Here is a 71,340-nt window from a genome sequence, read left to right on the forward strand (position 1 = left end):
AGCTTCATGTTTTTTTTTTCTGTCTTGGGGATAAGCATCTCCTCTTGTTCTTCTCAGGTTGTTGCACTCGTGTGCCAACCTTGTGTGTACATACTCTTTCTACCTATCAATGAACAATACACAAGCTTTGCGTATTTGTGAAAAAAAAAGAAACGATGTATTCGTTAGTGGTGGACAAATTTAATCAACATGTTTTGTGATTCTGTATTTATGAAAATTTCTACCACTGTATCATAAAAATATACCGGGTGGCAACACGCATCGTGACGAATTAGTAAGCTTTAAAGGATCCTTTTCGTTTTGGAATGAGCGATGGCCTACACGGGTTAACTAGAGCGACATACAAAGATATGGATATAAGGTAACATGCGCGGGATGCGGTAGGTCATTGCATGCATGTGAATTTGAAGTGCGTGTCGACGCGCGGGATCTGGTAGGCGATGGGTAAAATCATCCAAACTTTGAAAAAATCATCCAAAAATTCCTCGTTTAACCCCCTTTGGCATGTGTTCCTAACAAATTACGCGACATGAAATGAAATTTTCAGAAGGGGGGAGTCAGAGGATAAACTTTTTTTATCGATCTTAGTAACAGGTTTCTGTACATCCTGAGATGGCTCTATTCTATTCCATTTTGACAGCTAAAAGAAAGAAACTATCTCAATTGAGTTGCATATCGGTTGATATTTTAGCTTTTCAAGGACTGTTTTGTGAAACGGAAAATAGTAAGAGTAGATGGGGCACCCTAAGAAAAGAAAAAGAGTAGGTGGGGCGGCAGACAGATAGTCTGAAATTTCCCCTCAGTCCTACTCGTCCTCTCCCGACTCCAAACCCTAGCACCCAATTCGGCGGCCGCAGGCACAACACAAGCGACGATGGCGGCGGTGCTTGTGCGGGAGCTTGGCGAGATGGAGGAGCTCGTGGAGGAGATCCTCATCCGCCTCCCTAAGGACGAGCCTGGTAATCTTCTCCGCTCCTCCCTCGTCTGCAAGCCATGGCGCGGCCTCCTCGCCGGCGACGGCTTCCGTCGCCGCTACGGCGACTTCCACCAAACACCTCCCATGCTTGGCTTCTTCCAAAACTGGCCGGAACCCTGCGCCGAATTATGGCCTACCACGGATTTCCTCGCGCGTGACCTCGACCCCCAGCACCACTATTCCGTGGAAGATTGTCGCCACGGCCGGGTCCTCCTTCGGTACTTGGATGAGGATGCGAATATGGCAAGGCTGGTCGTCTGGGACCCCATCACGGGCAGACAAACGGTGTTTGGCAGCCTCGAAAACGAAATGTCGGCAACGGGAAGCTGGTCTGCCTCGGTGCTCTGTGCTGCGGACAACTGCCGCCACGGTGACTGCCAATCGGGTCCAGTCCGCGTTGTTTTCGTCATCCTTCACCAGGAAGAGCAGGTTGCTACGGCGTCCGTCTACTCATCGGAGACGGCTAGTTGGAGCTCTCCGGCCGTCACCGACATTGGTATGTTTGAGGATGAAGATGAAATCTGTTTCTGCACGCCTAGTGTACTCGCAGGAGACGCGCTCTATTTCCTCCTGTTCCGGGACCAGGATGTTGAAGATTGCAGTATTCTCGAATACAACTTTGGAACCTCTTGTCTGTCAGAGATTCATCATCCGGAAGAGATGGAGGATGCCAGCAACAGTCCTATCCTCATGGTGGGGGAAGACGGCAGGCTGGGGATTGCACACCTCTTCTTTTTCTGCCTCTCCATCTGGTGGAGGGAGGTGGATCCCGATGGAGGTGTGTCCTGGACACAACCGAGAGACATCGACCTCCAGACTATTCTTCCCGCTAGTGATTTCACAGTATCACCAGAGTTGGTTGGCTCCGTCGAGGGTACTGACATCATTTTTGTAACCACAAGTCTCGGCACCTACGAAATTGATCTCAAGTCACTAAGCTTGAAGATGCTCTCAAGCAAGCTGGATCAACATCCACATGTCAGATGGACCCTCTTTCCCTACGTCAGCTTCTACCATCCTCCAGGTATGTACCTTAATTAACATCTTTTTTTATATATAGTTGTGATTTGGGAATAGATGTTAATTACTTGTAATATATTTCAGTCGCAGGTGGCACAAATAAAAATAGTGAATGTGTAATCAGCAGACACTATGATGCTTTCTCAGCATACTGACTGCTTGTTCTTCCATGATTGTTTCTTTCTTCAGCGGCGGCTGGTGGTGTTCTGGCTGAAGCATCAAGTGATGAAGAACCTGGGCATGGCAATGAGGAAGCAGAAGTCTCAAGCATTGAAGAAGTTTAGATTGAAGAGTTGGCGTCTGGAATTGTGGCTGAAGCATCAAGTGAAGCTTGACATAGCAACGAGGAAGCAAAAGTCTCAAGCATTGAAATTCAGTTTGCTGTTTTGGTGCTTGTCTTTCGTTGGTTTTCAAAGTTAATTAGATGGGATACTGGTGTGAGTTTGATGGGTGATGCTAGACTTGTGTTATCATGTCTTGTTAATTCTCTATTTTTGTTAGCCATGCTATGGATGTTTTTGTTGTTCAATGTTCAAACCCTGATTCCATTTAAGCTGGGGAAAGTTGTCTTTTATGTAAAACAAATTGGCTGAAAGTTTTATGCATAATTATACATTTCTCTCCACACAAAGTAGCATATTTAAAATTTTAAATAGTGCTAGCAGCTGCATACTCTTGTGAATGGATCACACAGTAATGTTCTCCCTTTGTATCAAAATAATTGTAGTTGGAGAAAACTAGACTAGTTCTCTCCAAATACAATTATTTAGGAACGGAGGAAGTACTAATGAGCCTCCGAGCTATGATACCATTACAACTGATAGCCAACTTGTCTACTGATGTCGATGTCTTTCCAGCGCAATTTAATCAATAACGGAGTAGGCTGCTTCGTGAACACGATGAATATATACTAGTATGTTCAATGGTTTAAGTTTAAGCTGTTGTTGATTGATCACTTTTTTTGCCCTCTTATTTGTTTTGCATAAAGGATATATGTGTCGAAGAGAAATTCGGTCTTTTAGAGCGAGAAAGTTTGCTACCCTGAAATGCTGTAGACAATATATATGAACAAAATATATGTAATCATCATGGAAGCATAAAGAATGCCTCTACTGAATACCCATTCGTTCTTGCAGGAGTATCTTGCATGGGCTTCTGCGGAACCTATATTACCTTCTTACATCTTATGTGAAAAGCAGACGTAGAAGGGACCATGTTCAAAAACCTCAATCTGGCAAGAACAGATGCCGCCATTTCTTACTTTGTTTTATAAATTACCCCCTCTATAAATCTGATAAGACCAGATCCTATTCGGTTAACTCCCATATCCTATGTTCTCTTAGTTTAAGGGCTACTGAAGCTTGTTTGCATGTTGTGACTTACGGTACGCCTGTTCCTCTCCTAGCTTCTTGGCTCAGTCTAGTGGTTCTCCACTATTGCTGGTGTGCCCTATTTATACTATTGGTCAATGTTTAGATGGATGATACATCTGTTGTTGACTCAAATTTTGCACAAATGAGTAGGACTACCAGGCGGAAGGAATGGCGCCATGCCGCACCCATGTATGAGTCTATTGTTGGCTAAATTGCAACTTAATTTGTTGGTTCCTCGTGTGTATTTGTTGTTATTCAGTTTTACCAAGTAGTGTGAGAAGATTACAAACTGTCGAAAAAAGTACAAATTGCTAGGTCGATTACATTATTTACTCGGATGTTAACTCGGAGGTAAATTGCTAGCACGGCATATATAAGCTAATAAAAAATACATGTTTATTTAGTTAGAGCTACAAACAGACAATAGAAGCAAAACTATTAGCCGCATTTATTTGTGTGTTCAGTTTGTAGGAGGTGTAATATGTAGATTGAAATCTTCAACTTTCTCAAATAGTAGCCTAAGTGTGCACATAGATGAATATCCTCATCTCATACTTGTACTTAATATTAAAAATTGATAAACATCGAACAGAAGCAAAACCATTAGCCTGATATATCTGAGTCTTCACTTTGTAGAAGGTGTGAGCTCATATGTAGACTGAAATCCTCAACTTACTCAAATAGTATCCTAAATGTGCACATAAATGAATAACCACGCCTCATACTCGTACTTGATCTTAGAAAGAGATAAACATGAGATGGCCATAAAAATAGGTGTTCACAAAATATAATTTTTTTAGTTCTTTATATCTTGAGCAAAATCTGCTATTACCAATCAAACACACAAATGCAGATCTTTTGAATAGATCGAAGCATTAATCAAATATAATTACCACACAATCTTCTAATACCGCAAGCACTATTAAGAAAGTTTGCTCATGGACATTCATTGGTGCAATATTTGATAACCATTTTCGATGATAAAACTATTATGTTAGCCAAGCAACCTTTGTATGCTAACTATAAACTATCAGTACTCAGTCCACAAGTGATAAGCATCAAATTCGACATGTGTGCATGCCTTCTTCCTTGCAAAAGCATTGTATTTAAATGTATGTCCTACAAAATTTGAAAAATTGCAGTCTCTGAAACTGACCAAACAATACTTTCACAAAACACATAGGAAGTAGAGTCACATGTCACAGCGAGAAAGAAAATTGCATTTGGTCGAATAGGCGGGAAGAGGTTACCGGAGTTGAAATCGGGGTCGTGATCGCCACGATGTAGCGGAGGCGGTCCGCAAGGTGGAAGTGGTCGAGGCAAGGCGCTGCGGTTGGGGGTCTAGGAGACGACCGAGGTAATTAGGTTGGCGAATGTAGTGGAGGCGGTCGGCAAGGTGGAAACGGTCGAGGCAAGGCGTTGCAACCGGGGAGTCTCGGAGATGACCGAGGTAATTAAGGTTGACGAGGTAGGCAAAATCGGCGACGGTCGACGGAGTTGTGCCGGGTAGTGAAGAACGACGTGGTTGCTGAGTTTGTGCTGTTGAATCCCGTGGATAGGGGGAGATGCATTGACACAGAGAGCGTGATGGTGAGAACGGATGTGAGGATGCCATGATGCTATGTAGCCCATCCCTGGAAATCCACGTTGGCGGCCGTAGGCTCCCCGCGGTGGAGTGGGCAAAGTCGGGGCATGCGGTGTTTTGCAGCCATGGAAAGAGGCGGGGCGTCGTTCGGCAACCAATGGGGATTCGATGTGTTTGATACATAGGGAAGGGTGGTCCTCACCGAGAGAAGGAAGAAGAGAAGAAGACACTATTACACCAGATCGGTGCGTGAGGATGAAGCGATAGGGTGGGACCTGTGCAGTTTCTGGAGTCCATGAGAAACATCTTGTCTAGTATAAACCAATTTGAAAAAAATTAGTGCGTTATTGCAAAATAATGCCATCTCTAAAATACGTGATTGCAAAACATTACACATTGATTTATTTAGTGAGGCACTGCTCAGAAAGCTATAAGAACGTATTTTCAGTGGTCTGAACACACTACAAAATCAGGAATAAACTGGGTGAAAAATACCAAACCAAAGGAAAAGGTAGACACACATGTCACTAATGTACACTGATTTATTTAGCGAGGCAATACTCTACATATTATAGCATGCTATTTTGTAAAGATCTAAATGCACTACAAAACTGCAAAGTGGACTACGTTAAAAAATCCAAAATTAAATTAGAGAAAAAAGTGGACAGATGTGTCGCTCATAGAATAGCTCATTGCTAGCAATCGAAATGCACCAAGCGACTTCTAGACTTTTTAATGGTTTCAACGTTAATTTTTAGGGGTCTAATTATTTTTCACGAAAGTTGAGGAAAAATGATCAACATGTGCCAGTTGGAGGAGTAAGGACCCAAAGCACTTGAAACGCACCTGGTGGCTCCTAGCTTAGTAGCTTTTGATTGGGTGGGACTGCACAGTTTTCGAAGTCCATAAGAAACATCTAGTCTAGTATAAACCAATTTGCAAAACATTACACATTAATTTATTCACTGTGGCACTGCTTAGAAAGCTATATGATGCTTTTTTCAGTGGTCTAAACACACTACAAAATTAGGGATAAACTGTGAAAAAAATCAGAACCAGAGAAAAAGCTGGGCACATGTGTTGCAAATGTACACTGATTTATTTAGCAAGGCAATACCTTACACATTATAGTGTGCTATTTTTTAATGATATAAAAGCACTACAAAACTGAAAGTGAACTACGTTAAAAAATATCCTAAATTAAATTAATTAGATAAAAAAGTAGACACATGTGTCGCTCATAGAATAGCTCACGGCTAGCAATCGAAACGCACCAAGCGACTTCTAGACTTTTTAATGATGTCAATGTTAATTTTTAGGGGAGTAATTATAAAAGTAGAAAAATGGTCAACACGTATTAGTAGGAGGAGTAAGGACCGAAAGTACTTGAAACGCACATGGTGTGTGTGCGTGTTGCCTGTTGCGTGTGTGCGTGTGTGTGTGGGGGGAGGGGGGGGTTGGCAGCATGGGATTTAATCTACATATTTTTGCTAGAATTACACATGACATTCTCTCATTCATGTTTATCGTTCTAAACAACTCGATTGATGACCTCTTAAGGTGAGGTACACATACGCACCCCTTCGGCTGGTATGGGGTTGATGACTTGGTCTTGTCCTTGTTAGGTTTATTTCACTATGTGAAATGCTTGCCTATTGGCAAACTCATGCCTTTGGTTGGTACTACGTAAGCTTATCCTCTTGAGGATTTTCTTGAATAGGACATTTCTTAACATATATATGTGGCTCAGATCATTAGCATATTGGAAAAAGTTTGCTGGAATTAATTTAATCTAAAGGCTTAATCAATACTTAATTTAACGATGGGCTTTGACTTACTGAGGTTTAACCTAAGGGGAGGAGGGAGGGAGAGAGACAGAGAGTAGTTACTTTCTTGATGCATGTGAGCTAACACCCTCGCAAAGAAACATATTCTTACTAGGGGGCTGTGTCAGCCGCAGCTCCGGCGATGCTCCGCCACACCGGCGCAACGGTGCTCAGCAGTGACCCGTTGCATCTACGATGATGCTCCATTGCAGTGTCATGCCAGCGTGGCGGTGTTCCAATGCAGCACCAATGATGCGCCATTGAAGCACGAACTCATGCATGACGGGGGCTCCAACGCAGCACCGGCGAGCTCCAACGATGCTTCAATGGAGCGCGAACATGGCGGTGCTGCAACGCAGCACCGACGGCCTGTCACAGCTCAGGTAATGCTTCACTGGAGCTGCAGCGCGCAACAACGACGATGCAGTGAATGGCGACTGCTGCGGCGAGGTGGGTTGGAGCACCATGGTTGTTGCGAACCCCGATGGCGTGCTCTTCTCAGCAAAAAGCTTGCCGTCACCGCGTTCGTCGCTGCAGCGCTGCGGTGCCACTTTGCAACAGTAACACACCTTCGTGGGATCCGGAGGGAGAGGGCAGGAAGAGAGAAGAAGGCGCAACCATGGCATGAGGCAGAGCGTCGAAGAAATAAATTGGGAAGGGGAAATGCGAGGAAGAAAGAACGAGCTGAGGAGGGCGTCTGTCACGCGAAAGAGATAAGGTTGGTCGCATGGAGGGGAAAGATGTGGTCTACCCACAGGTACGTGTCGCACGGAGAAAGCGGCTTGCGAGGGAGAGAAATCATCCGGTTGATTTTAATACTTTTCCTTCTTACTAATATGTTCTACCAGATAAACATTTTTCGGTTTTCGCAGTAGTAGGATAGCAATCCGTTTTTTTTAGATAGAAAAAAACACATGCAGGTATGACAATGTTTCACAAAACAAAAGCAACAGATTGATTCTTATTCCTCTTATGCATTTTATTTCATTTTAGTGTACATATTTTTGTTTTCAAATGTTTTCTGGGCAAATCCTATTCGATATCTTATGTGTTGTTAGTTTACAACCATTATTTGATCTATGTTCTAGCTATTAGCTCCTTCAGAACCTTGCATAGTGATAGTGTTATCAGGTTTTTGCCCCATACAAATGAGCTGATTATGGGCATGTTGCAGCAAATGTGATATTGGGATCCTAGTAACTAGAAGGAAAGCCGCGAATTGCTGCGCAGTTGTACCTTACCATTGTTGAAACAACTATTTCTACATAGCTCCATCGTACGTGCACACACGTATGGTTCCAAGGTGGCAAAAACCATAGGCATATAAACAAAGAACTTACAGTGTGTATATTATATGAAGCATACGAGACCATTTCATGTCAATAACCCTTGTAACTATCAAAGAGCGATAAATATGTAATGCATGGGTATTAGCTAGCAAGGAACCCCAGAATACTAACACATAAATAGTCCGTAATATTGATCTTACGATCTCACGATATCAAATGCTCGCATATGCAAGAAAGCAGATATCTCAGTAGTGCCAACCAATAAAAATAAAATGGTTCATTAAACTATATTTACTTTTTAATAAAACAAAGTAAAAGATAGATCAAGTACAAAATTATCCTATATAGTCAGGACTGGAGGGTAAGCAAGAAGCTAAGTACTTGTGATGTAATTTACATCAGACCTGCAGAATTGAAAAATATATCCTAAGACGTGCATATAACCATATGGCTTAGATACACGCTGTACTTAAGCCTGGTGGGCAATCTGAAGATGGCAATCAGAATTCTTGATGATTGAAGCTACCATTCAAAATAAAAATGGACAATCTGAAATTTCCTGTTTGTACTACTACATGTTTGTCAGCAAAGTGAGTGAACACCAGTAGCAGAGCCTGAGAAACATTTAGCAAAAAATCTTTTGTTCGCAAATTTGCCAGAATCCCATCAGTTCTTGTGACATGAAAGCGAAACATAGATGATATGATATCTATGAATAATAATAGATTAACTAATTAATTCGATAAATAATTCTATCCAACAAGCAAGTAAAAATAGGTTACCACTACATCCATTATTTGAGAAATGTCATGCAAATATACCACTTTTAGTATTCTCTCTGGGTTTCACTAAACATTAACAATTGGAATTTTAATAGCCATGAAATCTGGAGATTTTCAAACAAGGACAATGAGGTGACATTATCAGTATTAACTATTAAGTGAGATCTTTGTGGTTGCTAAAAAGCCTAAAATATTTTAGGAATCCTCAAATACAATCCCTTTGACAAGTTAACTAACAATTAATTTGCAGGTGCGTTTCGCGATGGGTTATAGGGTAAAAACAGGAATCTGTAAGCCTTTGAATTATGTGAGTAGACTAAATATTCCCGTTTACCTGCTATTACCCATGAACTCATAACAGACGGAGGTACTGATTAAAGGATGTTCGTTTAAGTTACTGATGGTGTATTCGACTATTCTTATAGATATACGTTAAGATTCTATTTGCAACAAGCTAGGTTCAAAATATCATCTCGATACTGATGAAATATATGTATAGGGATATTAACGCGTGCGTTTGTTTTCTGTTGAGATGTAATATGCGGATCAGTTAGGCTTGATCTTATCCTTTTGTATAGCTGTATTTTGTAACGTAGCATCGATACCGGTTTCCAAACCATGATCTTGGAGCAAAACTTTTCCTTCACGGAGTGCGGCAATTTCTTTAGCCGACACTTGAAGAATTGGATCCTCCTCATTCTCGAGTTCACACATCAACATCATGTCACCTTCATATCCTTGCTGGGCCATGAACGCCTTCTTCTTTGGGGATTCTTGCACTTCCACTTGAAGTGCCCCATGATGCCACAATTTTGACACTTGATCTTGCGCTTGTCAAGCTTCTTCTTCTTCTTCGGAACGCCATCACCGGCGTCCTTCTGACTTTGTTCGTTTGGCACACGATCTTGGCAAGCGTAACTGCTAGAGCCCTCACCTTCTCTCGTTGAGTCCAGCGCCTGCCACTGAGCCCGTGTGAGCATGACAAGCTCATCGTTGCTCCCGTCCCCGAGACTGTACCGCATACGCTCGCCGTGAGCCTTGTAGCGTCCGACGAGATCATCAATGGACAGGGTCGCGAGATCGACGCACTGCTCGATCGTCGTGACAGTTTCCAGGTACCAAGGAGGAGCCTCGCGCAAGAACCGATGGACTACCGAGGCCTCCGTGAGGTTTTCTCTAAGTGCGCGGAATCCGATTGACGAGAGTAGCAACCCGTGAAGCGAACGCGTCCACGGACTCATTGTCATCCATGACCAAAGTCTCATAGTTCTTTAAGAGAGTTTGAAGATTGGCTTGTTTGACATGGTTCTGTCCCTCAAACATGAGCTTCAAGGTATCCCACACCTCCTTCGCTGTTCTTTGGCAATCACGTGTTGAAAGACATCCATCGGAATCACCGAATAAATCGCCGACTTCACCTGTCGATCCTTCCGATGCTCAGCTCCCTCCTTCTTGAAAGCGGCGCCTCCTGGATCAACTGCATCCCACAACACGTTGGCGCGCAGACCACACTCCATCAGGGCCTTTCAGACCCCGAAGTTCTCACGTTCAAATCATGGGTACGACGAACTCGTCGGAGCCGCAAATACTTTAGCCACACCGGTGTACTCCGCCAGCTTCTTGTCCTTCTCCTCGTCTGACATGATCTCCCGTTACTAGAAGATCAACCTTGCTCTAGATACCATTGATGGCCCATACCTAACGCCGAGTACTTTCCGACGAGAGGCAATGACCGACGACGAACGACGATGACGAACGAAGCTCGCTGATGAACTCGATGAGATACATTACGCCGAGATTCGTTGTATATATACGTCGCGATTCGTCAACCTGTACTTTTGGCCTAGCGTATTGGTTTTGCAGTCACACGTACCAAGCAAGCTAGCTCCCTGGAGGATGGATTCCTTAAGCTAGCTAGCCGACGCACGTATGAGAGCAATTCCTGCTGGACGTGCACGTATACTATATGAGCTCTTGCTGATCGAAACTATCCGGTCAAAGCAACGCGAGAAACAGGGGCGTCGAGATGATTGCCACGGGAATCGTGTCCGCTTCCGTTAATCACTTTGTATTGATCTGAACTCATCATAGGCAGGTTACACACATATAAATAGGACAAGCTAGCAATTAAAGCACTACTCGGATACCAGCTCTTGTCCTACTCGAATACGTGTATATCCATCAGTCGACAAACTCATACATGGATTCCTATTCCTACTTATCACATGCACATTCCGTGCACAGCTTGTGTTTAAGTCTAACAGTCGTGCCTCTAATGCGGGACTCACATGCTTGCCTCTAAACTTTGCTCAAAACACCACAATGTATAAAGATGCTGCAGCCTCTAAGCATTTACCCCAGATGTAATATAATATATTTCTTTCTCTCATAAACTCACCTAGATGAGCTCCGGGGCCACGGAAATGACAAGTAGAACCACTATATTATTTAAATCAAAGAAGAAGCTTGGAGGCAGCCTCTTAGCATGGAGGCGACTCCAACATTTTTTAGCTTAGAGGCTGGATGTGCAGTGTATGGTGCCTGCTTTAAAGTCTTAGAGGCGGTCTTTAGAGGCAGCAAAACACTACATTGTGGATGCCCTGAACTAGCTTCATGTTTTTTTTTTCTGTCTTGGGGATAAGCATCTCCTCTTGTTCTTCTCAGGTTGTTGCACTCGTGTGCCAACCTTGTGTGTACATACTCTTTCTACCTATCAATGAACAATACACAAGCTTTGCGTATTTGTGAAAAAAAAAGAAACGATGTATTCGTTAGTGGTGGACAAATTTAATCAACATGTTTTTGTGATTCTGTATTTATGAAAATTTCTACCACTGTATCATAAAAATATACCGGGTGGCAACACGCATCGTGACGAATTAGTAAGCTTTAAAGGATCCTTTTCGTTTTGGAATGAGCGATGGCCTACACGGGTTAACTAGAGCGACATACAAAGATATGGATATAAGGTAACATGCGCGGGATGCGGTAGGTCATTGCATGCATGTGAATTTGAAGTGCGTGTCGACGCGCGGGATCTGGTAGGCGATGGGTAAAATCATCCAAAAATTCCTCGTTTAACCCCCTTTGGCATGTGTTCCTAACAAATTACGCGACATGAAATGAAATTTTCAGAAGGGGGGAGTCAGAGGATAAACTTTTTTTATCGATCTTAGTAACAGGTTTCTGTACATCCTGAGATGGCTCTATTCTATTCCATTTTGACAGCTAAAAGAAAGAAACTATCTCAATTGAGTTGCATATCGGTTGATATTTTAGCTTTTCAAGGACTGTTTTGTGAAACGGAAAATAGTAAGAGTAGATGGGGCACCCTAAGAAAAGAAAAAGAGTAGGTGGGGCGGCAGACAGATAGTCTGAAATTTCCCCTCAGTCCTACTCGTCCTCTCCCGACTCCAAACCCTAGCACCCAATTCGGCGGCCGCAGGCACAACACAAGCGACGATGGCGGCGGTGCTTGTGCGGGAGCTTGGCGAGATGGAGGAGCTCGTGGAGGAGATCCTCATCCGCCTCCCTAAGGACGAGCCTGGTAATCTTCTCCGCTCCTCCCTCGTCTGCAAGCCATGGCGCGGCCTCCTCGCCGGCGACGGCTTCCGTCGCCGCTACGGCGACTTCCACCAAACACCTCCCATGCTTGGCTTCTTCCAAAACTGGCCGGAACCCTGCGCCGAATTATGGCCTACCACGGATTTCCTCGCGCGTGACCTCGACCCCCAGCACCACTATTCCGTGGAAGATTGTCGCCACGGCCGGGTCCTCCTTCGGTACTTGGATGAGGATGCGAATATGGCAAGGCTGGTCGTCTGGGACCCCATCACGGGCAGACAAACGGTGTTTGGCAGCCTCGAAAACGAAATGTCGGCAACGGGAAGCTGGTCTGCCTCGGTGCTCTGTGCTGCGGACAACTGCCGCCACGGTGACTGCCAATCGGGTCCAGTCCGCGTTGTTTTCGTCATCCTTCACCAGGAAGAGCAGGTTTGCTACGGCGTCCGTCTACTCATCGGAGACGGCTAGTTGGAGCTCTCCGGCCGTCACCGACATTGGTATGTTTGAGGATGAAGATGAAATCTGTTTCTGCACGCCTAGTGTACTCGCAGGAGACGCGCTCTATTTCCTCCTGTTCCGGGACCAGGATGTTGAAGATTGCAGTATTCTCGAATACAACTTTGGAACCTCTTGTCTGTCAGAGATTCATCATCCGGAAGAGATGGAGGATGCCAGCAACAGTCCTATCCTCATGGTGGGGGGAAGACGGCAGGCTGGGGATTGCACACCTCTTCTTTTTCTGCCTCTCCATCTGGTGGAGGGAGGTGGATCCCGATGGAGGTGTGTCCTGGACACAACCGAGAGACATCGACCTCCAGACTATTCTTCCCGCAGGGTGGGACCGTGCAGTTTCGAGTCCATGAGAAACATCTTGTCTAGTATAAACCAATTTGAAAAAAATTAGTGCGTTATTGCAAAATAATGCCATCTCTAAAATACGTGATTGCAAAACATTACACATTGATTTATTTAGTGAGGCACTGCTCAGAAAGCTATAAGAACGTATTTTCAGTGGTCAACACACTACAAAATCAGGAATAAACTGGGTGAAAAATACCAAACCAAAGGAAAAGGTAGACACACATGTCACTAATGTACACTGATTTATTTAGCGAGGCAATACTCTACATATTATAGCATGCTATTTTGTAAAGATCTAAATGCACTACAAAACTGCAAAGTGGACTACGTTAAAAATCCAAAATTAAATTAGAGAAAAAGTGGACAGATGTGTCGCTCATAGAATAGCTCATTGCTAGCAATCGAAATGCACCAAGCGACTTCTAGACTTTTAATGGTTTCAACGTTAATTTTAGGGGTCTAATTATTTTTCACGAAAGTTGAGGAAAAATGATCAACATGTGCCAGTTGGAGGAGTAAGGACCCAAAGCACTTGAAACGCACCTGGTGGCTCCTAGCTTAGTAGCTTTTGATTGGGTGGGACTGCACAGTTTTCGAAGTCCATAAGAAACATCTAGTCTAGTATAAACCAATTTGCAAAACATTACACATTAATTTATTCACTGTGGCACTGCTTAGAAAGCTATATGATGCTTTTTCAGTGGTCTAAACACACTACAAAATTAGGGATAAACTGTGAAAAAATCAGAACCAGAGAAAAAGCTGGGCACATGTGTTGCAAATGTACACTGATTTATTTAGCAAGGCAATACCTTACACATTATAGTGTGCTATTTTTAATGATATAAAAGCACTACAAAACTGAAAGTGAACTACGTTAAAAAATATCCTAAATTAAATTAATTAGATAAAAAGTAGACACATGTGTCGCTCATAGAATAGCTCACGGCTAGCAATCGAAACGCACAAGCGACTTCTAGACTTTTTAATGATGTCAATGTTAATTTTTAGGGAGTAATTATAAAAGTAGAAAAATGGTCAACACGTATTAGTAGGAGGAGTAAGGACCGAAAGTACTTGAAACGCACATGGTGTGTGTGCGTGTTGCCTGTTGCGTGTGTGCGTGTGTGTGTGGGGGAGGGGGTTGGCAGCATGGGATTTAATCTACATATTTTTGCTAGAATTACACATGACATTCTCTCATTCATGTTTATCGTCTAAACAACTCGATTGATGACCTCTTAAGGTGAGGTACACATACGCACCCCTTCGGCTGGTATGGGGTTGATGACTTGGTCTTGTCCTTGTTAGGTTTATTTCACTATGTGAAATGCTTGCCTATTGGCAAACTCATGCCTTTGGTTGGTACTACGTAAGCTTATCCTCTTGAGGATTTTCTTGAATAGGACATTTCTTAACATATATATGTGGCTCAGATCATTAGCATATTGGAAAAAGTTTGCTGGAATTAATTTAATCTAAAGGCTTAATCAATACTTAATTTAACGATGGGCTTTGACTTACGAGGTTTAACCTAAGGGGAGGAGGGAGGGAGAGAGACAGAGAGTAGTTACTTTCTTGATGCATGTGAGCTAACACCTCGCAAAGAAACATATTCTTACTAGGGGCTGTGTCGCCGCAGCTCCGCGATGCTCCGCCACACCGGCGCAACGGTGCTCAGCAGTGACCCGTTGCATCTACGATGATGCTCCATTGCGTGTCATGCCAGCGTGGCGGTGTTCCAATGCAGCACCAATGATGCGCCATTGAAGCACGAACTCATGCATGACGGGGCTCCAACGCAGCACCGGCGAGCTCCAACGATGCTTCAATGGAGCGCGAACATGGCGGTCTGCAACGCAGCACCGACGGCCTGTCACAGCTCGGTAATGCTTCACCTGGAGCTGCAGCGCAACAACGCACGATGCGTGAATGGCCGCTGCGGCGAGGTGGGTTGGAGCACCATGGTTGTTGCGAACCCCGATGGCGTGCTCTTCTCAGCAAAAGCTTGCCGTCACCGCGTTCGTCGCTGCAGCGCTGCGGTGCCACTTTGCAACAGTAACACACCTTCGTGGATCCGGAGGGAGAGGGCAGGAAGAGAGAAGAAGGCGCAACCATGGCATGAGGCAGAGCGTCGAAGAAATAAATTGGGAAGGGGAAATGCGAGGAAGAAAGAACGAGCTGAGGAGGGCGTCTGTCACGCGAAAGAGATAAGGTTGGTCGCATGGAGGGGAAAGATGTGGTCTACCCACAGGTACGTGTCGCACGGAGAAAGCGGCTTGCGAGGGAGAGAAATCATCCGGTTGATTTTAATACTTTTCCTTCTTACTAATATGTTCTACCAGATAAACATTTTTCGGTTTTTGCAGTAGTAGGATAGCAATCCGTTTTTTTTTAGATAGAAAAAAACACATGCAGGTATGACAATGTTTCACAAAACAAAAGCAACAGATTGATTCTTATTCCTCTTATGCATTTTATTTCATTTTAGTGTACATATTTTTGTTTTCAAATGTTTTCTGGGCAAATCCTATTCGATATCTTATGTGTTGTTAGTTTACAACCATTATTTGATCTATGTTCTAGCTATTAGCTCCTTCAGAACCTTGCATAGTGATAGTGTTATCAGGTTTTTGCCCCATACAAATGAGCTGATTATGGGCATGTTGCAGCAAATGTGATATTGGGATCCTAGTAACTAGAAGGAAAGCCGCGAATTGCTGCGCAGTTGTACCTTACCATTGTTGAAACAACTATTTCTACATAGCTCCATCGTACGTGCACACACGTATGGTTCCAAGGTGGCAAAAACCATAGGCATATAAACAAAGAACTTACAGTGTGTATATTATATGAAGCATACGAGACCATTTCATGTCAATAACCCTTGTAACTATCAAAGAGCGATAAATATGTAATGCATGGGTATTAGCTAGCAAGGAACCCCAGAATACTAACACATAAATAGTCCATAATATTGATCTTACGATCTCACGATATCAAATGCTCGCATATGCAAGAAAGCAGATATCTCAGTAGTGCCAACCAAATAAAAAATAAAATGGTTCATTAAACTATATTTACTTTTTAATAAAACAAAGTAAAAGATAGATCAAGTACAAAATTATCCTATATAGTCAGGACTGGAGGGTAAGCAAGAAGCTAAGTACTTGTGATGTAATTTACATCAGACCTGCAGAATTGAAAAATATATCCTAAGACGTGCATATAACCATATGGCTTAGATACACGCTGTACTTAAGCCTGGTGGGCAATCTGAAGATGGCAATCAGAATTCTTGATGATTGAAGCTACCATTCAAAATAAAAATGGACAATCTGAAATTTCCTGTTTGTACTACTACATGTTTGTCAGCAAAGTGAGTGAACACCAGTAGCAGAGCCTGAGAAACATTTAGCAAAAATCTTTGTTCGCAAATTTGCCAGAATCCCATCAGTTCTTGTGACATGAAAGCGAAACATAGATGATATGATATCTATGAATAATAATAGATTAACTAATTAATTCGATAAATAATTCTATCCAACAAGCAAGTAAAAATAGGTTACCACTACATCCATTATTTGAGAAATGTCATGCAAATATACCACTTTTAGTATTCTCTCTGGGTTTCACTAAACATTAACAATTGGAATTTTAATAGCCATGAAATCTGGAGATTTTCAAACAAGGACAATGAGGTGACATTATCAGTATTAACTATTAAGTGAGATCTTTGTGGTTGCTAAAAAGCCTAAAATATTTTAGGAATCCTCAAATACAATCCCTTTGACAAGTTAACTAACAATTAATTTTGCAGGTGCGTTTCCAGATGGGTTATAGGGTAAAAACAGGAATCTGTAAGCCTTTGAATTATGTGAGTAGACTAAATATTCCGTTTACTGCTATTACCCATGAACTCATAACAGACGGAGGTACTGATTAAAGGATGTTCGTTTAAGTTACTGATGGTGTATTCGACTATTCTTATAGATATACGTTAAGATTCTATTTGCAACAAGCTAGGTTCAAAATATCATCTCGATACTGATGAAATATATGTATAGGGATATTAACGCGTGCGTTTGTTTTCTGTTGAGATGTAATATGCGGATCAGTTAGGCTTGATCTTATCCTTTGTATAGCTGTATTTTGTAACGTAGCATCGATACGGTTTCCAAACCATGATCTTGAGAGCAAACTTTTCCTTCACGGAGTGCAGCAATTTCTTTAGCCGACACTTGAAGAATTGGATCCTCCTCATTCTCGAGTTCACACATCAACATCATGTCACCTTCATATCCTTGCTGGGCCATGAACGCCTTCTTCTTTGGGGATTCTTGCACTTCCACTTGAAGTGCCCCATGATGCCACAATTTTGACACTTGATCTTGCGCTTGTCAAGCTTCTTCTTCTTCTTCGGAACGCCATCACCGGCGTCCTTCTGACTTTGTTCGTTTGGCACACGATCTTGGCAAGCGTAACTGCTAGAGCCCTCACCTTCTCTCGTTGAGTCCAGCGCCTGCCACTGAGCCCGTGTGAGCATGACAAGCTCATCGTTGCTCCCGTCCCCGAGACTGTACCGCATACGCTCGCCGTGAGCCTTGTAGCGTCCGCGAGATCATCAATGGACAGGGTCGCGAGATCGACGCACTGCTCGATCGTCGTGACAGTTTCGTACCAAGGAGGAGCCTGCGCAAGAACCGATGGACTACCGAGGCCTCCGTGAGGTTTTCTCTAAGTGCGCGGATCCGATTGCGAGAGTAGCAACCCGTGAAGCGAACGCGTCCACGGACTCATTGTCATCCATGACCAAAGTCTCATAGTTCTTTAAGAGAGTTTGAAGATTGGCTTGTTTGACATGGTTCTGTCCCTCAAACATGAGCTTCAAGGTATCCCACACCTCCTTCGCTGTTTCTTTGGCAATCACGTGTTGAAAGACATCCATCGGAATCACCGAATAAATCTCCGACTTCACTGTCGATCCTTCCGATGCTCAGCTCCCTCCTTCTTGAAAGCGGCGCCTCCTGGATCAACTGCATCCCACAACACGTTGGCGCGCAGACCACACTCCATCAGGGCCTTTCAGACCCCGAAGTTCTCACGTTCAAATCATGGGTACGCGAACTCGTCGGAGCCGCAAATACTTAGCCACACGGTGTACTCCGCCAGCTTCTTGTCCTTCTCCTCGTCGACATGATCTCCCGTTACTAGAAGATCAACCTTGCTCTAGATACCATTGATGGCCCATACCTACCGCCGAGTACTTTCCGACGAGAGGCAATGACCGACGACGACGCGATGCGAACGAAGCTCGCTGATGAACTCGATGAGATACATTACGCCGAGATTCGTTGTATATATACGTCGCGATTCGTCAACCTGTACTTTTGGCCTAGCGTATTGGTTTTGCAGTCACACGTACCAAGCAAGCTAGCTCCCTGGAGGATGGATTCCTTAAGCTAACTAGCCGACGCACGTATGAGAGCAATTCCTGCTGGACGTGCACGTATACTATATGAGCTCTTGCTGATCGAAACTATCCGGTCAAAGCAACGCGAGAAACAGGGCGTCGAGATGATTGCCACGGGAATCGTGTCGCTTCCGTTAATCACTTTGTATTGATCTGAACTCATCATAGGCAGGTTACACACATATAAATAGGACAAGCTAGCAATTAAAGCACTACTCGGATACCAGCTCTTGTCCTACTCGAATACGTGTATATCCATCAGTCGACAAACTCATACATGGATTCCTATTCCTACTTATCACATGCACATTCCGTGCACAGCTTGTGTTTAAGTCTAACAGTCGTGCCTCTAATGCAGGACTCACATGCTTGCCTCTAAACTTTGCTCAAAACACCACAATGTATAAAGATGCTGCAGCCTCTAAGCATTTACCCCAGATGTAATATAATATATTTCTTTCTCTCATAAACTCACCTAGATGAGCTCCGGGGCCACGGGAATGACAAGTAGAACCACTATATTATTTAAATCAAAGAAGAAGCTTGGAGGCAGCCTCTTAGCATGGAGGCGACTCAACATTTTTAGCTTAGAGGCTGGATGTGCAGTGTATGGTGCCTGCTTTAAAGTCTTAGAGGCGGTCTTTAGAGGCAGCAAAACACTACATTGTGGATGCCTGAACTAGCTTCATGTTTTTTTTCTGTCTTGGGGATAAGCATCTCCTCTTGTTCTTCTCAGGTTGTTGCACTCGTGTGCCAACCTTGTGTGTACATACTCTTTCTACCTATCAATGAACAATACACAAGCTTTGCGTATTTGTGAAAAAAAAAAGAAACGATGTATTCGTTAGTGGTGGACAAATTTAATCAACATGTTTTGTGATTCTGTATTTATGAAAATTTCTACCACTGTATCATAAAAATATACCGGGTGGCAACACGCATCGTGACGAATTAGTAAGCTTTAAAGGATCCTTTTCGTTTTGGAATGAGCGATGGCCTACACGGGTTAACTAGAGCGACATACAAAGATATGGATATAAGGTAACATGCGCGGGATGCGGTAGGTCATTGCATGCATGTGAATTTGAAGTGCGTGTCGACGCGCGGGATCTGGTAGGCGATGGGTAAAATCATCCAAACTTTGAAAAAATCATCCAAAAATTCCTCGTTTAACCCCCTTTGGCATGTGTTCCTAACAAATTACGCGACATGAAATGAAATTTTCAGAAGGGGGGAGTCAGAGGATAAACTTTTTTTATCGATCTTAGTAACAGGTTTCTGTACATCCTGAGATGGCTCTATTCTATTCCATTTTGACAGCTAAAAGAAAGAAACTATCTCAATTGAGTTGCATATCGGTTGATATTTTAGCTTTTCAAGGACTGTTTTGTGAAACGGAAAATAGTAAGAGTAGATGGGGCACCCTAAGAAAAGAAAAAGAGTAGGTGGGGCGGCAGACAGATAGTCTGAAATTTCCCCTCAGTCCTACTCGTCCTCTCCCGACTCCAAACCCTAGCACCCAATTCGGCGGCCGCAGGCACAACACAAGCGACGATGGCGGCGGTGCTTGTGCGGGAGCTTGGCGAGATGGAGGAGCTCGTGGAGGAGATCCTCATCCGCCTCCCTAAGGACGAGCACGGTAATCTTCTCCGCTCCTCCCTCGTCGCAAGCCATGGCGCGGCCTCCTCGCCGGCGGCGGCTCGTCGCCGCTACGGCGACTTCCACCAAACACCTCCCATGCTTGGCTTCTTCCAAAACTGGCCGAGACCCTGCGCGAATTATGGCCTACCACGGATTTCCTCGCGTGACCTCGACCCCCACACCACTATTCCGTGGAAGATTGTCGCACGGCCGGGTCCTCCTTCGGTACTTGGATGAGGATGCGAATATGGCAAGGCTGGTCGTCAGGATGGCAGACAAACGGTGTTTGGCAGCCTCGAAAACGAAATGTCGGCAACGGGAAGCTGGTCTGCCTCGGTGCTCTGTGCTGCGGACAACTGCCGCCACGGTGACTGCCAATCGGGTCCAGTCCGCGTTGTTTTCGTCATCCTTCACCAGGAAGAGCAGGTTGCTACGGCGTCCGTCTACTCATCGGAGACGGCTAGTTGGAGCTCTCCGGCCGTCACCGACATTGGTATGTTTGAGGATGAAGATGAAATCTGTTTCTGCACGCCTAGTGTACTCGCAGGAGACGCGCTCTATTTCCTCCTGTTCCGGGACCAGGATGTTGAAGATTGCAGTATTCTCGAATACAACTTTGGAACCTCTTGTCTGTCAGAGATTCATCATCCGGAAGAGATGGAGGATGCCAGCAACAGTCCTATCCTCATGGTGGGGGAAGACGGCAGGCTGGGGATTGCACACCTCTTCTTTTTCTGCCTCTCCATCTGGTGGAGGGAGGTGGATCCCGATGGAGGTGTGTCCTGGACACAACCGAGAGACATCGACCTCCAGACTATTCTTCCCGCTAGTGATTTCACAGTATCACCAGAGTTGGTTGGCTCCGTCGAGGGTACTGACATCATTTTTGTAACCACAAGTCTCGGCACCTACGAAATTGATCTCAAGTCACTAAGCTTGAAGATGCTCTCAAGCAAGCTGGATCAACATCCACATGTCAGATGGACCCTCTTTCCCTACGTCAGCTTCTACCATCCTCCAGGTATGTACCTTAATTAACATCTTTTTTTATATATAGTTGTGATTTGGGAATAGATGTTAATTACTTGTAATATATTTCAGTCGCAGGTGGCACAAATAAAAATAGTGAATGTGTAATCAGCAGACACTATGATGCTTTCTCAGCATACTGACTGCTTGTTCTTCCATGATTGTTTCTTTCTTCAGCGGCGGCTGGTGGTGTTCTGGCTGAAGCATCAAGTGATGAAGAACCTGGGCATGGCAATGAGGAAGCAGAAGTCTCAAGCATTGAAGAAGTTTAGATTGAAGAGTTGGCGTCTGGAATTGTGGCTGAAGCATCAAGTGAAGCTTGACATAGCAACGAGGAAGCAAAAGTCTCAAGCATTGAAATTCAGTTTGCTGTTTTGGTGCTTGTCTTTCGTTGGTTTTCAAAGTTAATTAGATGGGATACTGGTGTGAGTTTGATGGGTGATGCTAGACTTGTGTTATCATGTCTTGTTAATTCTCTATTTTTGTTAGCCATGCTATGGATGTTTTTGTTGTTCAATGTTCAAACCCTGATTCCATTTAAGCTGGGGAAAGTTGTCTTTTATGTAAAACAAATTGGCTGAAAGTTTTATGCATAATTATACATTTCTCTCCACACAAAGTAGCATATTTAAAATTTTAAATAGTGCTAGCAGCTGCATACTCTTGTGAATGGATCACACAGTAATGTTCTCCCTTTGTATCAAAATAATTGTAGTTGGAGAAAACTAGACTAGTTCTCTCCAAATACAATTATTTAGGAACGGAGGAAGTACTAATGAGCCTCCGAGCTATGATACCATTACAACTGATAGCCAACTTGTCTACTGATGTCGATGTCTTTCCAGCGCAATTTAATCAATAACGGAGTAGGCTGCTTCGTGAACACGATGAATATATACTAGTATGTTCAATGGTTTAAGTTTAAGCTGTTGTTGATTGATCACTTTTTTGCCCTCTTATTTGTTTTGCATAAAGGATATATGTGTCGAAGAGAAATTCGGTCTTTTAGAGCGAGAAAGTTTGCTACCCTGAAATGCTGTAGACAATATATATGAACAAAATATATGTAATCATCATGGAAGCATAAAGAATGCCTCTACTGAATACCCATTCGTTCTTGCAGGAGTATCTTGCATGGGCTTCTGCGGAACCTATATTACCTTCTTACATCTTATGTGAAAAGCAGACGTAGAAGGGACCATGTTCAAAAACCTCAATCTGGCAAGAACAGATGCCGCCATTTCTTACTTTGTTTTATAAATTACCCCCTCTATAAATCTGATAAGACCAGATCCTATTCGGTTAACTCCCATATCCTATGTTCTCTTAGTTTAAGGGCTACTGAAGCTTGTTTGCATGTTGTGACTTACGGTACGCCTGTTCCTCTCCTAGCTTCTTGGCTCAGTCTAGTGGTTCTCCACTATTGCTGGTGTGCCCTATTTATACTATTGGTCAATGTTTAGATGGATGATACATCTGTTGTTGACTCAAATTTTGCACAAATGAGTAGGACTACCAGGCGGAAGGAATGGCGCCATGCCGCACCCATGTATGAGTCTATTGTTGGCTAAATTGCAACTTAATTTGTTGGTTCCTCGTGTGTATTTGTTGTTATTCAGTTTTACCAAGTAGTGTGAGAAGATTACAAACTGTCGAAAAAAGTACAAATTGCTAGGTCGATTACATTATTTACTCGGATGTTAACTCGGAGGTAAATTGCTAGCACGGCATATATAAGCTAATAAAAAATACATGTTTATTTAGTTAGAGCTACAAACAGACAATAGAAGCAAAACTATTAGCCGCATTTATTTGTGTGTTCAGTTTGTAGGAGGTGTAATATGTAGATTGAAATCTTCAACTTTCTCAAATAGTAGCCTAAGTGTGCACATAGATGAATATCCTCATCTCATACTTGTACTTAATATTAAAATTGATAAACATCGAACAGAAGCAAAACCATTAGCCTGATATATCTGAGTCTTCACTTTGTAGAAGGTGTGAGCTCATATGTAGACTGAAATCCTCAACTTACTCAAATAGTATCCTAAATGTGCACATAAATGAATAACCACGCCTCATACTCGTACTTGATCTTAGAAAGAGATAAACATGAGATGGCCATAAAAATAGGTGTTCACAAAATATAATTTTTTTAGTTCTTTATATCTTGAGCAAAATCTGCTATTACCAATCAAACACACAAATGCAGATCTTTTGAATAGATCGAAGCATTAATCAAATATAATTACCACACAATCTTCTAATACCGCAAGCACTATTAAGAAAGTTTGCTCATGGACATTCATTGGTGCAATATTTGATAACCATTTTCGATGATAAAACTATTATGTTAGCCAAGCAACCTTTGTATGCTAACTATAAACTATCAGTACTCAGTCCACAAGTGATAAGCATCAAATTCGACATGTGTGCATGCCTTCTTCCTTGCAAAAGCATTGTATTTAAATGTATGTCCTACAAAATTTGAAAAATTGCAGTCTCTGAAACTGACCAAACAATACTTTCACAAAACACATAGGAAGTAGAGTCACATGTCACAGCGAGAAAGAAAATTGCATTTGGTCGAATAGGCGGGAAGAGGTTACCGGAGTTGAAATCGGGGTCGTGATCGCCACGATGTAGCGGAGGCGGTCCGCAAGGTGGAAGTGGTCGAGGCAAGGCGCTGCGGTTGGGGGTCTAGGAGACGACCGAGGTAATTAGGTTGGCGAATGTAGTGGAGGCGGTCGGCAAGGTGGAAACGGTCGAGGCAAGGCGTTGCAACCGGGGAGTCTCGGAGATGACCGAGGTAATTAAGGTTGACGAGGTAGGCAAAATCGGCGACGGTCGACGGAGTTGTGCCGGGTAGTGAAGAACGACGTGGTTGCTGAGTTTGTGCTGTTGAATCCCGTGGATAGGGGGAGATGCATTGACACAGAGAGCGTGATGGTGAGAACGGATGTGAGGATGCCATGATGCTATGTAGCCCATCCCTGGAAATCCACGTTGGCGGCCGTAGGCTCCCCGCGGTGGAGTGGGCAAAGTCGGGGCATGCGGTGTTTTGCAGCCATGGAAAGAGGCGGGGCGTCGTTCGGCAACCAATGGGGATTCGATGTGTTTGATACATAGGGAAGGGTGGTCCTCACCGAGAGAAGGAAGAAGAGAAGAAGACACTATTACACCAGATCGGTGCGTGAGGATGAAGCGATAGGGTGGGACCTGTGCAGTTTCTGGAGTCCATGAGAAACATCTTGTCTAGTATAAACCAATTTGAAAAAAATTAGTGCGTTATTGCAAAATAATGCCATCTCTAAAATACGTGATTGCAAAACATTACACATTGATTTATTTAGTGAGGCACTGCTCAGAAAGCTATAAGAACGTATTTTCAGTGGTCTGAACACACTACAAAATCAGGAATAAACTGGGTGAAAAATACCAAACCAAAGGAAAAGGTAGACACACATGTCACTAATGTACACTGATTTATTTAGCGAGGCAATACTCTACATATTATAGCATGCTATTTTGTAAAGATCTAAATGCACTACAAAACTGCAAAGTGGACTACGTTAAAAAATCCAAAATTAAATTAGAGAAAAAAGTGGACAGATGTGTCGCTCATAGAATAGCTCATTGCTAGCAATCGAAATGCACCAAGCGACTTCTAGACTTTTTAATGGTTTCAACGTTAACTTTTAGGGGTCTAATTATTTTTCACGAAAGTTGAGGAAAAATGATCAACATGTGCCAGTTGGAGGAGTAAGGACCCAAAGCACTTGAAACGCACCTGGTGGCTCCTAGCTTAGTAGCTTTTGATTGGGTGGGACTGCACAGTTTTCGAAGTCCATAAGAAACATCTAGTCTAGTATAAACCAATTTGCAAAACATTACACATTAATTTATTCACTGTGGCACTGCTTAGAAAGCTATATGATGCTTTTTTCAGTGGTCTAAACACACTACAAAATTAGGGATAAACTGTGAAAAAAATCAGAACCAGAGAAAAAGCTGGGCACATGTGTTGCAAATGTACACTGATTTATTTAGCAAGGCAATACCTTACACATTATAGTGTGCTATTTTTTAATGATATAAAAGCACTACAAAACTGAAAGTGAACTACGTTAAAAAATATCCTAAATTAAATTAATTAGATAAAAAAGTAGACACATGTGTCGCTCATAGAATAGCTCACGGCTAGCAATCGAAACGCACCAAGCGACTTCTAGACTTTTTAATGATGTCAATGTTAATTTTTAGGGGAGTAATTATAAAAGTAGAAAAATGGTCAACACGTATTAGTAGGAGGAGTAAGGACCGAAAGTACTTGAAACGCACATGGTGTGTGTGCGTGTTGCCTGTTGCGTGTGTGCGTGTGTGTGTGGGGGGAGGGGGGGGTTGGCAGCATGGGATTTAATCTACATATTTTTGCTAGAATTACACATGACATTCTCTCATTCATGTTTATCGTTCTAAACAACTCGATTGATGACCTCTTAAGGTGAGGTACACATACGCACCCCTTCGGCTGGTATGGGGTTGATGACTTGGTCTTGTCCTTGTTAGGTTTATTTCACTATGTGAAATGCTTGCCTATTGGCAAACTCATGCCTTTGGTTGGTACTACGTAAGCTTATCCTCTTGAGGATTTTCTTGAATAGGACATTTCTTAACATATATATGTGGCTCAGATCATTAGCATATTGGAAAAAGTTTGCTGGAATTAATTTAATCTAAAGGCTTAATCAATACTTAATTTAACGATGGGCTTTGACTTACTGAGGTTTAACCTAAGGGGAGGAGGGAGGGAGAGAGACAGAGAGTAGTTACTTTCTTGATGCATGTGAGCTAACACCCTCGCAAAGAAACATATTCTTACTAGGGGGCTGTGTCAGCCGCAGCTCCGGCGATGCTCCGCCACACCGGCGCAACGGTGCTCAGCAGTGACCCGTTGCATCTACGATGATGCTCCATTGCAGTGTCATGCCAGCGTGGCGGTGTTCCAATGCAGCACCAATGATGCGCCATTGAAGCACGAACTCATGCATGACGGGGGCTCCAACGCAGCACCGGCGAGCTCCAACGATGCTTCAATGGAGCGCGAACATGGCGGTGCTGCAACGCAGCACCGACGGCCTGTCACAGCTCAGGTAATGCTTCACTGGAGCTGCAGCGCGCAACAACGACGATGCAGTGAATGGCGACTGCTGCGGCGAGGTGGGTTGGAGCACCATGGTTGTTGCGAACCCCGATGGCGTGCTCTTCTCAGCAAAAAGCTTGCCGTCACCGCGTTCGTCGCTGCAGCGCTGCGGTGCCACTTTGCAACAGTAACACACCTTCGTGGGATCCGGAGGGAGAGGGCAGGAAGAGAGAAGAAGGCGCAACCATGGCATGAGGCAGAGCGTCGAAGAAATAAATTGGGAAGGGGAAATGCGAGGAAGAAAGAACGAGCTGAGGAGGGCGTCTGTCACGCGAAAGAGATAAGGTTGGTCGCATGGAGGGGAAAGATGTGGTCTACCCACAGGTACGTGTCGCACGGAGAAAGCGGCTTGCGAGGGAGAGAAATCATCCGGTTGATTTTAATACTTTTCCTTCTTACTAATATGTTCTACCAGATAAACATTTTTCGGTTTTTGCAGTAGTAGGATAGCAATCCGTTTTTTTTAGATAGAAAAAAACACATGCAGGTATGACAATGTTTCACAAAACAAAAGCAACAGATTGATTCTTATTCCTCTTATGCATTTTATTTCATTTTAGTGTACATATTTTTGTTTTCAAATGTTTTCTGGGCAAATCCTATTCGATATCTTATGTGTTGTTAGTTTACAACCATTATTTGATCTATGTTCTAGCTATTAGCTCCTTCAGAACCTTGCATAGTGATAGTGTTATCAGGTTTTTGCCCCATACAAATGAGCTGATTATGGGCATGTTGCAGCAAATGTGATATTGGGATCCTAGTAACTAGAAGGAAAGCCGCGAATTGCTGCGCAGTTGTACCTTACCATTGTTGAAACAACTATTTCTACATAGCTCCATCGTACGTGCACACACGTATGGTTCCAAGGTGGCAAAAACCATAGGCATATAAACAAAGAACTTACAGTGTGTATATTATATGAAGCATACGAGACCATTTCATGTCAATAACCCTTGTAACTATCAAAGAGCGATAAATATGTAATGCATGGGTATTAGCTAGCAAGGAACCCCAGAATACTAACACATAAATAGTCCGTAATATTGATCTTACGATCTCACGATATCAAATGCTCGCATATGCAAGAAAGCAGATATCTCAGTAGTGCCAACCAAATAAAAAATAAAATGGTTCATTAAACTATATTTACTTTTTAATAAAACAAAGTAAAAGATAGATCAAGTACAAAATTATCCTATATAGTCAGGACTGGAGGGTAAGCAAGAAGCTAAGTACTTGTGATGTAATTTACAACAGACCTGCAGAATTGAAAAATATATCCTAAGACGTGCATATAACCATATGGCTTAGATACACGCTGTACTTAAGCCTGGTGGGCAATCTGAAGATGGCAATCAGAATTCTTGATGATTGAAGCTACCATTCAAAATAAAAATGGACAATCTGAAATTTCCTGTTTGTACTACTACATGTTTGTCAGCAAAGTGAGTGAACACCAGTAGCAGAGCCTGAGAAACATTTAGCAAAAAATCTTTTGTTCGCAAATTTGCCAGAATCCCATCAGTTCTTGTGACATGAAAGCGAAACATAGATGATATGATATCTATGAATAATAATAGATTAACTAATTAATTCGATAAATAATTCTATCCAACAAGCAAGTAAAAATAGGTTACCACTACATCCATTATTTGAGAAATGTCATGCAAATATACCACTTTTAGTATTCTCTCTGGGTTTCACTAAACATTAACAATTGGAATTTTAATAGCCATGAAATCTGGAGATTTTCAAACAAGGACAATGAGGTGACATTATCAGTATTAACTATTAAGTGAGATCTTTGTGGTTGCTAAAAAGCCTAAAATATTTTAGGAATCCTCAAATACAATCCCTTTGACAAGTTAACTAACAATTAATTTTGCAGGTGCGTTTCGCGATGGGTTATAGGGTAAAAACAGGAATCTGTAAGCCTTTGAATTATGTGAGTAGACTAAATATTCCCGTTTACTGCTATTACCATGAACTCATAACAGACGGAGGTACTGATTAAAGGATGTTCGTTTAAGTTACTGATGGTGTATTCGACTATTCTTATAGATATACGTTAAGATTCTATTTGCAACAAGCTAGGTTCAAAATATCATCTCGATACTGATGAAATATATGTATAGGGATATTAACGCGTGCGTTTGTTTTCTGTTGAGATGTAATATGCGGATCAGTTAGGCTTGATCTTATCCTTTGTATAGCTGTATTTTGTAACGTAGCATCGATACCGGTTTCCAAACCATGATCTTGAGAGCAAACTTTTCCTTCACGGAGTGCGGCAATTTCTTTAGCCGACACTTGAAGAATTGGATCCTCCTCATTCTCGAGTTCACACATCAACATCATGTCACCTTCATATCCTTGCTGGGCCATGAACGCCTTCTTCTTTGGGGATTCTTGCACTTCCACTTGAAGTGCCCCATGATGCCACAATTTTGACACTTGATCTTGCGCTTGTCAAGCTTCTTCTTCTTCTTCGGAACGCCATCACCGGCGTCCTTCTGACTTTGTTCGTTTGGCACACGATCTTGGCAAGCGTAACTGCTAGAGCCCTCACCTTCTCTCGTTGAGTCCAGCGCCTGCCACTGAGCCCGTGTGAGCATGACAAGCTCATCGTTGCTCCCGTCCCCGAGACTGTACCGCATACGCTCGCCGTGAGCCTTGTAGCGTCCGACGAGATCATCAATGGACAGGGTCGCGAGATCGACGCACTGCTCGATCGTCGTGACAGTTTCCAGGTACCAAGGAGGAGCCTCGCGCAAGAACCGATGGACTACCGAGGCCTCCGTGAGGTTTTCTCTAAGTGCGCGGATCCGATTGACGAGAGTAGCAACCCGTGAAGCGAACGCGTCCACGGACTCATTGTCATCCATGACCAAAGTCTCATAGTTCTTTAAGAGAGTTTGAAGATTGGCTTGTTTGACATGGTTCTGTCCCTCAAACATGAGCTTCAAGGTATCCCACACCTCCTTCGCTGTTTCTTTGGCAATCACGTGTTGAAAGACATCCATCGGAATCACCGAATAAATCTCCGACTTCACCTGTCGATCCTTCCGATGCTCAGCTCCCTCCTTCTTGAAAGCGGCGCCTCCTGGATCAACTGCATCCCACAACACGTTGGCGCGCAGACCACACTCCATCAGGGCTTTTCAGACCCCGAAGTTCTCACGTTCAAATCATGGGTACGACGAACTCGTCGGAGCCGCAAATACTTTAGCCACACCGGTGTACTCCGCCAGCTTCTTGTCCTTCTCCTCGTCTGACATGATCTCCCGTTACTAGAAGATCAACCTTGCTCTAGATACCATTGATGGCCCATACCTAACGCCGAGTACTTTCCGACGAGAGGCAATGACCGACGACGAACGACGATGACGAACGAAGCTCGCTGATGAACTCGATGAGATACATTACGCCGAGATTCGTTGTATATATACGTCGCGATTCGTCAACCTGTACTTTTGGCCTAGCGTATTGGTTTTGCAGTCACACGTACCAAGCAAGCTAGCTCCCTGGAGGATGGATTCCTTAAGCAAGCTAGCCGACGCACGTATGAGAGCAATTCCTGCTGGACGTGCACGTATACTATATGAGCTCTTGCTGATCGAAACTATCCGGTCAAAGCAACGCGAGAAACAGGGCGTCGAGATGATTGCCACGGGAATCGTGTCGCTTCCATTAATCACTTTGTATTGATCTGAACTCATCATAGGCAGGTTACACACATATAAATAGGACAAGCTAGCAATTAAAGCACTACTCGGATACCAGCTCTTGTCCTACTCGAATACGTGTATATCCATCAGTCGACAAACTCATACATGGATTCCTATTCCTACTTATCACATGCACATTCCGTGCACAGCTTGTGTTTAAGTCTAACAGTCGTGCCTCTAATGCGGGACTCACATGCTTGCCTCTAAACTTTGCTCAAAACACCACAATGTATAAAGATGCTGCAGCCTCTAAGCATTTACCCCAGATGTAATATAATATATTTCTTTCTCTCATAAACTCACCTAGATGAGCTCCGGGGCCACGGGAATGACAAGTAGAACCACTATATTATTTAAATCAAAGAAGAAGCTTGGAGGCAGCCTCTTAGCATGGAGGCGACTCCAACATTTTTTAGCTTAGAGGCTGGATGTGCAGTGTATGGTGCCTGCTTTAAAGTCTTAGAGGCGGTCTTTAGAGGCAGCAAAACACTACATTGTGGATGCCCTGAACTAGCTTCATGTTTTTTTTTTCTGTCTTGGGGATAAGCATCTCCTCTTGTTCTTCTCAGGTTGTTGCACTCGTGTGCCAACCTTGTGTGTACATACTCTTTCTACCTATCAATGAACAATACACAAGCTTTGCGTATTTGTGAAAAAAAAAGAAACGATGTATTCGTTAGTGGTGGACAAATTTAATCAACATGTTTTGTGATTCTGTATTTATGAAAATTTCTACCACTGTATCATAAAAATATACCGGGTGGCAACACGCATCGTGACGAATTAGTAAGCTTTAAAGGATCCTTTTCGTTTTGGAATGAGCGATGGCCTACACGGGTTAACTAGAGCGACATACAAAGATATGGATATAAGGTAACATGCGCGGGATGCGGTAGGTCATTGCATGCATGTGAATTTGAAGTGCGTGTCGACGCGCGGGATCTGGTAGGCGATGGGTAAAATCATCCAAACTTTGAAAAAATCATCCAAAAATTCCTCGTTTAACCCCCTTTGGCATGTGTTCCTAACAAATTACGCGACATGAAATGAAATTTTCAGAAGGGGGGAGTCAGAGGATAAACTTTTTTTATCGATCTTAGTAACAGGTTTCTGTACATCCTGAGATGGCTCTATTCTATTCCATTTTGACAGCTAAAAGAAAGAAACTATCTCAATTGAGTTGCATATCGGTTGATATTTTAGCTTTTCAAGGACTGTTTTGTGAAACGGAAAATAGTAAGAGTAGATGGGGCACCCTAAGAAAAGAAAAAGAGTAGGTGGGGCGGCAGACAGATAGTCTGAAATTTCCCCTCAGTCCTACTCGTCCTCTCCCGACTCCAAACCCTAGCACCCAATTCGGCGGCCGCAGGCACAACACAAGCGACGATGGCGGCGGTGCTTGTGCGGGAGCTTGGCGAGATGGAGGAGCTCGTGGAGGAGATCCTCATCCGCCTCCCTAAGGACGAGCCTGGTAATCTTCTCCGCTCCTCCCTCGTCTGCAAGCCATGGCGCGGCCTCCTCGCCGGCGACGGCTTCCGTCGCCGCTACGGCGACTTCCACCAAACACCTCCCATGCTTGGCTTCTTCCAAAACTGGCCGGAACCCTGCGCCGAATTATGGCCTACCACGGATTTCCTCGCGCGTGACCTCGACCCCCAGCACCACTATTCCGTGGAAGATTGTCGCCACGGCCGGGTCCTCCTTCGGTACTTGGATGAGGATGCGAATATGGCAAGGCTGGTCGTCTGGGACCCCATCACGGGCAGACAAACGGTGTTTGGCAGCCTCGAAAACGAAATGTCGGCAACGGGAAGCTGGTCTGCCTCGGTGCTCTGTGCTGCGGACAACTGCCGCCACGGTGACTGCCAATCGGGTCCAGTCCGCGTTGTTTTCGTCATCCTTCACCAGGAAGAGCAGGTTGCTACGGCGTCCGTCTACTCATCGGAGACGGCTAGTTGGAGCTCTCCGGCCGTCACCGACATTGGTATGTTTGAGGATGAAGATGAAATCTGTTTCTGCACGCCTAGTGTACTCGCAGGAGACGCGCTCTATTTCCTCCTGTTCCGGGACCAGGATGTTGAAGATTGCAGTATTCTCGAATACAACTTTGGAACCTCTTGTCTGTCAGAGATTCATCATCCGGAAGAGATGGAGGATGCCAGCAACAGTCCTATCCTCATGGTGGGGGAAGACGGCAGGCTGGGGATTGCACACCTCTTCTTTTTCTGCCTCTCCATCTGGTGGAGGGAGGTGGATCCCGATGGAGGTGTGTCCTGGACACAACCGAGAGACATCGACCTCCAGACTATTCTTCCCGCTAGTGATTTCACAGTATCACCAGAGTTGGTTGGCTCCGTCGAGGGTACTGACATCATTTTTGTAACCACAAGTCTCGGCACCTACGAAATTGATCTCAAGTCACTAAGCTTGAAGATGCTCTCAAGCAAGCTGGATCAACATCCACATGTCAGATGGACCCTCTTTCCCTACGTCAGCTTCTACCATCCTCCAGGTATGTACCTTAATTAACATCTTTTTTTATATATAGTTGTGATTTGGGAATAGATGTTAATTACTTGTAATATATTTCAGTCGCAGGTGGCACAAATAAAAATAGTGAATGTGTAATCAGCAGACACTATGATGCTTTCTCAGCATACTGACTGCTTGTTCTTCCATGATTGTTTCTTTCTTCAGCGGCGGCTGGTGGTGTTCTGGCTGAAGCATCAAGTGATGAAGAACCTGGGCATGGCAATGAGGAAGCAGAAGTCTCAAGCATTGAAGAAGTTTAGATTGAAGAGTTGGCGTCTGGAATTGTGGCTGAAGCATCAAGTGAAGCTTGACATAGCAACGAGGAAGCAAAAGTCTCAAGCATTGAAATTCAGTTTGCTGTTTTGGTGCTTGTCTTTCGTTGGTTTTCAAAGTTAATTAGATGGGATACTGGTGTGAGTTTGATGGGTGATGCTAGACTTGTGTTATCATGTCTTGTTAATTCTCTATTTTTGTTAGCCATGCTATGGATGTTTTTGTTGTTCAATGTTCAAACCCTGATTCCATTTAAGCTGGGGAAAGTTGTCTTTTATGTAAAACAAATTGGCTGAAAGTTTTATGCATAATTATACATTTCTCTCCACACAAAGTAGCATATTTAAAATTTTAAATAGTGCTAGCAGCTGCATACTCTTGTGAATGGATCACACAGTAATGTTCTCCCTTTGTATCAAAATAATTGTAGTTGGAGAAAACTAGACTAGTTCTCTCCAAATACAATTATTTAGGAACGGAGGAAGTACTAATGAGCCTCCGAGCTATGATACCATTACAACTGATAGCCAACTTGTCTACTGATGTCGATGTCTTTCCAGCGCAATTTAATCAATAACGGAGTAGGCTGCTTCGTGAACACGATGAATATATACTAGTATGTTCAATGGTTTAAGTTTAAGCTGTTGTTGATTGATCACTTTTTTTGCCCTCTTATTTGTTTTGCATAAAGGATATATGTGTCGAAGAGAAATTCGGTCTTTTAGAGCGAGAAAGTTTGCTACCCTGAAATGCTGTAGACAATATATATGAACAAAATATATGTAATCATCATGGAAGCATAAAGAATGCCTCTACTGAATACCCATTCGTTCTTGCAGGAGTATCTTGCATGGGCTTCTGCGGAACCTATATTACCTTCTTACATCTTATGTGAAAAGCAGACGTAGAAGGGACCATGTTCAAAAACCTCAATCTGGCAAGAACAGATGCCGCCATTTCTTACTTTGTTTTATAAATTACCCCCTCTATAAATCTGATAAGACCAGATCCTATTCGGTTAACTCCCATATCCTATGTTCTCTTAGTTTAAGGGCTACTGAAGCTTGTTTGCATGTTGTGACTTACGGTACGCCTGTTCCTCTCCTAGCTTCTTGGCTCAGTCTAGTGGTTCTCCACTATTGCTGGTGTGCCCTATTTATACTATTGGTCAATGTTTAGATGGATGATACATCTGTTGTTGACTCAAATTTTGCACAAATGAGTAGGACTACCAGGCGGAAGGAATGGCGCCATGCCGCACCCATGTATGAGTCTATTGTTGGCTAAATTGCAACTTAATTTGTTGGTTCCTCGTGTGTATTTGTTGTTATTCAGTTTTACCAAGTAGTGTGAGAAGATTACAAACTGTCGAAAAAAGTACAAATTGCTAGGTCGATTACATTATTTACTCGGATGTTAACTCGGAGGTAAATTGCTAGCACGGCATATATAAGCTAATAAAAAATACATGTTTATTTAGTTAGAGCTACAAACAGACAATAGAAGCAAAACTATTAGCCGCATTTATTTGTGTGTTCAGTTTGTAGGAGGTGTAATATGTAGATTGAAATCTTCAACTTTCTCAAATAGTAGCCTAAGTGTGCACATAGATGAATATCCTCATCTCATACTTGTACTTAATATTAAAAATTGATAAACATCGAACAGAAGCAAAACCATTAGCCTGATATATCTGAGTCTTCACTTTGTAGAAGGTGTGAGCTCATATGTAGACTGAAATCCTCAACTTACTCAAATAGTATCCTAAATGTGCACATAAATGAATAACCACGCCTCATACTCGTACTTGATCTTAGAAAGAGATAAACATGAGATGGCCATAAAAATAGGTGTTCACAAAATATAATTTTTTTAGTTCTTTATATCTTGAGCAAAATCTGCTATTACCAATCAAACACACAAATGCAGATCTTTTGAATAGATCGAAGCATTAATCAAATATAATTACCACACAATCTTCTAATACCGCAAGCACTATTAAGAAAGTTTGCTCATGGACATTCATTGGTGCAATATTTGATAACCATTTTCGATGATAAAACTATTATGTTAGCCAAGCAACCTTTGTATGCTAACTATAAACTATCAGTACTCAGTCCACAAGTGATAAGCATCAAATTCGACATGTGTGCATGCCTTCTTCCTTGCAAAAGCATTGTATTTAAATGTATGTCCTACAAAATTTGAAAAATTGCAGTCTCTGAAACTGACCAAACAATACTTTCACAAAACACATAGGAAGTAGAGTCACATGTCACAGCGAGAAAGAAAATTGCATTTGGTCGAATAGGCGGGAAGAGGTTACCGGAGTTGAAATCGGGGTCGTGATCGCCACGATGTAGCGGAGGCGGTCCGCAAGGTGGAAGTGGTCGAGGCAAGGCGCTGCGGTTGGGGGTCTAGGAGACGACCGAGGTAATTAGGTTGGCGAATGTAGTGGAGGCGGTCGGCAAGGTGGAAACGGTCGAGGCAAGGCGTTGCAACCGGGGAGTCTCGGAGATGACCGAGGTAATTAAGGTTGACGAGGTAGGCAAAATCGGCGACGGTCGACGGAGTTGTGCCGGGTAGTGAAGAACGACGTGGTTGCTGAGTTTGTGCTGTTGAATCCCGTGGATAGGGGGAGATGCATTGACACAGAGAGCGTGATGGTGAGAACGGATGTGAGGATGCCATGATGCTATGTAGCCCATCCCTGGAAATCCACGTTGGCGGCCGTAGGCTCCCCGCGGTGGAGTGGGCAAAGTCGGGGCATGCGGTGTTTTGCAGCCATGGAAAGAGGCGGGGCGTCGTTCGGCAACCAATGGGGATTCGATGTGTTTGATACATAGGGAAGGGTGGTCCTCACCGAGAGAAGGAAGAAGAGAAGAAGACACTATTACACCAGATCGGTGCGTGAGGATGAAGCGATAGGGTGGGACCTGTGCAGTTTCTGGAGTCCATGAGAAACATCTTGTCTAGTATAAACCAATTTGAAAAAAATTAGTGCGTTATTGCAAAATAATGCCATCTCTAAAATACGTGATTGCAAAACATTACACATTGATTTATTTAGTGAGGCACTGCTCAGAAAGCTATAAGAACGTATTTTCAGTGGTCTGAACACACTACAAAATCAGGAATAAACTGGGTGAAAAATACCAAACCAAAGGAAAAGGTAGACACACATGTCACTAATGTACACTGATTTATTTAGCGAGGCAATACTCTACATATTATAGCATGCTATTTTGTAAAGATCTAAATGCACTACAAAACTGCAAAGTGGACTACGTTAAAAAATCCAAAATTAAATTAGAGAAAAAAGTGGACAGATGTGTCGCTCATAGAATAGCTCATTGCTAGCAATCGAAATGCACCAAGCGACTTCTAGACTTTTTAATGGTTTCAACGTTAATTTTTAGGGGTCTAATTATTTTTCACGAAAGTTGAGGAAAAATGATCAACATGTGCCAGTTGGAGGAGTAAGGACCCAAAGCACTTGAAACGCACCTGGTGGCTCCTAGCTTAGTAGCTTTTGATTGGGTGGGACTGCACAGTTTTCGAAGTCCATAAGAAACATCTAGTCTAGTATAAACCAATTTGCAAAACATTACACATTAATTTATTCACTGTGGCACTGCTTAGAAAGCTATATGATGCTTTTTTCAGTGGTCTAAACACACTACAAAATTAGGGATAAACTGTGAAAAAAATCAGAACCAGAGAAAAAGCTGGGCACATGTGTTGCAAATGTACACTGATTTATTTAGCAAGGCAATACCTTACACATTATAGTGTGCTATTTTTTAATGATATAAAAGCACTACAAAACTGAAAGTGAACTACGTTAAAAAATATCCTAAATTAAATTAATTAGATAAAAAAGTAGACACATGTGTCGCTCATAGAATAGCTCACGGCTAGCAATCGAAACGCACCAAGCGACTTCTAGACTTTTTAATGATGTCAATGTTAATTTTTAGGGGAGTAATTATAAAAGTAGAAAAATGGTCAACACGTATTAGTAGGAGGAGTAAGGACCGAAAGTACTTGAAACGCACATGGTGTGTGTGCGTGTTGCCTGTTGCGTGTGTGCGTGTGTGTGTGGGGGGAGGGGGGGGTTGGCAGCATGGGATTTAATCTACATATTTTTGCTAGAATTACACATGACATTCTCTCATTCATGTTTATCGTTCTAAACAACTCGATTGATGACCTCTTAAGGTGAGGTACACATACGCACCCCTTCGGCTGGTATGGGGTTGATGACTTGGTCTTGTCCTTGTTAGGTTTATTTCACTATGTGAAATGCTTGCCTATTGGCAAACTCATGCCTTTGGTTGGTACTACGTAAGCTTATCCTCTTGAGGATTTTCTTGAATAGGACATTTCTTAACATATATATGTGGCTCAGATCATTAGCATATTGGAAAAAGTTTGCTGGAATTAATTTAATCTAAAGGCTTAATCAATACTTAATTTAACGATGGGCTTTGACTTACTGAGGTTTAACCTAAGGGGAGGAGGGAGGGAGAGAGACAGAGAGTAGTTACTTTCTTGATGCATGTGAGCTAACACCCTCGCAAAGAAACATATTCTTACTAGGGGGCTGTGTCAGCCGCAGCTCCGGCGATGCTCCGCCACACCGGCGCAACGGTGCTCAGCAGTGACCCGTTGCATCTACGATGATGCTCCATTGCAGTGTCATGCCAGCGTGGCGGTGTTCCAATGCAGCACCAATGATGCGCCATTGAAGCACGAACTCATGCATGACGGGGGCTCCAACGCAGCACCGGCGAGCTCCAACGATGCTTCAATGGAGCGCGAACATGGCGGTGCTGCAACGCAGCACCGACGGCCTGTCACAGCTCAGGTAATGCTTCACTGGAGCTGCAGCGCGCAACAACGACGATGCAGTGAATGGCGACTGCTGCGGCGAGGTGGGTTGGAGCACCATGGTTGTTGCGAACCCCGATGGCGTGCTCTTCTCAGCAAAAAGCTTGCCGTCACCGCGTTCGTCGCTGCAGCGCTGCGGTGCCACTTTGCAACAGTAACACACCTTCGTGGGATCCGGAGGGAGAGGGCAGGAAGAGAGAAGAAGGCGCAACCATGGCATGAGGCAGAGCGTCGAAGAAATAAATTGGGAAGGGGAAATGCGAGGAAGAAAGAACGAGCTGAGGAGGGCGTCTGTCACGCGAAAGAGATAAGGTTGGTCGCATGGAGGGGAAAGATGTGGTCTACCCACAGGTACGTGTCGCACGGAGAAAGCGGCTTGCGAGGGAGAGAAATCATCCGGTTGATTTTAATACTTTTCCTTCTTACTAATATGTTCTACCAGATAAACATTTTTCGGTTTTCGCAGTAGTAGGATAGCAATCCGTTTTTTTTAGATAGAAAAAAACACATGCAGGTATGACAATGTTTCACAAAACAAAAGCAACAGATTGATTCTTATTCCTCTTATGCATTTTATTTCATTTTAGTGTACATATTTTTGTTTTCAAATGTTTTCTGGGCAAATCCTATTCGATATCTTATGTGTTGTTAGTTTACAACCATTATTTGATCTATGTTCTAGCTATTAGCTCCTTCAGAACCTTGCATAGTGATAGTGTTATCAGGTTTTTGCCCCATACAAATGAGCTGATTATGGGCATGTTGCAGCAAATGTGATATTGGGATCCTAGTAACTAGAAGGAAAGCCGCGAATTGCTGCGCAGTTGTACCTTACCATTGTTGAAACAACTATTTCTACATAGCTCCATCGTACGTGCACACACGTATGGTTCCAAGGTGGCAAAAACCATAGGCATATAAACAAAGAACTTACAGTGTGTATATTATATGAAGCATACGAGACCATTTCATGTCAATAACCCTTGTAACTATCAAAGAGCGATAAATATGTAATGCATGGGTATTAGCTAGCAAGGAACCCCAGAATACTAACACATAAATAGTCCGTAATATTGATCTTACGATCTCACGATATCAAATGCTCGCATATGCAAGAAAGCAGATATCTCAGTAGTGCCAACCAAATAAAAAATAAAATGGTTCATTAAACTATATTTACTTTTTAATAAAACAAAGTAAAAGATAGATCAAGTACAAAATTATCCTATATAGTCAGGACTGGAGGGTAAGCAAGAAGCTAAGTACTTGTGATGTAATTTACATCAGACCTGCAGAATTGAAAAATATATCCTAAGACGTGCATATAACCATATGGCTTAGATACACGCTGTACTTAAGCCTGGTGGGCAATCTGAAGATGGCAATCAGAATTCTTGATGATTGAAGCTACCATTCAAAATAAAAATGGACAATCTGAAATTTCCTGTTTGTACTACTACATGTTTGTCAGCAAAGTGAGTGAACACCAGTAGCAGAGCCTGAGAAACATTTAGCAAAAAATCTTTTGTTCGCAAATTTGCCAGAATCCCATCAGTTCTTGTGACATGAAAGCGAAACATAGATGATATGATATCTATGAATAATAATAGATTAACTAATTAATTCGATAAATAATTCTATCCAACAAGCAAGTAAAAATAGGTTACCACTACATCCATTATTTGAGAAATGTCATGCAAATATACCACTTTTAGTATTCTCTCTGGGTTTCACTAAACATTAACAATTGGAATTTTAATAGCCATGAAATCTGGAGATTTTCAAACAAGGACAATGAGGTGACATTATCAGTATTAACTATTAAGTGAGATCTTTGTGGTTGCTAAAAAGCCTAAAATATTTTAGGAATCCTCAAATACAATCCCTTTGACAAGTTAACTAACAATTAATTTTGCAGGTGCGTTTCGCGATGGGTTATAGGGTAAAAACAGGAATCTGTAAGCCTTTGAATTATGTGAGTAGACTAAATATTCCCGTTTACTGCTATTACCCATGAACTCATAACAGACGGAGGTACTGATTAAAGGATGTTCGTTTAAGTTACTGATGGTGTATTCGACTATTCTTATAGATATACGTTAAGATTCTATTTGCAACAAGCTAGGTTCAAAATATCATCTCGATACTGATGAAATATATGTATAGGGATATTAACGCGTGCGTTTGTTTTCTGTTGAGATGTAATATGCGGATCAGTTAGGCTTGATCTTATCCTTTGTATAGCTGTATTTTGTAACGTAGCATCGATACCGGTTTCCAAACCATGATCTTGAGAGCAAACTTTTCCTTCACGGAGTGCGGCAATTTCTTTAGCCGACACTTGAAGAATTGGATCCTCCTCATTCTCGAGTTCACACATCAACATCATGTCACCTTCATATCCTTGCTGGGCCATGAACGCCTTCTTCTTTGGGGATTCTTGCACTTCCACTTGAAGTGCCCCATGATGCCACAATTTTGACACTTGATCTTGCGCTTGTCAAGCTTCTTCTTCTTCTTCGGAACGCCATCACCGGCGTCCTTCTGACTTTGTTCGTTTGGCACACGATCTTGGCAAGCGTAACTGCTAGAGCCCTCACCTTCTCTCGTTGAGTCCAGCGCCTGCCACTGAGCCCGTGTGAGCATGACAAGCTCATCGTTGCTCCCGTCCCCGAGACTGTACCGCATACGCTCGCCGTGAGCCTTGTAGCGTCCGACGAGATCATCAATGGACAGGGTCGCGAGATCGACGCACTGCTCGATCGTCGTGACAGTTTCCAGGTACCAAGGAGGAGCCTCGCGCAAGAACCGATGGACTACCGAGGCCTCCGTGAGGTTTTCTCTAAGTGCGCGGATCCGATTGACGAGAGTAGCAACCCGTGAAGCGAACGCGTCCACGGACTCATTGTCATCCATGACCAAAGTCTCATAGTTCTTTAAGAGAGTTTGAAGATTGGCTTGTTTGACATGGTTCTGTCCCTCAAACATGAGCTTCAAGGTATCCCACACCTCCTTCGCTGTTTCTTTGGCAATCACGTGTTGAAAGACATCCATCGGAATCACCGAATAAATCGCCGACTTCACCTGTCGATCCTTCCGATGCTCAGCTCCCTCCTTCTTGAAAGCGGCGCCTCCTGGATCAACTGCATCCCACAACACGTTGGCGCGCAGACCACACTCCATCAGGGCCTTTCAGACCCCGAAGTTCTCACGTTCAAATCATGGGTACGACGAACTCGTCGGAGCCGCAAATACTTTAGCCACACCGGTGTACTCCGCCAGCTTCTTGTCCTTCTCCTCGTCTGACATGATCTCCCGTTACTAGAAGATCAACCTTGCTCTAGATACCATTGATGGCCCATACCTAACGCCGAGTACTTTCCGACGAGAGGCAATGACCGACGACGAACGACGATGACGAACGAAGCTCGCTGATGAACTCGATGAGATACATTACGCCGAGATTCGTTGTATATATACGTCGCGATTCGTCAACCTGTACTTTTGGCCTAGCGTATTGGTTTTGCAGTCACACGTACCAAGCAAGCTAGCTCCCTGGAGGATGGATTCCTTAAGCTAGCTAGCCGACGCACGTATGAGAGCAATTCCTGCTGGACGTGCACGTATACTATATGAGCTCTTGCTGATCGAAACTATCCGGTCAAAGCAACGCGAGAAACAGGGCGTCGAGATGATTGCCACGGGAATCGTGTCGCTTCCGTTAATCACTTTGTATTGATCTGAACTCATCATAGGCAGGTTACACACATATAAATAGGACAAGCTAGCAATTAAAGCACTACTCGGATACCAGCTCTTGTCCTACTCGAATACGTGTATATCCATCAGTCGACAAACTCATACATGGATTCCTATTCCTACTTATCACATGCACATTCCGTGCACAGCTTGTGTTTAAGTCTAACAGTCGTGCCTCTAATGCGGGACTCACATGCTTGCCTCTAAACTTTGCTCAAAACACCACAATGTATAAAGATGCTGCAGCCTCTAAGCATTTACCCCAGATGTAATATAATATATTTCTTTCTCTCATAAACTCACCTAGATGAGCTCCGGGGCCACGGGAATGACAAGTAGAACCACTATATTATTTAAATCAAAGAAGAAGCTTGGAGGCAGCCTCTTAGCATGGAGGCGACTCCAACATTTTTTAGCTTAGAGGCTGGATGTGCAGTGTATGGTGCCTGCTTTAAAGTCTTAGAGGCGGTCTTTAGAGGCAGCAAAACACTACATTGTGGATGCCCTGAACTAGCTTCATGTTTTTTTTTTCTGTCTTGGGGATAAGCATCTCCTCTTGTTCTTCTCAGGTTGTTGCACTCGTGTGCCAACCTTGTGTGTACATACTCTTTCTACCTATCAATGAACAATACACAAGCTTTGCGTATTTGTGAAAAAAAAAGAAACGATGTATTCGTTAGTGGTGGACAAATTTAATCAACATGTTTTGTGATTCTGTATTTATGAAAATTTCTACCACTGTATCATAAAAATATACCGGGTGGCAACACGCATCGTGACGAATTAGTAAGCTTTAAAGGATCCTTTTCGTTTTGGAATGAGCGATGGCCTACACGGGTTAACTAGAGCGACATACAAAGATATGGATATAAGGTAACATGCGCGGGATGCGGTAGGTCATTGCATGCATGTGAATTTGAAGTGCGTGTCGACGCGCGGGATCTGGTAGGCGATGGGTAAAATCATCCAAAAATTCCTCGTTTAACCCCCTTTGGCATGTGTTCCTAACAAATTACGCGACATGAAATGAAATTTTCAGAAGGGGGGAGTCAGAGGATAAACTTTTTTTATCGATCTTAGTAACAGGTTTCTGTACATCCTGAGATGGCTCTATTCTATTCCATTTTGACAGCTAAAAGAAAGAAACTATCTCAATTGAGTTGCATATCGGTTGATATTTTAGCTTTTCAAGGACTGTTTTGTGAAACGGAAAATAGTAAGAGTAGATGGGGCACCCTAAGAAAAGAAAAAGAGTAGGTGGGGCGGCAGACAGATAGTCTGAAATTTCCCCTCAGTCCTACTCGTCCTCTCCCGACTCCAAACCCTAGCACCCAATTCGGCGGCCGCAGGCACAACACAAGCGACGATGGCGGCGGTGCTTGTGCGGGAGCTTGGCGAGATGGAGGAGCTCGTGGAGGAGATCCTCATCCGCCTCCCTAAGGACGAGCCTGGTAATCTTCTCCGCTCCTCCCTCGTCTGCAAGCCATGGCGCGGCCTCCTCGCCGGCGACGGCTTCCGTCGCCGCTACGGCGACTTCCACCAAACACCTCCCATGCTTGGCTTCTTCCAAAACTGGCCGGAACCCTGCGCCGAATTATGGCCTACCACGGATTTCCTCGCGCGTGACCTCGACCCCCAGCACCACTATTCCGTGGAAGATTGTCGCCACGGCCGGGTCCTCCTTCGGTACTTGGATGAGGATGCGAATATGGCAAGGCTGGTCGTCTGGGACCCCATCACGGGCAGACAAACGGTGTTTGGCAGCCTCGAAAACGAAATGTCGGCAACGGGAAGCTGGTCTGCCTCGGTGCTCTGTGCTGCGGACAACTGCCGCCACGGTGACTGCCAATCGGGTCCAGTCCGCGTTGTTTTCGTCATCCTTCACCAGGAAGAGCAGGTTGCTACGGCGTCCGTCTACTCATCGGAGACGGCTAGTTGGAGCTCTCCGGCCGTCACCGACATTGGTATGTTTGAGGATGAAGATGAAATCTGTTTCTGCACGCCTAGTGTACTCGCAGGAGACGCGCTCTATTTCCTCCTGTTCCGGGACCAGGATGTTGAAGATTGCAGTATTCTCGAATACAACTTTGGAACCTCTTGTCTGTCAGAGATTCATCATCCGGAAGAGATGGAGGATGCCAGCAACAGTCCTATCCTCATGGTGGGGGAAGACGGCAGGCTGGGGATTGCACACCTCTTCTTTTTCTGCCTCTCCATCTGGTGGAGGGAGGTGGATCCCGATGGAGGTGTGTCCTGGACACAACCGAGAGACATCGACCTCCAGACTATTCTTCCCGCTAGTGATTTCACAGTATCACCAGAGTTGGTTGGCTCCGTCGAGGGTACTGACATCATTTTTGTAACCACAAGTCTCGGCACCTACGAAATTGATCTCAAGTCACTAAGCTTGAAGATGCTCTCAAGCAAGCTGGATCAACATCCACATGTCAGATGGACCCTCTTTCCCTACGTCAGCTTCTACCATCCTCCAGGTATGTACCTTAATTAACATCTTTTTTTATATATAGTTGTGATTTGGGAATAGATGTTAATTACTTGTAATATATTTCAGTCGCAGGTGGCACAAATAAAAATAGTGAATGTGTAATCAGCAGACACTATGATGCTTTCTCAGCATACTGACTGCTTGTTCTTCCATGATTGTTTCTTTCTTCAGCGGCGGCTGGTGGTGTTCTGGCTGAAGCATCAAGTGATGAAGAACCTGGGCATGGCAATGAGGAAGCAGAAGTCTCAAGCATTGAAGAAGTTTAGATTGAAGAGTTGGCGTCTGGAATTGTGGCTGAAGCATCAAGTGAAGCTTGACATAGCAACGAGGAAGCAAAAGTCTCAAGCATTGAAATTCAGTTTGCTGTTTTGGTGCTTGTCTTTCGTTGGTTTTCAAAGTTAATTAGATGGGATACTGGTGTGAGTTTGATGGGTGATGCTAGACTTGTGTTATCATGTCTTGTTAATTCTCTATTTTTGTTAGCCATGCTATGGATGTTTTTGTTGTTCAATGTTCAAACCCTGATTCCATTTAAGCTGGGGAAAGTTGTCTTTTATGTAAAACAAATTGGCTGAAAGTTTTATGCATAATTATACATTTCTCTCCACACAAAGTAGCATATTTAAAATTTTAAATAGTGCTAGCAGCTGCATACTCTTGTGAATGGATCACACAGTAATGTTCTCCCTTTGTATCAAAATAATTGTAGTTGGAGAAAACTAGACTAGTTCTCTCCAAATACAATTATTTAGGAACGGAGGAAGTACTAATGAGCCTCCGAGCTATGATACCATTACAACTGATAGCCAACTTGTCTACTGATGTCGATGTCTTTCCAGCGCAATTTAATCAATAACGGAGTAGGCTGCTTCGTGAACACGATGAATATATACTAGTATGTTCAATGGTTTAAGTTTAAGCTGTTGTTGATTGATCACTTTTTTTGCCCTCTTATTTTTTTTGCATAAAGGATATATGTGTCGAAGAGAAATTCGGTCTTTTAGAGCGAGAAAGTTTGCTACCCTGAAATGCTGTAGACAATATATATGAACAAAATATATGTAATCATCATGGAAGCATAAAGAATGCCTCTACTGAATACCCATTCGTTCTTGCAGGAGTATCTTGCATGGGCTTCTGCGGAACCTATATTACCTTCTTACATCTTATGTGAAAAGCAGACGTAGAAGGGACCATGTTCAAAAACCTCAATCTGGCAAGAACAGATGCCGCCATTTCTTACTTTGTTTTATAAATTACCCCCTCTATAAATCTGATAAGACCAGATCCTATTCGGTTAACTCCCATATCCTATGTTCTCTTAGTTTAAGGGCTACTGAAGCTTGTTTGCATGTTGTGACTTACGGTACGCCTGTTCCTCTCCTAGCTTCTTGGCTCAGTCTAGTGGTTCTCCACTATTGCTGGTGTGCCCTATTTATACTATTGGTCAATGTTTAGATGGATGATACATCTGTTGTTGACTCAAATTTTGCACAAATGAGTAGGACTACCAGGCGGAAGGAATGGCGCCATGCCGCACCCATGTATGAGTCTATTGTTGGCTAAATTGCAACTTAATTTGTTGGTTCCTCGTGTGTATTTGTTGTTATTCAGTTTTACCAAGTAGTGTGAGAAGATTACAAACTGTCGAAAAAAGTACAAATTGCTAGGTCGATTACATTATTTACTCGGATGTTAACTCGGAGGTAAATTGCTAGCACGGCATATATAAGCTAATAAAAAATACATGTTTATTTAGTTAGAGCTACAAACAGACAATAGAAGCAAAACTATTAGCCGCATTTATTTGTGTGTTCAGTTTGTAGGAGGTGTAATATGTAGATTGAAATCTTCAACTTTCTCAAATAGTAGCCTAAGTGTGCACATAGATGAATATCCTCATCTCATACTTGTACTTAATATTAAAAATTGATAAACATCGAACAGAAGCAAAACCATTAGCCTGATATATCTGAGTCTTCACTTTGTAGAAGGTGTGAGCTCATATGTAGACTGAAATCCTCAACTTACTCAAATAGTATCCTAAATGTGCACATAAATGAATAACCACGCCTCATACTCGTACTTGATCTTAGAAAGAGATAAACATGAGATGGCCATAAAAATAGGTGTTCACAAAATATAATTTTTTTAGTTCTTTATATCTTGAGCAAAATCTGCTATTACCAATCAAACACACAAATGCAGATCTTTTGAATAGATCGAAGCATTAATCAAATATAATTACCACACAATCTTCTAATACCGCAAGCACTATTAAGAAAGTTTGCTCATGGACATTCATTGGTGCAATATTTGATAACCATTTTCGATGATAAAACTATTATGTTAGCCAAGCAACCTTTGTATGCTAACTATAAACTATCAGTACTCAGTCCACAAGTGATAAGCATCAAATTCGACATGTGTGCATGCCTTCTTCCTTGCAAAAGCATTGTATTTAAATGTATGTCCTACAAAATTTGAAAAATTGCAGTCTCTGAAACTGACCAAACAATACTTTCACAAAACACATAGGAAGTAGAGTCACATGTCACAGCGAGAAAGAAAATTGCATTTGGTCGAATAGGCGGGAAGAGGTTACCGGAGTTGAAATCGGGGTCGTGATCGCCACGATGTAGCGGAGGCGGTCCGCAAGGTGGAAGTGGTTGAGGCAAGGCGCTGCGGTTGGGGGTCTAGGAGACGACCGAGGTAATTAGGTTGGCGAATGTAGTGGAGGCGGTCGGCAAGGTGGAAACGGTCGAGGCAAGGCGTTGCAACCGGGGAGTCTCGGAGATGACCGAGGTAATTAAGGTTGACGAGGTAGGCAAAATCGGCGACGGTCGACGGAGTTGTGCCGGGTAGTGAAGAACGACGTGGTTGCTGAGTTTGTGCTGTTGAATCCCGTGGATAGGGGGAGATGCATTGACACAGAGAGCGTGATGGTGAGAACGGATGTGAGGATGCCATGATGCTATGTAGCCCATCCCTGGAAATCCACGTTGGCGGCCGTAGGCTCCCCGCGGTGGAGTGGGCAAAGTCGGGGCATGCGGTGTTTTGCAGCCATGGAAAGAGGCGGGGCGTCGTTCGGCAACCAATGGGGATTCGATGTGTTTGATACATAGGGAAGGGTGGTCCTCACCGAGAGAAGGAAGAAGAGAAGAAGACACTATTACACCAGATCGGTGCGTGAGGATGAAGCGATAGGGTGGGACCTGTGCAGTTTCTGGAGTCCATGAGAAACATCTTGTCTAGTATAAACCAATTTGAAAAAAATTAGTGCGTTATTGCAAAATAATGCCATCTCTAAAATACGTGATTGCAAAACATTACACATTGATTTATTTAGTGAGGCACTGCTCAGAAAGCTATAAGAACGTATTTTCAGTGGTCTGAACACACTACAAAATCAGGAATAAACTGGGTGAAAAATACCAAACCAAAGGAAAAGGTAGACACACATGTCACTAATGTACACTGATTTATTTAGCGAGGCAATACTCTACATATTATAGCATGCTATTTTGTAAAGATCTAAATGCACTACAAAACTGCAAAGTGGACTACGTTAAAAAATCCAAAATTAAATTAGAGAAAAAAGTGGACAGATGTGTCGCTCATAGAATAGCTCATTGCTAGCAATCGAAATGCACCAAGCGACTTCTAGACTTTTTAATGGTTTCAACGTTAATTTTTAGGGGTCTAATTATTTTTCACGAAAGTTGAGGAAAAATGATCAACATGTGCCAGTTGGAGGAGTAAGGACCCAAAGCACTTGAAACGCACCTGGTGGCTCCTAGCTTAGTAGCTTTTGATTGGGTGGGACTGCACAGTTTTCGAAGTCCATAAGAAACATCTAGTCTAGTATAAACCAATTTGCAAAACATTACACATTAATTTATTCACTGTGGCACTGCTTAGAAAGCTATATGATGCTTTTTTCAGTGGTCTAAACACACTACAAAATTAGGGATAAACTGTGAAAAAAATCAGAACCAGAGAAAAAGCTGGGCACATGTGTTGCAAATGTACACTGATTTATTTAGCAAGGCAATACCTTACACATTATAGTGTGCTATTTTTTAATGATATAAAAGCACTACAAAACTGAAAGTGAACTACGTTAAAAAATATCCTAAATTAAATTAATTAGATAAAAAAGTAGACACATGTGTCGCTCATAGAATAGCTCACGGCTAGCAATCGAAACGCACCAAGCGACTTCTAGACTTTTTAATGATGTCAATGTTAATTTTTAGGGGAGTAATTATAAAAGTAGAAAAATGGTCAACACGTATTAGTAGGAGGAGTAAGGACCGAAAGTACTTGAAACGCACATGGTGTGTGTGCGTGTTGCCTGTTGCGTGTGTGCGTGTGTGTGTGGGGGGAGGGGGGGGTTGGCAGCATGGGATTTAATCTACATATTTTTGCTAGAATTACACATGACATTCTCTCATTCATGTTTATCGTTCTAAACAACTCGATTGATGACCTCTTAAGGTGAGGTACACATACGCACCCCTTCGGCTGGTATGGGGTTGATGACTTGGTCTTGTCCTTGTTAGGTTTATTTCACTATGTGAAATGCTTGCCTATTGGCAAACTCATGCCTTTGGTTGGTACTACGTAAGCTTATCCTCTTGAGGATTTTCTTGAATAGGACATTTCTTAACATATATATGTGGCTCAGATCATTAGCATATTGGAAAAAGTTTGCTGGAATTAATTTAATCTAAAGGCTTAATCAATACTTAATTTAACGATGGGCTTTGACTTACTGAGGTTTAACCTAAGGGGAGGAGGGAGGGAGAGAGACAGAGAGTAGTTACTTTCTTGATGCATGTGAGCTAACACCCTCGCAAAGAAACATATTCTTACTAGGGGGCTGTGTCAGCCGCAGCTCCGGCGATGCTCCGCCACACCGGCGCAACGGTGCTCAGCAGTGACCCGTTGCATCTACGATGATGCTCCATTGCAGTGTCATGCCAGCGTGGCGGTGTTCCAATGCAGCACCAATGATGCGCCATTGAAGCACGAACTCATGCATGACGGGGGCTCCAACGCAGCACCGGCGAGCTCCAACGATGCTTCAATGGAGCGCGAACATGGCGGTGCTGCAACGCAGCACCGACGGCCTGTCACAGCTCAGGTAATGCTTCACTGGAGCTGCAGCGTGCAACAACGACGATGCAGTGAATGGCGACTGCTGCGGCGAGGTGGGTTGGAGCACCATGGTTGTTGCGAACCCCGATGGCGTGCTCTTCTCAGCAAAAAGCTTGCCGTCACCGCGTTCGTCGCTGCAGCGCTGCGGTGCCACTTTGCAACAGTAACACACCTTCGTGGGATCCGGAGGGAGAGGGCAGGAAGAGAGAAGAAGGCGCAACCATGGCATGAGGCAGAGCGTCGAAGAAATAAATTGGGAAGGGGAAATGCGAGGAAGAAAGAACGAGCTGAGGAGGGCGTCTGTCACGCGAAAGAGATAAGGTTGGTCGCATGGAGGGGAAAGATGTGGTCTACCCACAGGTACGTGTCGCACGGAGAAAGCGGCTTGCGAGGGAGAGAAATCATCCGGTTGATTTTAATACTTTTCCTTCTTACTAATATGTTCTACCAGATAAACATTTTTCGGTTTTCGCAGTAGTAGGATAGCAATCCGTTTTTTTTAGATAGAAAAAAACACATGCAGGTATGACAATGTTTCACAAAACAAAAGCAACAGATTGATTCTTATTCCTCTTATGCATTTTATTTCATTTTAGTGTACATATTTTTGTTTTCAAATGTTTTCTGGGCAAATCCTATTCGATATCTTATGTGTTGTTAGTTTACAACCATTATTTGATCTATGTTCTAGCTATTAGCTCCTTCAGAACCTTGCATAGTGATAGTGTTATCAGGTTTTTGCCCCATACAAATGAGCTGATTATGGGCATGTTGCAGCAAATGTGATATTGGGATCCTAGTAACTAGAAGGAAAGCCGCGAATTGCTGCGCAGTTGTACCTTACCATTGTTGAAACAACTATTTCTACATAGCTCCATCGTACGTGCACACACGTATGGTTCCAAGGTGGCAAAAACCATAGGCATATAAACAAAGAACTTACAGTGTGTATATTATATGAAGCATACGAGACCATTTCATGTCAATAACCCTTGTAACTATCAAAGAGCGATAAATATGTAATGCATGGGTATTAGCTAGCAAGGAACCCCAGAATACTAACACATAAATAGTCCGTAATATTGATCTTACGATCTCACGATATCAAATGCTCGCATATGCAAGAAAGCAGATATCTCAGTAGTGCCAACCAAATAAAAAATAAAATGGTTCATTAAACTATATTTACTTTTTAATAAAACAAAGTAAAAGATAGATCAAGTACAAAATTATCCTATATAGTCAGGACTGGAGGGTAAGCAAGAAGCTAAGTACTTGTGATGTAATTTACATCAGACCTGCAGAATTGAAAAATATATCCTAAGACGTGCATATAACCATATGGCTTAGATACACGCTGTACTTAAGCCTGGTGGGCAATCTGAAGATGGCAATCAGAATTCTTGATGATTGAAGCTACCATTCAAAATAAAAATGGACAATCTGAAATTTCCTGTTTGTACTACTACATGTTTGTCAGCAAAGTGAGTGAACACCAGTAGCAGAGCCTGAGAAACATTTAGCAAAAAATCTTTTGTTCGCAAATTTGCCAGAATCCCATCAGTTCTTGTGACATGAAAGCGAAACATAGATGATATGATATCTATGAATAATAATAGATTAACTAATTAATTCGATAAATAATTCTATCCAACAAGCAAGTAAAAATAGGTTACCACTACATCCATTATTTGAGAAATGTCATGCAAATATACCACTTTTAGTATTCTCTCTGGGTTTCACTAAACATTAACAATTGGAATTTTAATAGCCATGAAATCTGGAGATTTTCAAACAAGGACAATGAGGTGACATTATCAGTATTAACTATTAAGTGAGATCTTTGTGGTTGCTAAAAAGCCTAAAATATTTTAGGAATCCTCAAATACAATCCCTTTGACAAGTTAACTAACAATTAATTTTGCAGGTGCGTTTCGCGATGGGTTATAGGGTAAAAACAGGAATCTGTAAGCCTTTGAATTATGTGAGTAGACTAAATATTCCCGTTTACTGCTATTACCCATGAACTCATAACAGACGGAGGTACTGATTAAAGGATGTTCGTTTAAGTTACTGATGGTGTATTCGACTATTCTTATAGATATACGTTAAGATTCTATTTGCAACAAGCTAGGTTCAAAATATCATCTCGATACTGATGAAATATATGTATAGGGATATTAACGCGTGCGTTTGTTTTCTGTTGAGATGTAATATGCGGATCAGTTAGGCTTGATCTTATCCTTTGTATAGCTGTATTTTGTAACGTAGCATCGATACCGGTTTCCAAACCATGATCTTGAGAGCAAACTTTTCCTTCACGGAGTGCGGCAATTTCTTTAGCCGACACTTGAAGAATTGGATCCTCCTCATTCTCGAGTTCACACATCAACATCATGTCACCTTCATATCCTTGCTGGGCCATGAACGCCTTCTTCTTTGGGGATTCTTGCACTTCCACTTGAAGTGCCCCATGATGCCACAATTTTGACACTTGATCTTGCGCTTGTCAAGCTTCTTCTTCTTCTTCGGAACGCCATCACCGGCGTCCTTCTGACTTTGTTCGTTTGGCACACGATCTTGGCAAGCGTAACTGCTAGAGCCCTCACCTTCTCTCGTTGAGTCCAGCGCCTGCCACTGAGCCCGTGTGAGCATGACAAGCTCATCGTTGCTCCCGTCCCCGAGACTGTACCGCATACGCTCGCCGTGAGCCTTGTAGCGTCCGACGAGATCATCAATGGACAGGGTCGCGAGATCGACGCACTGCTCGATCGTCGTGACAGTTTCCAGGTACCAAGGAGGAGCCTCGCGCAAGAACCGATGGACTACCGAGGCCTCCGTGAGGTTTTCTCTAAGTGCGCGGATCCGATTGACGAGAGTAGCAACCCGTGAAGCGAACGCGTCCACGGACTCATTGTCATCCATGACCAAAGTCTCATAGTTCTTTAAGAGAGTTTGAAGATTGGCTTGTTTGACATGGTTCTGTCCCTCAAACATGAGCTTCAAGGTATCCCACACCTCCTTCGCTGTTTCTTTGGCAATCACGTGTTGAAAGACATCCATCGGAATCACCGAATAAATCGCCGACTTCACCTGTCGATCCTTCCGATGCTCAGCTCCCTCCTTCTTGAAAGCGGCGCCTCCTGGATCAACTGCATCCCACAACACGTTGGCGCGCAGACCACACTCCATCAGGGCCTTTCAGACCCCGAAGTTCTCACGTTCAAATCATGGGTACGACGAACTCGTCGGAGCCGCAAATACTTTAGCCACACCGGTGTACTCCGCCAGCTTCTTGTCCTTCTCCTCGTCTGACATGATCTCCCGTTACTAGAAGATCAACCTTGCTCTAGATACCATTGATGGCCCATACCTAACGCCGAGTACTTTCCGACGAGAGGCAATGACCGACGACGAACGACGATGACGAACGAAGCTCGCTGATGAACTCGATGAGATACATTACGCCGAGATTCGTTGTATATATACGTCGCGATTCGTCAACCTGTACTTTTGGCCTAGCGTATTGGTTTTGCAGTCACACGTACCAAGCAAGCTAGCTCCCTGGAGGATGGATTCCTTAAGCTAGCTAGCCGACGCACGTATGAGAGCAATTCCTGCTGGACGTGCACGTATACTATATGAGCTCTTGCTGATCGAAACTATCCGGTCAAAGCAACGCGAGAAACAGGGCGTCGAGATGATTGCCACGGGAATCGTGTCGCTTCCGTTAATCACTTTGTATTGATCTGAACTCATCATAGGCAGGTTACACACATATAAATAGGACAAGCTAGCAATTAAAGCACTACTCGGATACCAGCTCTTGTCCTACTCGAATACGTGTATATCCATCAGTCGACAAACTCATACATGGATTCCTATTCCTACTTATCACATGCACATTCCGTGCACAGCTTGTGTTTAAGTCTAACAGTCGTGCCTCTAATGCGGGACTCACATGCTTGCCTCTAAACTTTGCTCAAAACACCACAATGTATAAAGATGCTGCAGCCTCTAAGCATTTACCCCAGATGTAATATAATATATTTCTTTCTCTCATAAACTCACCTAGATGAGCTCCGGGGCCACGGGAATGACAAGTAGAACCACTATATTATTTAAATCAAAGAAGAAGCTTGGAGGCAGCCTCTTAGCATGGAGGCGACTCCAACATTTTTTAGCTTAGAGGCTGGATGTGCAGTGTATGGTGCCTGCTTTAAAGTCTTAGAGGCGGTCTTTAGAGGCAGCAAAACACTACATTGTGGATGCCCTGAACTAGCTTCATGTTTTTTTTTTCTGTCTTGGGGATAAGCATCTCCTCTTGTTCTTCTCAGGTTGTTGCACTCGTGTGCCAACCTTGTGTGTACATACTCTTTCTACCTATCAATGAACAATACACAAGCTTTGCGTATTTGTGAAAAAAAAAGAAACGATGTATTCGTTAGTGGTGGACAAATTTAATCAACATGTTTTGTGATTCTGTATTTATGAAAATTTCTACCACTGTATCATAAAAATATACCGGGTGGCAACACGCATCGTGACGAATTAGTAAGCTTTAAAGGATCCTTTTCGTTTTGGAATGAGCGATGGCCTACACGGGTTAACTAGAGCGACATACAAAGATATGGATATAAGGTAACATGCGCGGGATGCGGTAGGTCATTGCATGCATGTGAATTTGAAGTGCGTGTCGACGCGCGGGATCTGGTAGGCGATGGGTAAAATCATCCAAAAATTCCTCGTTTAACCCCCTTTGGCATGTGTTCCTAACAAATTACGCGACATGAAATGAAATTTTCAGAAGGGGGGAGTCAGAGGATAAACTTTTTTTATCGATCTTAGTAACAGGTTTCTGTACATCCTGAGATGGCTCTATTCTATTCCATTTTGACAGCTAAAAGAAAGAAACTATCTCAATTGAGTTGCATATCGGTTGATATTTTAGCTTTTCAAGGACTGTTTTGTGAAACGGAAAATAGTAAGAGTAGATGGGGCACCCTAAGAAAAGAAAAAGAGTAGGTGGGGCGGCAGACAGATAGTCTGAAATTTCCCCTCAGTCCTACTCGTCCTCTCCCGACTCCAAACCCTAGCACCCAATTCGGCGGCCGCAGGCACAACACAAGCGACGATGGCGGCGGTGCTTGTGCGGGAGCTTGGCGAGATGGAGGAGCTCGTGGAGGAGATCCTCATCCGCCTCCCTAAGGACGAGCCTGGTAATCTTCTCCGCTCCTCCCTCGTCTGCAAGCCATGGCGCGGCCTCCTCGCCGGCGACGGCTTCCGTCGCCGCTACGGCGACTTCCACCAAACACCTCCCATGCTTGGCTTCTTCCAAAACTGGCCGGAACCCTGCGCCGAATTATGGCCTACCACGGATTTCCTCGCGCGTGACCTCGACCCCCAGCACCACTATTCCGTGGAAGATTGTCGCCACGGCCGGGTCCTCCTTCGGTACTTGGATGAGGATGCGAATATGGCAAGGCTGGTCGTCTGGGACCCCATCACGGGCAGACAAACGGTGTTTGGCAGCCTCGAAAACGAAATGTCGGCAACGGGAAGCTGGTCTGCCTCGGTGCTCTGTGCTGCGGACAACTGCCGCCACGGTGACTGCCAATCGGGTCCAGTCCGCGTTGTTTTCGTCATCCTTCACCAGGAAGAGCAGGTTGCTACGGCGTCCGTCTACTCATCGGAGACGGCTAGTTGGAGCTCTCCGGCCGTCACCGACATTGGTATGTTTGAGGATGAAGATGAAATCTGTTTCTGCACGCCTAGTGTACTCGCAGGAGACGCGCTCTATTTCCTCCTGTTCCGGGACCAGGATGTTGAAGATTGCAGTATTCTCGAATACAACTTTGGAACCTCTTGTCTGTCAGAGATTCATCATCCGGAAGAGATGGAGGATGCCAGCAACAGTCCTATCCTCATGGTGGGGGAAGACGGCAGGCTGGGGATTGCACACCTCTTCTTTTTCTGCCTCTCCATCTGGTGGAGGGAGGTGGATCCCGATGGAGGTGTGTCCTGGACACAACCGAGAGACATCGACCTCCAGACTATTCTTCCCGCTAGTGATTTCACAGTATCACCAGAGTTGGTTGGCTCCGTCGAGGGTACTGACATCATTTTTGTAACCACAAGTCTCGGCACCTACGAAATTGATCTCAAGTCACTAAGCTTGAAGATGCTCTCAAGCAAGCTGGATCAACATCCACATGTCAGATGGACCCTCTTTCCCTACGTCAGCTTCTACCATCCTCCAGGTATGTACCTTAATTAACATCTTTTTTTATATATAGTTGTGATTTGGGAATAGATGTTAATTACTTGTAATATATTTCAGTCGCAGGTGGCACAAATAAAAATAGTGAATGTGTAATCAGCAGACACTATGATGCTTTCTCAGCATACTGACTGCTTGTTCTTCCATGATTGTTTCTTTCTTCAGCGGCGGCTGGTGGTGTTCTGGCTGAAGCATCAAGTGATGAAGAACCTGGGCATGGCAATGAGGAAGCAGAAGTCTCAAGCATTGAAGAAGTTTAGATTGAAGAGTTGGCGTCTGGAATTGTGGCTGAAGCATCAAGTGAAGCTTGACATAGCAACGAGGAAGCAAAAGTCTCAAGCATTGAAATTCAGTTTGCTGTTTTGGTGCTTGTCTTTCGTTGGTTTTCAAAGTTAATTAGATGGGATACTGGTGTGAGTTTGATGGGTGATGCTAGACTTGTGTTATCATGTCTTGTTAATTCTCTATTTTTGTTAGCCATGCTATGGATGTTTTTGTTGTTCAATGTTCAAACCCTGATTCCATTTAAGCTGGGGAAAGTTGTCTTTTATGTAAAACAAATTGGCTGAAAGTTTTATGCATAATTATACATTTCTCTCCACACAAAGTAGCATATTTAAAATTTTAAATAGTGCTAGCAGCTGCATACTCTTGTGAATGGATCACACAGTAATGTTCTCCCTTTGTATCAAAATAATTGTAGTTGGAGAAAACTAGACTAGTTCTCTCCAAATACAATTATTTAGGAACGGAGGAAGTACTAATGAGCCTCCGAGCTATGATACCATTACAACTGATAGCCAACTTGTCTACTGATGTCGATGTCTTTCCAGCGCAATTTAATCAATAACGGAGTAGGCTGCTTCGTGAACACGATGAATATATACTAGTATGTTCAATGGTTTAAGTTTAAGCTGTTGTTGATTGATCACTTTTTTTGCCCTCTTATTTGTTTTGCATAAAGGATATATGTGTCGAAGAGAAATTCGGTCTTTTAGAGCGAGAAAGTTTGCTACCCTGAAATGCTGTAGACAATATATATGAACAAAATATATGTAATCATCATGGAAGCATAAAGAATGCCTCTACTGAATACCCATTCGTTCTTGCAGGAGTATCTTGCATGGGCTTCTGCGGAACCTATATTACCTTCTTACATCTTATGTGAAAAGCAGACGTAGAAGGGACCATGTTCAAAAACCTCAATCTGGCAAGAACAGATGCCGCCATTTCTTACTTTGTTTTATAAATTACCCCCTCTATAAATCTGATAAGACCAGATCCTATTCGGTTAACTCCCATATCCTATGTTCTCTTAGTTTAAGGGCTACTGAAGCTTGTTTGCATGTTGTGACTTACGGTACGCCTGTTCCTCTCCTAGCTTCTTGGCTCAGTCTAGTGGTTCTCCACTATTGCTGGTGTGCCCTATTTATACTATTGGTCAATGTTTAGATGGATGATACATCTGTTGTTGACTCAAATTTTGCACAAATGAGTAGGACTACCAGGCGGAAGGAATGGCGCCATGCCGCACCCATGTATGAGTCTATTGTTGGCTAAATTGCAACTTAATTTGTTGGTTCCTCGTGTGTATTTGTTGTTATTCAGTTTTACCAAGTAGTGTGAGAAGATTACAAACTGTCGAAAAAAGTACAAATTGCTAGGTCGATTACATTATTTACTCGGATGTTAACTCGGAGGTAAATTGCTAGCACGGCATATATAAGCTAATAAAAAATACATGTTTATTTAGTTAGAGCTACAAACAGACAATAGAAGCAAAACTATTAGCCGCATTTATTTGTGTGTTCAGTTTGTAGGAGGTGTAATATGTAGATTGAAATCTTCAACTTTCTCAAATAGTAGCCTAAGTGTGCACATAGATGAATATCCTCATCTCATACTTGTACTTAATATTAAAAATTGATAAACATCGAACAGAAGCAAAACCATTAGCCTGATATATCTGAGTCTTCACTTTGTAGAAGGTGTGAGCTCATATGTAGACTGAAATCCTCAACTTACTCAAATAGTATCCTAAATGTGCACATAAATGAATAACCACGCCTCATACTCGTACTTGATCTTAGAAAGAGATAAACATGAGATGGCCATAAAAATAGGTGTTCACAAAATATAATTTTTTTAGTTCTTTATATCTTGAGCAAAATCTGCTATTACCAATCAAACACACAAATGCAGATCTTTTGAATAGATCGAAGCATTAATCAAATATAATTACCACACAATCTTCTAATACCGCAAGCACTATTAAGAAAGTTTGCTCATGGACATTCATTGGTGCAATATTTGATAACCATTTTCGATGATAAAACTATTATGTTAGCCAAGCAACCTTTGTATGCTAACTATAAACTATCAGTACTCAGTCCACAAGTGATAAGCATCAAATTCGACATGTGTGCATGCCTTCTTCCTTGCAAAAGCATTGTATTTAAATGTATGTCCTACAAAATTTGAAAAATTGCAGTCTCTGAAACTGACCAAACAATACTTTCACAAAACACATAGGAAGTAGAGTCACATGTCACAGCGAGAAAGAAAATTGCATTTGGTCGAATAGGCGGGAAGAGGTTACCGGAGTTGAAATCGGGGTCGTGATCGCCACGATGTAGCGGAGGCGGTCCGCAAGGTGGAAGTGGTCGAGGCAAGGCGCTGCGGTTGGGGGTCTAGGAGACGACCGAGGTAATTAGGTTGGCGAATGTAGTGGAGGCGGTCGGCAAGGTGGAAACGGTCGAGGCAAGGCGTTGCAACCGGGGAGTCTCGGAGATGACCGAGGTAATTAAGGTTGACGAGGTAGGCAAAATCGGCGACGGTCGACGGAGTTGTGCCGGGTAGTGAAGAACGACGTGGTTGCTGAGTTTGTGCTGTTGAATCCCGTGGATAGGGGGAGATGCATTGACACAGAGAGCGTGATGGTGAGAACGGATGTGAGGATGCCATGATGCTATGTAGTCCATCCCTGGAAATCCACGTTGGCGGCCGTAGGCTCCCCGCGGTGGAGTGGGCAAAGTCGGGGCATGCGGTGTTTTGCAGCCATGGAAAGAGGCGGGGCGTCGTTCGGCAACCAATGGGGATTCGATGTGTTTGATACATAGGGAAGGGTGGTCCTCACCGAGAGAAGGAAGAAGAGAAGAAGACACTATTACACCAGATCGGTGCGTGAGGATGAAGCGATAGGGTGGGACCTGTGCAGTTTCTGGAGTCCATGAGAAACATCTTGTCTAGTATAAACCAATTTGAAAAAAATTAGTGCGTTATTGCAAAATAATGCCATCTCTAAAATACGTGATTGCAAAACATTACACATTGATTTATTTAGTGAGGCACTGCTCAGAAAGCTATAAGAACGTATTTTCAGTGGTCTGAACACACTACAAAATCAGGAATAAACTGGGTGAAAAATACCAAACCAAAGGAAAAGGTAGACACACATGTCACTAATGTACACTGATTTATTTAGCGAGGCAATACTCTACATATTATAGCATGCTATTTTGTAAAGATCTAAATGCACTACAAAACTGCAAAGTGGACTACGTTAAAAAATCCAAAATTAAATTAGAGAAAAAAGTGGACAGATGTGTCGCTCATAGAATAGCTCATTGCTAGCAATCGAAATGCACCAAGCGACTTCTAGACTTTTTAATGGTTTCAACGTTAATTTTTAGGGGTCTAATTATTTTTCACGAAAGTTGAGGAAAAATGATCAACATGTGCCAGTTGGAGGAGTAAGGACCCAAAGCACTTGAAACGCACCCGGTGGCTCCTAGCTTAGTAGCTTTTGATTGGGTGGGACTGCACAGTTTTCGAAGTCCATAAGAAACATCTAGTCTAGTATAAACCAATTTGCAAAACATTACACATTAATTTATTCACTGTGGCACTGCTTAGAAAGCTATATGATGCTTTTTTCAGTGGTCTAAACACACTACAAAATTAGGGATAAACTGTGAAAAAAATCAGAACCAGAGAAAAAGCTGGGCACATGTGTTGCAAATGTACACTGATTTATTTAGCAAGGCAATACCTTACACATTATAGTGTGCTATTTTTTAATGATATAAAAGCACTACAAAACTGAAAGTGAACTACGTTAAAAAATATCCTAAATTAAATTAATTAGATAAAAAAGTAGACACATGTGTCGCTCATAGAATAGCTCACGGCTAGCAATCGAAACGCACCAAGCGACTTCTAGACTTTTTAATGATGTCAATGTTAATTTTTAGGGGAGTAATTATAAAAGTAGAAAAATGGTCAACACGTATTAGTAGGAGGAGTAAGGACCGAAAGTACTTGAAACGCACATGGTGTGTGTGCGTGTTGCCTGTTGCGTGTGTGCGTGTGTGTGTGGGGGGAGGGGGGGGGTTGGCAGCATGGGATTTAATCTACATATTTTTGCTAGAATTACACATGACATTCTCTCATTCATGTTTATCGTTCTAAACAACTCGATTGATGACCTCTTAAGGTGAGGTACACATACGCACCCCTTCGGCTGGTATGGGGTTGATGACTTGGTCTTGTCCTTGTTAGGTTTATTTCACTATGTGAAATGCTTGCCTATTGGCAAACTCATGCCTTTGGTTGGTACTACGTAAGCTTATCCTCTTGAGGATTTTCTTGAATAGGACATTTCTTAACATATATATGTGGCTCAGATCATTAGCATATTGGAAAAAGTTTGCTGGAATTAATTTAATCTAAAGGCTTAATCAATACTTAATTTAACGATGGGCTTTGACTTACTGAGGTTTAACCTAAGGGGAGGAGGGAGGGAGAGAGACAGAGAGTAGTTACTTTCTTGATGCATGTGAGCTAACACCCTCGCAAAGAAACATATTCTTACTAGGGGGCTGTGTCAGCCGCAGCTCCGGCGATGCTCCGCCACACCGGCGCAACGGTGCTCAGCAGTGACCCGTTGCATCTACGATGATGCTCCATTGCAGTGTCATGCCAGCGTGGCGGTGTTCCAATGCAGCACCAATGATGCGCCATTGAAGCACGAACTCATGCATGACGGGGGCTCCAACGCAGCACCGGCGAGCTCCAACGATGCTTCAATGGAGCGCGAACATGGCGGTGCTGCAACGCAGCACCGACGGCCTGTCACAGCTCAGGTAATGCTTCACTGGAGCTGCAGCGCGCAACAACGACGATGCAGTGAATGGCGACTGCTGCGGCGAGGTGGGTTGGAGCACCATGGTTGTTGCGAACCCCGATGGCGTGTTCTTCTCAGCAAAAAGCTTGCCGTCACCGCGTTCGTCGCTGCAGCGCTGCGGTGCCACTTTGCAACAGTAACACACCTTCGTGGGATCCGGAGGGAGAGGGCAGGAAGAGAGAAGAAGGCGCAACCATGGCATGAGGCAGAGCGTCGAAGAAATAAATTGGGAAGGGGAAATGCGAGGAAGAAAGAACGAGCTGAGGAGGGCGTCTGTCACGCGAAAGAGATAAGGTTGGTCGCATGGAGGGGAAAGATGTGGTCTACCCACAGGTACGTGTCGCACGGAGAAAGCGGCTTGCGAGGGAGAGAAATCATCCGGTTGATTTTAATACTTTTCCTTCTTACTAATATGTTCTACCAGATAAACATTTTTCGGTTTTTGCAGTAGTAGGATAGCAATCCGTTTTTTTTTAGATAGAAAAAAACACATGCAGGTATGACAATGTTTCACAAAACAAAAGCAACAGATTGATTCTTATTCCTCTTATGCATTTTATTTCATTTTAGTGTACATATTTTTGTTTTCAAATGTTTTCTGGGCAAATCCTATTCGATATCTTATGTGTTGTTAGTTTACAACCATTATTTGATCTATGTTCTAGCTATTAGCTCCTTCAGAACCTTGCATAGTGATAGTGTTATCAGGTTTTTGCCCCATACAAATGAGCTGATTATGGGCATGTTGCAGCAAATGTGATATTGGGATCCTAGTAACTAGAAGGAAAGCCGCGAATTGCTGCGCAGTTGTACCTTACCATTGTTGAAACAACTATTTCTACATAGCTCCATCGTACGTGCACACACGTATGGTTCCAAGGTGGCAAAAACCATAGGCATATAAACAAAGAACTTACAGTGTGTATATTATATGAAGCATACGAGACCATTTCATGTCAATAACCCTTGTAACTATCAAAGAGCGATAAATATGTAATGCATGGGTATTAGCTAGCAAGGAACCCCAGAATACTAACACATAAATAGTCCATAATATTGATCTTACGATCTCACGATATCAAATGCTCGCATATGCAAGAAAGCAGATATCTCAGTAGTGCCAACCAAATAAAAAATAAAATGGTTCATTAAACTATATTTACTTTTTAATAAAACAAAGTAAAAGATAGATCAAGTACAAAATTATCCTATATAGTCAGGACTGGAGGGTAAGCAAGAAGCTAAGTACTTGTGATGTAATTTACATCAGACCTGCAGAATTGAAAAATATATCCTAAGACGTGCATATAACCATATGGCTTAGATACACGCTGTACTTAAGCCTGGTGGGCAATCTGAAGATGGCAATCAGAATTCTTGATGATTGAAGCTACCATTCAAAATAAAAATGGACAATCTGAAATTTCCTGTTTGTACTACTACATGTTTGTCAGCAAAGTGAGTGAACACCAGTAGCAGAGCCTGAGAAACATTTAGCAAAAAATCTTTTGTTCGCAAATTTGCCAGAATCCCATCAGTTCTTGTGACATGAAAGCGAAACATAGATGATATGATATCTATGAATAATAATAGATTAACTAATTAATTCGATAAATAATTCTATCCAACAAGCAAGTAAAAATAGGTTACCACTACATCCATTATTTGAGAAATGTCATGCAAATATACCACTTTTAGTATTCTCTCTGGGTTTCACTAAACATTAACAATTGGAATTTTAATAGCCATGAAATCTGGAGATTTTCAAACAAGGACAATGAGGTGACATTATCAGTATTAACTATTAAGTGAGATCTTTGTGGTTGCTAAAAAGCCTAAAATATTTTAGGAATCCTCAAATACAATCCCTTTGACAAGTTAACTAACAATTAATTTTGCAGGTGCGTTTCGCGATGGGTTATAGGGTAAAAACAGGAATCTGTAAGCCTTTGAATTATGTGAGTAGACTAAATATTCCCGTTTACTGCTATTACCCATGAACTCATAACAGACGGAGGTACTGATTAAAGGATGTTCGTTTAAGTTACTGATGGTGTATTCGACTATTCTTATAGATATACGTTAAGATTCTATTTGCAACAAGCTAGGTTCAAAATATCATCTCGATACTGATGAAATATATGTATAGGGATATTAACGCGTGCGTTTGTTTTCTGTTGAGATGTAATATGCGGATCAGTTAGGCTTGATCTTATCCTTTGTATAGCTGTATTTTGTAACGTAGCATCGATACCGGTTTCCAAACCATGATCTTGAGAGCAAACTTTTCCTTCACGGAGTGCGGCAATTTCTTTAGCCGACACTTGAAGAATTGGATCCTCCTCATTCTCGAGTTCACACATCAACATCATGTCACCTTCATATCCTTGCTGGGCCATGAACGCCTTCTTCTTTGGGGATTCTTGCACTTCCACTTGAAGTGCCCCATGATGCCACAATTTTGACACTTGATCTTGCGCTTGTCAAGCTTCTTCTTCTTCTTCGGAACGCCATCACCGGCGTCCTTCTGACTTTGTTCGTTTGGCACACGATCTTGGCAAGCGTAACTGCTAGAGCCCTCACCTTCTCTCGTTGAGTCCAGCGCCTGCCACTGAGCCCGTGTGAGCATGACAAGCTCATCGTTGCTCCCGTCCCCGAGACTGTACCGCATACGCTCGCCGTGAGCCTTGTAGCGTCCGACGAGATCATCAATGGACAGGGTCGCGAGATCGACGCACTGCTCGATCGTCGTGACAGTTTCCAGGTACCAAGGAGGAGCCTCGCGCAAGAACCGATGGACTACCGAGGCCTCCGTGAGGTTTTCTCTAAGTGCGCGGATCCGATTGACGAGAGTAGCAACCCGTGAAGCGAACGCGTCCACGGACTCATTGTCATCCATGACCAAAGTCTCATAGTTCTTTAAGAGAGTTTGAAGATTGGCTTGTTTGACATGGTTCTGTCCCTCAAACATGAGCTTCAAGGTATCCCACACCTCCTTCGCTGTTTCTTTGGCAATCACGTGTTGAAAGACATCCATCGGAATCACCGAATAAATCGCCGACTTCACCTGTCGATCCTTCCGATGCTCAGCTCCCTCCTTCTTGAAAGCGGCGCCTCCTGGATCAACTGCATCCCACAACACGTTGGCGCGCAGACCACACTCCATCAGGGCCTTTCAGACCCCGAAGTTCTCACGTTCAAATCATGGGTACGACGAACTCGTCGGAGCCGCAAATACTTTAGCCACACCGGTGTACTCCGCCAGCTTCTTGTCCTTCTCCTCGTCTGACATGATCTCCCGTTACTAGAAGATCAACCTTGCTCTAGATACCATTGATGGCCCATACCTAACGCCGAGTACTTTCCGACGAGAGGCAATGACCGACGACGAACGACGATGACGAACGAAGCTCGCTGATGAACTCGATGAGATACATTACGCCGAGATTCGTTGTATATATACGTCGCGATTCGTCAACCTGTACTTTTGGCCTAGCGTATTGGTTTTGCAGTCACACGTACCAAGCAAGCTAGCTCCCTGGAGGATGGATTCCTTAAGCTAGCTAGCCGACGCACGTATGAGAGCAATTCCTGCTGGACGTGCACGTATACTATATGAGCTCTTGCTGATCGAAACTATCCGGTCAAAGCAACGCGAGAAACAGGGCGTCGAGATGATTGCCACGGGAATCGTGTCGCTTCCGTTAATCACTTTGTATTGATCTGAACTCATCATAGGCAGGTTACACACATATAAATAGGACAAGCTAGCAATTAAAGCACTACTCGGATACCAGCTCTTGTCCTACTCGAATACGTGTATATCCATCAGTCGACAAACTCATACATGGATTCCTATTCCTACTTATCACATGCACATTCCGTGCACAGCTTGTGTTTAAGTCTAACAGTCGTGCCTCTAATGCGGGACTCACATGCTTGCCTCTAAACTTTGCTCAAAACACCACAATGTATAAAGATGCTGCAGCCTCTAAGCATTTACCCCAGATGTAATATAATATATTTCTTTCTCTCATAAACTCACCTAGATGAGCTCCGGGGCCACGGGAATGACAAGTAGAACCACTATATTATTTAAATCAAAGAAGAAGCTTGGAGGCAGCCTCTTAGCATGGAGGCGACTCCAACATTTTTTAGCTTAGAGGCTGAATGTGCAGTGTATGGTGCCTGCTTTAAAGTCTTAGAGGCGGTCTTTAGAGGCAGCAAAACACTACATTGTGGATGCCCTGAACTAGCTTCATTTTTTTTTTTCTGTCTTGGGGATAAGCATCTCCTCTTGTTCTTCTCAGGTTGTTGCACTCGTGTGCCAACCTTGTGTGTACATACTCTTTCTACCTATCAATGAACAATACACAAGCTTTGCGTATTTGTGAAAAAAAAAGAAACGATGTATTCGTTAGTGGTGGACAAATTTAATCAACATGTTTTGTGATTCTGTATTTATGAAAATTTCTACCACTGTATCATAAAAATATACCGGGTGGCAACACGCATCGTGACGAATTAGTAAGCTTTAAAGGATCCTTTTCGTTTTGGAATGAGCGATGGCCTACACGGGTTAACTAGAGCGACATACAAAGATATGGATATAAGGTAACATGCGCGGGATGCGGTAGGTCATTGCATGCATGTGAATTTGAAGTGCGTGTCGACGCGCGGGATCTGGTAGGCGATGGGTAAAATCATCCAAAAATTCCTCGTTTAACCCCCTTTGGCATGTGTTCCTAACAAATTACGCGACATGAAATGAAATTTTCAGAAGGGGGGAGTCAGAGGATAAACTTTTTTTATCGATCTTAGTAACAGGTTTCTGTACATCCTGAGATGGCTCTATTCTATTCCATTTTGACAGCTAAAAGAAAGAAACTATCTCAATTGAGTTGCATATCGGTTGATATTTTAGCTTTTCAAGGACTGTTTTGTGAAACGGAAAATAGTAAGAGTAGATGGGGCACCCTAAGAAAAGAAAAAGAGTAGGTGGGGCGGCAGACAGATAGTCTGAAATTTCCCCTCAGTCCTACTCGTCCTCTCCCGACTCCAAACCCTAGCACCCAATTCGGCGGCCGCAGGCACAACACAAGCGACGATGGCGGCGGTGCTTGTGCGGGAGCTTGGCGAGATGGAGGAGCTCGTGGAGGAGATCCTCATCCGCCTCCCTAAGGACGAGCCTGGTAATCTTCTCCGCTCCTCCCTCGTCTGCAAGCCATGGCGCGGCCTCCTCGCCGGCGACGGCTTCCGTCGCCGCTACGGCGACTTCCACCAAACACCTCCCATGCTTGGCTTCTTCCAAAACTGGCCGGAACCCTGCGCCGAATTATGGCCTACCACGGATTTCCTCGCGCGTGACCTCGACCCCCAGCACCACTATTCCGTGGAAGATTGTCGCCACGGCCGGGTCCTCCTTCGGTACTTGGATGAGGATGCGAATATGGCAAGGCTGGTCGTCTGGGACCCCATCACGGGCAGACAAACGGTGTTTGGCAGCCTCGAAAACGAAATGTCGGCAACGGGAAGCTGGTCTGCCTCGGTGCTCTGTGCTGCGGACAACTGCCGCCACGGTGACTGCCAATCGGGTCCAGTCCGCGTTGTTTTCGTCATCCTTCACCAGGAAGAGCAGGTTGCTACGGCGTCCGTCTACTCATCGGAGACGGCTAGTTGGAGCTCTCCGGCCGTCACCGACATTGGTATGTTTGAGGATGAAGATGAAATCTGTTTCTGCACGCCTAGTGTACTCGCAGGAGACGCGCTCTATTTCCTCCTGTTCCGGGACCAGGATGTTGAAGATTGCAGTATTCTCGAATACAACTTTGGAACCTCTTGTCTGTCAGAGATTCATCATCCGGAAGAGATGGAGGATGCCAGCAACAGTCCTATCCTCATGGTGGGGGAAGACGGCAGGCTGGGGATTGCACACCTCTTCTTTTTCTGCCTCTCCATCTGGTGGAGGGAGGTGGATCCCGATGGAGGTGTGTCCTGGACACAACCGAGAGACATCGACCTCCAGACTATTCTTCCCGCTAGTGATTTCACAGTATCACCAGAGTTGGTTGGCTCCGTCGAGGGTACTGACATCATTTTTGTAACCACAAGTCTCGGCACCTACGAAATTGATCTCAAGTCACTAAGCTTGAAGATGCTCTCAAGCAAGCTGGATCAACATCCACATGTCAGATGGACCCTCTTTCCCTACGTCAGCTTCTACCATCCTCCAGGTATGTACCTTAATTAACATCTTTTTTTATATATAGTTGTGATTTGGGAATAGATGTTAATTACTTGTAATATATTTCAGTCGCAGGTGGCACAAATAAAAATAGTGAATGTGTAATCAGCAGACACTATGATGCTTTCTCAGCATACTGACTGCTTGTTCTTCCATGATTGTTTCTTTCTTCAGCGGCGGCTGGTGGTGTTCTGGCTGAAGCATCAAGTGATGAAGAACCTGGGCATGGCAATGAGGAAGCAGAAGTCTCAAGCATTGAAGAAGTTTAGATTGAAGAGTTGGCGTCTGGAATTGTGGCTGAAGCATCAAGTGAAGCTTGACATAGCAACGAGGAAGCAAAAGTCTCAAGCATTGAAATTCAGTTTGCTGTTTTGGTGCTTGTCTTTCGTTGGTTTTCAAAGTTAATTAGATGGGATACTGGTGTGAGTTTGATGGGTGATGCTAGACTTGTGTTATCATGTCTTGTTAATTCTCTATTTTTGTTAGCCATGCTATGGATGTTTTTGTTGTTCAATGTTCAAACCCTGATTCCATTTAAGCTGGGGAAAGTTGTCTTTTATGTAAAACAAATTGGCTGAAAGTTTTATGCATAATTATACATTTCTCTCCACACAAAGTAGCATATTTAAAATTTTAAATAGTGCTAGCAGCTGCATACTCTTGTGAATGGATCACACAGTAATGTTCTCCCTTTGTATCAAAATAATTGTAGTTGGAGAAAACTAGACTAGTTCTCTCCAAATACAATTATTTAGGAACGGAGGAAGTACTAATGAGCCTCCGAGCTATGATACCATTACAACTGATAGCCAACTTGTCTACTGATGTCGATGTCTTTCCAGCGCAATTTAATCAATAACGGAGTAGGCTGCTTCGTGAACACGATGAATATATACTAGTATGTTCAATGGTTTAAGTTTAAGCTGTTGTTGATTGATCACTTTTTTTGCCCTCTTATTTGTTTTGCATAAAGGATATATGTGTCGAAGAGAAATTCGGTCTTTTAGAGCGAGAAAGTTTGCTACCCTGAAATGCTGTAGACAATATATATGAACAAAATATATGTAATCATCATGGAAGCATAAAGAATGCCTCTACTGAATACCCATTCGTTCTTGCAGGAGTATCTTGCATGGGCTTCTGCGGAACCTATATTACCTTCTTACATCTTATGTGAAAAGCAGACGTAGAAGGGACCATGTTCAAAAACCTCAATCTGGCAAGAACAGATGCCGCCATTTCTTACTTTGTTTTATAAATTACCCCCTCTATAAATCTGATAAGACCAGATCCTATTCGGTTAACTCCCATATCCTATGTTCTCTTAGTTTAAGGGCTACTGAAGCTTGTTTGCATGTTGTGACTTACGGTACGCCTGTTCCTCTCCTAGCTTCTTGGCTCAGTCTAGTGGTTCTCCACTATTGCTGGTGTGCCCTATTTATACTATTGGTCAATGTTTAGATGGATGATACATCTGTTGTTGACTCAAATTTTGCACAAATGAGTAGGACTACCAGGCGGAAGGAATGGCGCCATGCCGCACCCATGTATGAGTCTATTGTTGGCTAAATTGCAACTTAATTTGTTGGTTCCTCGTGTGTATTTGTTGTTATTCAGTTTTACCAAGTAGTGTGAGAAGATTACAAACTGTCGAAAAAAGTACAAATTGCTAGGTCGATTACATTATTTACTCGGATGTTAACTCGGAGGTAAATTGCTAGCACGGCATATATAAGCTAATAAAAAATACATGTTTATTTAGTTAGAGCTACAAACAGACAATAGAAGCAAAACTATTAGCCGCATTTATTTGTGTGTTCAGTTTGTAGGAGGTGTAATATGTAGATTGAAATCTTCAACTTTCTCAAATAGTAGCCTAAGTGTGCACATAGATGAATATCCTCATCTCATACTTGTACTTAATATTAAAAATTGATAAACATCGAACAGAAGCAAAACCATTAGCCTGATATATCTGAGTCTTCACTTTGTAGAAGGTGTGAGCTCATATGTAGACTGAAATCCTCAACTTACTCAAATAGTATCCTAAATGTGCACATAAATGAATAACCACGCCTCATACTCGTACTTGATCTTAGAAAGAGATAAACATGAGATGGCCATAAAAATAGGTGTTCACAAAATATAATTTTTTTAGTTCTTTATATCTTGAGCAAAATCTGCTATTACCAATCAAACACACAAATGCAGATCTTTTGAATAGATCGAAGCATTAATCAAATATAATTACCACACAATCTTCTAATACCGCAAGCACTATTAAGAAAGTTTGCTCATGGACATTCATTGGTGCAATATTTGATAACCATTTTCGATGATAAAACTATTATGTTAGCCAAGCAACCTTTGTATGCTAACTATAAACTATCAGTACTCAGTCCACAAGTGATAAGCATCAAATTCGACATGTGTGCATGCCTTCTTCCTTGCAAAAGCATTGTATTTAAATGTATGTCCTACAAAATTTGAAAAATTGCAGTCTCTGAAACTGACCAAACAATACTTTCACAAAACACATAGGAAGTAGAGTCACATGTCACAGCGAGAAAGAAAATTGCATTTGGTCGAATAGGCGGGAAGAGGTTACCGGAGTTGAAATCGGGGTCGTGATCGCCACGATGTAGCGGAGGCGGTCCGCAAGGTGGAAGTGGTCGAGGCAAGGCGCTGCGGTTGGGGGTCTAGGAGACGACCGAGGTAATTAGGTTGGCGAATGTAGTGGAGGCGGTCGGCAAGGTGGAAACGGTCGAGGCAAGGCGTTGCAACCGGGGAGTCTCGGAGATGACCGAGGTAATTAAGGTTGACGAGGTAGGCAAAATCGGCGACGGTCGACGGAGTTGTGCCGGGTAGTGAAGAACGACGTGGTTGCTGAGTTTGTGCTGTTGAATCCCGTGGATAGGGGGAGATGCATTGACACAGAGAGCGTGATGGTGAGAACGGATGTGAGGATGCCATGATGCTATGTAGCCCATCCCTGGAAATCCACGTTGGCGGCCGTAGGCTCCCCGCGGTGGAGTGGGCAAAGTCGGGGCATGCGGTGTTTTGCAGCCATGGAAAGAGGCGGGGCGTCGTTCGGCAACCAATGGGGATTCGATGTGTTTGATACATAGGGAAGGGTGGTCCTCACCGAGAGAAGGAAGAAGAGAAGAAGACACTATTACACCAGATCGGTGCGTGAGGATGAAGCGATAGGGTGGGACCTGTGCAGTTTCTGGAGTCCATGAGAAACATCTTGTCTAGTATAAACCAATTTGAAAAAAATTAGTGCGTTATTGCAAAATAATGCCATCTCTAAAATACGTGATTGCAAAACATTACACATTGATTTATTTAGTGAGGCACTGCTCAGAAAGCTATAAGAACGTATTTTCAGTGGTCTGAACACACTACAAAATCAGGAATAAACTGGGTGAAAAATACCAAACCAAAGGAAAAGGTAGACACACATGTCACTAATGTACACTGATTTATTTAGCGAGGCAATACTCTACATATTATAGCATGCTATTTTGTAAAGATCTAAATGCACTACAAAACTGCAAAGTGGACTACGTTAAAAAATCCAAAATTAAATTAGAGAAAAAAGTGGACAGATGTGTCGCTCATAGAATAGCTCATTGCTAGCAATCGAAATGCACCAAGCGACTTCTAGACTTTTTAATGGTTTCAACGTTAATTTTTAGGGGTCTAATTATTTTTCACGAAAGTTGAGGAAAAATGATCAACATGTGCCAGTTGGAGGAGTAAGGACCCAAAGCACTTGAAACGCACCTGGTGGCTCCTAGCTTAGTAGCTTTTGATTGGGTGGGACTGCACAGTTTTCGAAGTCCATAAGAAACATCTAGTCTAGTATAAACCAATTTGCAAAACATTACACATTAATTTATTCACTGTGGCACTGCTTAGAAAGCTATATGATGCTTTTTTCAGTGGTCTAAACACACTACAAAATTAGGGATAAACTGTGAAAAAAATCAGAACCAGAGAAAAAGCTGGGCACATGTGTTGCAAATGTACACTGATTTATTTAGCAAGGCAATACCTTACACATTATAGTGTGCTATTTTTTAATGATATAAAAGCACTACAAAACTGAAAGTGAACTACGTTAAAAAATATCCTAAATTAAATTAA

The 71,340-nt window shown here is 43.1% G+C and overlaps 7 protein-coding genes across 7 annotated transcripts; all 7 read left to right on the forward strand.

Annotated features, from left to right (window-relative positions):
- Nucleotides 1–757: 757 nt before the first annotated feature.
- On the forward strand, nt 758–2,544 carry LOC123414300. The gene is made up of 2 exons (XM_045106649.1): nt 758–2,000; nt 2,186–2,544. The coding sequence occupies exons 1-2, from the start codon at nt 875–877 to the stop codon at nt 2,278–2,280; spliced, it is 1,221 nt and encodes a 406-aa protein (XP_044962584.1). The 5' UTR covers nt 758–874; the 3' UTR covers nt 2,281–2,544.
- Nucleotides 2,545–12,192: 9,648 nt separating this feature from the next.
- LOC123400640 lies at nt 12,193–12,883 on the forward strand. The gene has a single exon (XM_045094658.1). It carries the CDS (start codon nt 12,314–12,316, stop codon nt 12,881–12,883), a length of 570 nt encoding a protein of 189 aa, XP_044950593.1. The 5' UTR covers nt 12,193–12,313.
- A 7,789-nt stretch (nt 12,884–20,672) lies between these two features.
- Nucleotides 20,673–21,955, forward strand: LOC123414316. The gene is made up of 2 exons (XM_045106650.1): nt 20,673–21,411; nt 21,597–21,955. Exons 1-2 carry the CDS (start codon nt 20,697–20,699, stop codon nt 21,689–21,691), a joined length of 810 nt encoding a protein of 269 aa, XP_044962585.1. The 5' UTR covers nt 20,673–20,696; the 3' UTR covers nt 21,692–21,955.
- A 9,667-nt stretch (nt 21,956–31,622) lies between these two features.
- LOC123414332 lies at nt 31,623–33,409 on the forward strand. The gene is made up of 2 exons (XM_045106651.1): nt 31,623–32,865; nt 33,051–33,409. The coding sequence occupies exons 1-2, from the start codon at nt 31,740–31,742 to the stop codon at nt 33,143–33,145; spliced, it is 1,221 nt and encodes a 406-aa protein (XP_044962586.1). The 5' UTR covers nt 31,623–31,739; the 3' UTR covers nt 33,146–33,409.
- Nucleotides 33,410–43,059: 9,650 nt separating this feature from the next.
- Nucleotides 43,060–44,846, forward strand: LOC123414349. Its single transcript, XM_045106652.1, has 2 exons — nt 43,060–44,302; nt 44,488–44,846. The coding sequence occupies exons 1-2, from the start codon at nt 43,177–43,179 to the stop codon at nt 44,580–44,582; spliced, it is 1,221 nt and encodes a 406-aa protein (XP_044962587.1). The 5' UTR covers nt 43,060–43,176; the 3' UTR covers nt 44,583–44,846.
- A 9,650-nt stretch (nt 44,847–54,496) lies between these two features.
- Nucleotides 54,497–56,283, forward strand: LOC123414365. The gene is made up of 2 exons (XM_045106653.1): nt 54,497–55,739; nt 55,925–56,283. The coding sequence occupies exons 1-2, from the start codon at nt 54,614–54,616 to the stop codon at nt 56,017–56,019; spliced, it is 1,221 nt and encodes a 406-aa protein (XP_044962588.1). The 5' UTR covers nt 54,497–54,613; the 3' UTR covers nt 56,020–56,283.
- A 9,651-nt stretch (nt 56,284–65,934) lies between these two features.
- Nucleotides 65,935–67,721, forward strand: LOC123414381. Its single transcript, XM_045106654.1, has 2 exons — nt 65,935–67,177; nt 67,363–67,721. Exons 1-2 carry the CDS (start codon nt 66,052–66,054, stop codon nt 67,455–67,457), a joined length of 1,221 nt encoding a protein of 406 aa, XP_044962589.1. The 5' UTR covers nt 65,935–66,051; the 3' UTR covers nt 67,458–67,721.
- Nucleotides 67,722–71,340: the final 3,619 nt, after the last annotated feature.

This window comes from Hordeum vulgare, chromosome 1H, assembly GCF_904849725.1.
Source record: "Hordeum vulgare subsp. vulgare chromosome 1H, MorexV3_pseudomolecules_assembly, whole genome shotgun sequence".
Lineage (NCBI taxonomy): Eukaryota > Viridiplantae > Streptophyta > Magnoliopsida > Poales > Poaceae > Hordeum > Hordeum vulgare.

What these genes read in the sequence shown, in the direction of transcription:
- LOC123414332 (XM_045106651.1), top strand. Translation starts at nt 31,740, where the DNA reads ATGGCGGCGGTGCTTGTGCGGGAGCTTGGCGAGATGGAGGAGCTCGTG. An exon ending in CAGCTTCTACCATCCTCCAG is followed by an intron (nt 32,866 to 33,050) that starts GTATGTACCTTA and finishes TTCTTTCTTCAG; the next exon opens with CGGCGGCTGGTGGTGTTCTG.
- LOC123414316 (XM_045106650.1), top strand. Translation starts at nt 20,697, where the DNA reads ATGTCGGCAACGGGAAGCTGGTCTGCCTCGGTGCTCTGTGCTGCGGAC. An exon ending in CAGCTTCTACCATCCTCCAG is followed by an intron (nt 21,412 to 21,596) that starts GTATGTACCTTA and finishes TTCTTTCTTCAG; the next exon opens with CGGCGGCTGGTGGTGTTCTG.
- LOC123400640 (XM_045094658.1), top strand. Translation starts at nt 12,314, where the DNA reads ATGGCGGCGGTGCTTGTGCGGGAGCTTGGCGAGATGGAGGAGCTCGTG.
- LOC123414381 (XM_045106654.1), top strand. Translation starts at nt 66,052, where the DNA reads ATGGCGGCGGTGCTTGTGCGGGAGCTTGGCGAGATGGAGGAGCTCGTG. An exon ending in CAGCTTCTACCATCCTCCAG is followed by an intron (nt 67,178 to 67,362) that starts GTATGTACCTTA and finishes TTCTTTCTTCAG; the next exon opens with CGGCGGCTGGTGGTGTTCTG.
- LOC123414365 (XM_045106653.1), top strand. Translation starts at nt 54,614, where the DNA reads ATGGCGGCGGTGCTTGTGCGGGAGCTTGGCGAGATGGAGGAGCTCGTG. An exon ending in CAGCTTCTACCATCCTCCAG is followed by an intron (nt 55,740 to 55,924) that starts GTATGTACCTTA and finishes TTCTTTCTTCAG; the next exon opens with CGGCGGCTGGTGGTGTTCTG.
- LOC123414300 (XM_045106649.1), top strand. Translation starts at nt 875, where the DNA reads ATGGCGGCGGTGCTTGTGCGGGAGCTTGGCGAGATGGAGGAGCTCGTG. An exon ending in CAGCTTCTACCATCCTCCAG is followed by an intron (nt 2,001 to 2,185) that starts GTATGTACCTTA and finishes TTCTTTCTTCAG; the next exon opens with CGGCGGCTGGTGGTGTTCTG.
- LOC123414349 (XM_045106652.1), top strand. Translation starts at nt 43,177, where the DNA reads ATGGCGGCGGTGCTTGTGCGGGAGCTTGGCGAGATGGAGGAGCTCGTG. An exon ending in CAGCTTCTACCATCCTCCAG is followed by an intron (nt 44,303 to 44,487) that starts GTATGTACCTTA and finishes TTCTTTCTTCAG; the next exon opens with CGGCGGCTGGTGGTGTTCTG.